This window comes from Eucalyptus grandis, chromosome 3 (genome assembly GCF_016545825.1).
Source record: "Eucalyptus grandis isolate ANBG69807.140 chromosome 3, ASM1654582v1, whole genome shotgun sequence".
Taxonomy (NCBI): domain Eukaryota; kingdom Viridiplantae; phylum Streptophyta; class Magnoliopsida; order Myrtales; family Myrtaceae; genus Eucalyptus; species Eucalyptus grandis.
Window position 1 is genome coordinate 25,082,287 of NC_052614.1, and position 71,529 is coordinate 25,153,815.

Consider the following 71,529-nt stretch of genomic DNA (forward strand, 5'->3'; position numbering starts at 1 on the left):
AACTATAAATGGGAGAGGCCAAACTTCTATATATGAGATCCTTTACTCAAGCTTGCCCATTTATTATTTGGGCCTAGCCATGCTGCTTGGGCCATGATCACCTTAGAGATGTAGAGATCTATTATGGGTGAGCATGTTTCAATCTTTTTTAGAACTTTTGATGTTTAGACATCCAAGCCACTCTAGAATCACTCAACGATCCTCCATTTCCCTCTCTAGCAATAATAAGGGTATGATTATATAGTAAGTCTATACTTATCATGCATTAAAATGAGCAAAATGCAATACGTGGATTTTTTATCGTGCAAACTTTCTTTTCGATATATTCATGATAGTGCCTTCCTTGATGAAGTTAAAATTACAGCTAGCGAATCCAAAACTTAAGTACTCACAGGAATAGCAATGATTGATTTTGATAATGGAGATTGGAAAAAGAGAAGTACAAAATGGATGATATATGTTGATGATTAGTATATTTGTCATGCTAGTAAACGACCTAATGCAATTCCATCTAAGAGATGAATAACCAAACTTTTGACAACATCACATCCTATATATGTTAAGCCAAAACACCCAATAGCCTCTTTTCTTGTTCCTTCCAAACCTACTCTTAATCACAATTAAACATTTCTATTTATAATTGACCTAATTATATAGTCTTGCGATAAAGGGGTTACTTATCTTTCGTGAGCAATGTTTAGCCTGCTCAAAGTTAGTGTTGGGTGGGAGTTACTTTGAGTTAAAATGACTTTCAAAATGCTTGGCTTTGACTCAAGAGCCCTAGACATGGCCTTTGGAATCCTTGAAGGCTTTGGAAATGCTCTCCTGAAAGTACCCTTTATGGCACACGCCCACATCACTTGCCACTTCATTTAGTTTACCCGAGTTTGTAAACCTTCATCAACAAATAATAAGTATAACTTTACTTTGCATCATTTTATTTAGGGAAAATGACATAAATGATCCTTAAATTTTGGTCTTATACCCGATGCCATCCAAAAACTTTTAATATGTTTGATATGATCCGCAAACTTTAGTCCAATTTCCAATGTCGTCTTGGAATTTTAATATGTTCAATGCCATCCCTAAACTTGTGTTTAATGTTTAATGTGGTCAACTAACTTTTAGACATTTTCATATAAGCTAAGACAACTTTGCACATTGAACTAGAGTTCGGGACAACTTGTGCTATTGTCCCTTTTATTTCTTCCTTAAAAACCGTTTTGCATTACATTTTCAACATTGAAACTTTCGCGTCAACCAAACAAAAAAACAAGAGAAGGTAGAAGCTTGACAACATCTCCAAATATCCAAATTCGACCCGCCTTCGACGTCGCTTCCCTCAGACACGCGCTGCTTACTTTTTCTCTGTGCGTTGACTGACTTCTCCAAGAACCTCTGCGCAACCTGGAGCGAGAGAGAGAGAGAGAGAGAGAGAGAGAGAGAGAGAGAGAGAGAGAGGAGGGTCAGCAATGGCGTCGAATTTATCGAAGAATCAAGTGCTGCCGGTTTCGGATCCTCCGCACAACGAGGAGAGGGAGAGGCTCCTCAAGCTCCACGACAAGCTGTTCGTGGGATCAGCCGTGATCAAGAGAGACGCTTACGCCGCTGTCTCCCACATGACCTGCGCAGGTTAGGCCTGCCGGACATTCTCGTGAAGATCTCGGCGCGGTGGACGCTGTCCATGCATGAACTTCTTCCTCCAGGACTTGATGGGTGGCCACCCCACGACCCGATCATTGTCATCAGCTCCTTCACTATACCTAAACCTGAAAAATTACGCATTCCACAGCGATTTTCACTTCCAACGAATATTGATATTGCAAGTGATAATTGTTTTGTCCGTCGACAATAATGAGAATTTAAAATCAGGATTGACTTGGGATGACATACTGGTTTATAGAACAAGAAAACTTGCCGCGCCTCGCATTCGGGTCATCTTCCTCATTCGGGCCACTGCTCCACGCCAACAACTGCGATTTCCCTGAGGAGTGTTCTCCAAATGCCTCTCCATGACACCTTTTCTTGTTGAACCACTTCTTGTACGAGCCTTCATGATCTTTTGGTTCGGACCCTTTGGCAGGGTGGTCATGAATTGGGAGAGCTAGACCTAGTTGAATATCCATATCTCAGAGATATCTGATGAACCCCCCAAACATGAAAAAGACGAAAGGAAAAACTGCGAGATTTATGAAATGGTGATAACGTGGGGGCTGAAAGGGGCACATATTCGGTGGCTCAAAGCGAAATGGAGAAGTATTTGTAAGGGGTAGAGCGAAAGGGTGACGGTGAAAGGGAAGTGTGTCTGGGAGGAAGAAGGGAAGTCCGGGACAACATTGAAGTTGGGTCGGCCAAAAGGCCAGCAGTGATGTGGACAGCTGAGGAAAAATCGAGAGGTTGCATCAGAATGGGAAGTCTTTGTGGAGTTGTCCTTGGGCCCCCGCAACACACTCTTTCTCTCCCTCCCTCCCCGTGCGGGAAAAAGAACTTATTGCCGTCGCTTTACCGTGAGGCGTTGGGAAGCGCAGAATGTTGGGCGCAATACCCGCTCCAAAGCAGAAGCACCTTGAAGACTGGCACGGCAGCTTCTTGGAATGATAAACGGTGTTATTCGTTGTACCAAGCAGTTTCTTTCTTTTTCTGTTGAAAAGAAGGCGTTCACTTGGGGACTAATCCACGGCACAAAGTCTAGAAGACATCATGGCCTCTATCTTTATCAGCTAATAACATAGTTTCAACATCATCAGGAACATGATAAACAATGACGATGTCACTAGATTTTTCAATCTCCATCTTTTCTGGTCCGCACTTTGATCGGCTTCCTTGTAGATATGATCGATCTTGTAATCTTCTTACCACCGCAGCAACTCCGTGTGATCAAACAATAGCGAGGAAATCAGCATCTTTGTTATGTTCGTGCTGTGGATTTATAGAATCCAATCACCCCGTGCCCCTTTCGTCTCAAAGAATTCCTCCTGCACCAGCTTCCGTCGATGTCTTCACAATCACCTTATCTACCATTTCTCCGATGATCATTTTCAAAAGTGATAATTTATGGGATTGCTACTAACTATTCTAAAAGTTTCAGCTAGTAGACAAAAATGAAGTTAAGTCATCAAACAGTCAAGGACTATCAACATTAGCAGCGTTGCATCTATACTGGCACCCAAAGGCCGATTGAAGATATATACTTCCAAGGAATGCTTGGATTGCCATACCAAACTTGTGTGGTGATATTTACGTGGAAATTAGAGTACCCATATGATGCACATTTTCAAAATCTATTGAGATTAGCTCCACTTCAAGGTTGAATCTACTGCTACTATGATGAGTAGGGCAAATGACAATATGATAGAAAAAGTATTGAGTAGGTCTGAATGATTTTTTATCTGGTAATTATTTTATCTTCCATTGGGGTAAATCTTATTATAAAACGCAGAACACATACTTCTTATCGTAAATACATTGATCTCTTTATTTTAATCTAATTCATCAAATTTTGGGTAAATCTTATTCGGTCAAATGATTACTTCGAGAAGGCATCATTTATTTTCTTCCGAGGAAATTATGAAGAGGGGGAGAAGGAAAAATCCGTGAATTATTGTACGATTTGATAAGACCCCCCTCAATATTTTTTCTTCATTAAACATGTTTTTTGCCCTATTTGTTGAGTTTTAAGGGCTCTTTAGTTCACATTAGACCCCCCTTAATTAGTAATTGCTGTAGATAATAATAATTAATAATAATTAAGTCAACAAATTTACCCTTTCAACTTTTCCCACCCGCCCCTTTTCTTTAACCGGCCTCACCAAGCCATCTTTTCTACAGTTGAATTCCCTCTAAAGTTCCTGCAGAAACACCCATCAAGATGAGCGTAATTAGCTTGAATTAGAGCACAAATCGATCTTTGTTCAGGGCTCTTGAGTTAGTCCTACGTGCAATCATAAGGGTGATGTCCGTACCATATGCCGGGCCAAACATTAATCTTGAATCTTTGTGATAATTCCATCTGACAAGAGAGCTGAACAGCTCGAGCTGTCTTGTGTTTTCATTGAAGGGTCCAACATGTCCGCACATACCCATCAAACGCATCATCACGCATATTTCAAGAACGGTTCAAGATCGCAATGATCGAGTTTGGTGCCGAGTCATTCCCGCTATCGTTCTTGATTACATAATGTGACTCATTAGACAGTAGCCCCAAAGGAATCTCTTCATCGTTCTCCTGGTTTGAATAGTGAAAGATTGTTCTTCTGTCTGACCTTAGTTCCGTGCTCTCTCGGCTCAGTAATTAAGACAAGATAAAGATGGAGAGCGTGTGCTTGGGAATCCATTTCGAGGGGAAGCTGGACCACCTGATCCAGATATCAATGAATGCAGCGGGTGGCCTGTCTGGACAATCAAACCCGTCGACACATGACGATGCACTTACTTATGAACCTCAAAGCGGGGCAGTGTTGTTGCTTTTGCTCATATTCAGCTAACAAAATTACCACGGTCGAGAACGTCGGATCCGATGGCCCCGACCATCCGATCCGTACTAAACTCGGGTTGTGCCGAAATGTCCCTTACGTAAACTCCAAAGGGTTTCATCGTTAGGTCCCTTCCGTGAACTCCAAAGGGGTTCATCGTTAAGGGGACTTTATTCTGCGGCAAGGCAAGAGGCCAGATGCGGTAATGTGTTCAGAGCTTGATCAGGATCGTTCGGTGGTTGTGGAGCTATGTGGGGCTTGTGACTGCAGGAAGCAGCGATTGAATTGGAATGGCTTGTGCAGTTCACGTGGAGGCAAGCGTCCTGGGTGTCATGAGACATTGGCCATAAGACACGCCCCCAGGCACCTGGCACGATCAGTCTCATCCATATCCACCCACTTATAATTCACTTGGAAAGGGTTTTTTTTTTTTTTTACCAAACATGTATATACATTCGTACTTTTACTGTAAATAATGCAACAAAGTGCTAAACACCGACGTTAATGTTCAATGTATTAAGTAACTCGACAAGTTATGAGTTGATGTTTAAGTAAGTAGACTATGATTGACATCTCATAAGAGCATGCCACGTTATGTAGCGGTGCATCAACTTTTTTATGGATTGTCTTCATTCTTTTTTTGGTTCAACATCACAAGTTTGAACTTCATTTTTACGACTTGCTTTAAACTATGATCCAAATTTCCAATTTGATCTTTTTCGTGAGCTTTTGAGTTAAAAGGGGGCACTTGGAAGAAATTCAACAATCTAATGCCCGTACATTAGAATTTAGAGAACGCTAAATTGATTCGAAAAAACTACTTTGTTTGACTGATCACTGCCATCAGATGAAACCGTACAAATTCGGGAGTTGGTCTTCCTCTCCTTCTCCTCCGTTAGACAGTAGTATATAAATTGAGGAGGGTAAGTGGGCCATAACCTATTTATTCCATTGGAGGTCACTGTTAAAAAACGGGCGTACGCTAGTATTGTTTCACTGCATTGATACCAAATCAAGATGTGCTAAAACCAATGTGATATGATCGCATGACTATATTCAAGCAATCTAACATTGTCCCATATATTTTATTTACTTTGTATAACAATTTACTTTTCACAAACCAAAATATTATCCCATCAATGTTGGCTCACCTTTTATAAGAATTTCCGACAATTTTTCCACGGGGTCGATTCGGAAAATGATTTCCTTTGAGTGGGTGCAAGGTTAGCTGTACGTGATAGTGAGTTTCAAGGGAGCCCGCACTCGTGGCTATGTGAATGACTTGTTATTGTCACGGCTAGGGGCATGCATCTACTTTTCAGAAGCCCTAGACTGATTGAAAGCGTGACTGTGTCTATCCTCGACCAGTCCATTTCATATAGCAATTGGCTCAACTTGAGAGGGGATTCCGTAAGAATTTGTTCCAGGACTTAAAGTTCCCACTCGAGCCCGTCGAGCTGGCTGCGATCTGTGGCTCCACCAGGAATCGACATCTGTAAAATCCCATCATTTTCACCGAGTTCTGATGATCGTGGTGGCAATGAAGGTGGAGGTAGTAAACAAGTAGTTGATCATTTTCAAAAAGAAGTGGGATCTCCTATTTACCTTTATTCTTGTTTTCATATAATGTCTTTCGATTATCTCAACTGTTGATCCATATGGCTATTAATCGTTCATTATAACAAAATATATAGGCAGTGGAGATTGCTAAGATACCCAGAAGACCCTCGTTCACATCATAAAAAGATAACGATGGAGCTCGTAATGAAGATAAAGATCTCATGAATATTTAAAATTGGTATTGGTCAACTACATGGGAATAGACAACTTAGGGTGGAATTCTCTAGAGACTTACGGTGTAGAGTTATGGTTGTTATGCATGTTAAGCTCCATCGATTCATAACATATCGGGAAAAACGGTCATACATTACGCTATCACAATGCTGGGATATAATTCTACTCTCATATTCTATTTATCGATATTGTACATCTTTGTTATTTTAATCCTACTTTGAATTATTTGTTTCATGGGGCTTTATTCACTTATGATTCTTCATATGAAAGACTCAATTTATGCACTTGAGGAGCATTGAGGGAAAACACAAAAATTAATCCCAAGTCTTCTCAAACCTTATAATTTTGCATCATGTACTTGCAGGAAAAAAAAAAAAAACTAATTTGCAACTTTGGACGAAAATCCAACATTGAAAGGACTTACACTTTCCGTGGAAAAATTCAAATTTCCCAAATCTCCCATAAGGCCTTTCCCCAATCCCATTCACATCCTAATCTCCCCACCAGCCACTACCCCGACTACCCCCACTCCCCATCTGCCACCCACCCCGCGTCTGAGCGTCTCCCTGCGGACAGCGCCGCCGCTGCCGCCGCCACCCTCCGATCTGGGTCAGCCTCATTCTTCTCTTGATTCAACTGCCATCGTGATTTCATATCAGAAAAGTGGAAGGGTTATATTCAAATGAAAGTGATGATTCGATGATCCTTATCTAATAAGAAGACATAATAATACGTGTCCGATGACTAACGTAGGATGCAAAGTCGTGATTTCAAAAAGTGGATAAGGCAAAATGGTGAAGGCCGCGTGTGATGCAAGGATTGTTTGTCAGTGCTTTTACTTAAAGAAAAGGGATTATGTCTTGCAATTTAAGTTTCAGTGAGCACGATTGACTAAAGGGAATCTAGATGGGGGCTTTGTCAGCTCCCTAATCGACCTCCGCTGGACTGGACTACGCGTCGGAAAGAGGTTGGCCACCTAAGTTTTTTTTTTGATAATCCGGGAACTCCCGTACAACCGACAGTCGGCGAGGTAAATTCAAAGCGGTGCTAGCGCATGACCCACCATCACGACACCGCACTTAAGACCACTAGTGACGACGCTGGGATTCGAACACCTTCCCTTGCGTTAGGGGAAGGAGCCCGAAGCCAACGCCGCCATCACATGGGGTGATCCTAAGTTTTGCTTTGCATTAACAACAAAAAACTTCGAATCGGTATATATATGATAATTTTATCTTTGACTAATTTGTTGACCACTAAAAATTTAAAGCTGATATATTTATGATAAATTTAATCAAAATTAAATTTTTTACTATAAAAGACCCAAAATAGGTATATTTATAATAAATTGACCTTTTGTTAGTTTATGTTAAATTAAACTAATACTACAAAAACTACAAATCGATACACATATGACAAACGATGGCTAAAACCTCAAATTGATATATTTGTCAACTGTCATATGTCATCCAACTTAGCAATTTGACGGCAAAATTTAACAGAAACTAACATAAGATAAATTTATCACAGGGGTAATAATTTGGAATTTTTAGTGGTCAAAACTTAAGTTGTGATAAATTTATCTTAGGTGTATTAGTTGGGGATTTCTCATGATTTAACGCTTTTGCTTTGATATTATCAAGTCCTTAATATTGAAACAATGTGTGAAACATAGGCAGTCAAAATTCTTTTTTGTTTTTTTTTTTGGATTAATTTTATAAGACGGGAAGAAAAAATATCGCCTTTTTTTTTGTGGATTAATCTTACAAGGGGGAAGAGAAAAGATCGCTAGCAATCCTTCGTGGCATTACAATAAGGGTTTCATGTCTGTCGCAAAATATCCGGTTTGAGTCATAATTATTTTGAACCACCCTACAATCGGCGAACCTATTGCTACAGCCCCACCAAGATGCTACAATCGGGAAATATCGTCACGCAAAACACACCATCAGACTATCGGCACTGACTAGTTAGGGGTTCTCTTGCAACGTGAACCAAGCGCGAGTCCTCATTGGAAAAAAGAAAAAGAAAAAAAGTAGGTGATCTCTCCGACGTTGGGCCAGCAATTATCAAATTGCATAAACGGTGTTTGACCTAAAAGAGAAAGCATAATGGGGTTACGAAAAAGAAAAAGGCAAACTGGTCTGGGACCCTCGACAATTGATGGCCTAAGGTTTTCTCAACCTTATCTAATAGCATGCTAACTCTTTACTTCAAGTGGAGATGGTGCAAATTAGTGTAAGATTTGATCATGTACTTAAGGTCTTTTCTAGGAGTCCAACATTACCATATGCTTTCATCTGCCATCAAGAGCAGTAATAATAGTGATTTTTCCCTTGTCATTTGTGACTATATTCAATGAAAATAAACCGGTCAAGAGTAAGAAAATCCATAAGAAATTACTTTTTCCTTTGAATTTAAGATCTCACGCTTCTTGAAATACAGAATTCGGGAAGGACGAAGAGGCATACCTCGATGTCGTTGAGCTTCCCCTCCCATTAGGCACGAGCACGTGCGAGCTACCCACGTGTGGGGGAGATTGCCCACCAGCTTTGAAGAAGTAGGGCCTGATGTGTTGTTGGCCATCTCTTTCGCGTCATGGAACAAAGCTGTCTCCACAACATGAAGTCACATTCAATGTTACTCCACGTTTCTTCCCTCATTATGCCTCCTCAACCACCTATGGAAGCAGAACTTGCCCTTCCCCTCCACAAATGTCTTGACCTACCACCTTTCCTAGGTTTAATGTCCCTGCCTTTTCTTACCCCCTTTTAACATCTAATAATATATCATATCAATTTTGGCAGAACAGTCGAAGTCGGACTCTTCTTTTCTTTTAGAGTGTTGGTTGCGAAACTAGATCATTCGACCGAACCAACTCGGCAATACATTAAGGGTATGCATTTGTTTTACTTAAAACTTCACGATAAAGGAATACATTTTTCAAGGAAATCATATTCAAGAAAAATGGTTAGTTTCCATTTATTTGGTGATTTAGAGAAAGTAATTTCATTTTTTCCATAAGGAGAAGACGTTTTCTCCTAATTTAAGTATATTGTTTTCAGTCTATGGAAAATATTTTCCGCAAATCGATTAGTTTTTTGCCATCAAAGTAACTGAAAGTCATAAAACAATTTTCTAAGAATGGTTTTCCTTCAAAACAAATAGACCCTAAGATACAATGAGATCCCTTCTTAGAAAAAGCATGATCTCATTAGGATAAAAAATTCGCAAGAAACTACTTGATGAAAGTTGTGGAATCTTTCAATATTACAACAATTGCAGATTTTGCTTTTGTGATCATCACTTGTGGGAAAAGATTGCTTCACAAGCAGTACATATAACCCCAATCCGACAACAAGCGGCCACAAAATGTCAAGTCACTGCGGGGTTACAAGGAAACCAAGCACCAACATGATCATCTTCGTTCTTCTTTGTTCTTTAGATCTACTAAATTTGAGTGAACTCCAGGATTCTTGAGCTTGAATTTGTATCAAGAGTCTCTTCTTTTAGGGTTTCCCGTCAACATCTGAGTTAAAGAAGCAAGCATGAATGGTTGAGCAAAGCGTGCTTCTTTGTGTCTCAATTGGATCAGGATCTTTAAATGGATTTATTAGTCCATTAGGGTTTCCCGTCGACTTCTGAATTAAAGAAGCAAGCATGAATGGTTGAGCAAAGCGTGCTTCTTTGTGTCTCAATTGGATCAGGATCTTTAAATGGATTTATTAGTCCATTGATTGACTCCTCTCTCTCTCTCTCTCTCTCTCTCTCTCTCTCTCTCTCTCTCTCTCTCTCTCATTTCAAACATTTTTTAATTATGATAAGTAAGTATTCAAGACACTCGTTAACAAGACTTTTCACATAATACGCGAGCCCCTACTATTTTCTCATTTCCCGAAATTACCAAAACCCATTAAATGCCCAAAAGTCACTTTTACATTATCTATTATGGGTACTGGATAGAATAAAAATCTTCTACAAGTGATTAGCCAAGGAATCCTTACACGTCTAATGCACTAGACTATCGGGCCTGACCGGCCCGACCGGCCCATCCACACGACAAGGGCCTGAATGCAATTTTAGAAAGGCCTGAGAAAGGACCTATAGGGATAAAGCCCGGCCCGCTCGCCCAACCTGCAGAATGTTACGTATATATGTTTCTTATGGGCAATCCTGGATAACAAGTTAAAGCCCAACTCGAGAGTCCGGTATCGTCCTTTGATTCCCTCTATCATCCCTTCGTCGAACTTGCAATAATATGTTGACTCGTTCCTATCTCAGAGCCGTCTCTTGTGGGGGCTAGGAGTTGGAAAATGGAAGCTTTGTTTTCTCCCTCAAATTTGACTTTTAGCATTGGACTCAACGTCACTGAAAACCTTCGAGAAACAAGGTTCCTTACCATTTGTCATATATGTGATGGCATCTAACTTGGTAACATGCACAATCTCCTCTCCCTCCAAAATTCCCTCCCTAATATAACTTGAGAGATTCTTGAATGATAGATTGAGAATTTCTGGTAGAGCATCAAACACGTCGTCGTAAAAGTGATGGGATCAACTTTGATTGGATCACTCTATACAAGATGGTTTTCTTCATGATGTTTTGCTAAAGATCACTAATCTTGAGCCTTCGTATTTATCTTTATGAAATTCTTAACAACCACAAATGGCAGAGGTGGAACTTTTCTACATGAGACCCTGACTCAAGCTCGCCCATTTTTGTGCTTTGAGCCTAGAATAGCTGCTCGGGTCATTATCACCTAGAGATGAAGAGATCCATTTTGAGTGAGCACGTTTCGATCCTTTCGAAAACTTTCGATGTTCAAGCATCCAAACCATCCTACAATCACTCCGTGATCCTCCATTTCCGTCTCTAGCAATTATAAGGGTGTGATCTAAGATTGCAAACTTACATAGCAAGTTTATGCCTATCACTATTTAAAATGAGTACAATGCAGTACTTGAACTTTAAGATGTGTGAATTTTCTTTTCGATATCTTCATGACAGCACCTTCATCGGCAAAGTTCAAATTATAGCTAGCAAATCCAAAACTTACATATTCAAAGGATTAGCAATGTCGATTTTGATAATGAGGATTGGAAAAAGAGAATTGCAAAATGATATACTTTGATGGTTAGTAGATGTGTTATACTAGCAATGACCTTATGTAGTTTCATCTAAGAGAACAACAACCAAACCCTTGACAATGTTACATCCTCTATATGTTGAAGCAAAAACCTCGATTGCCTCTTTCTTTTTCCTTCCAAACTTACTCTTCAAACTTAATCATTTATTTCTATTTATAATTGAACCACCAAGATATTTAGTCTAGTAATAAAGGGTTTACTTGTTTTTCTTGAGTGACGATTACCCTACCCATAGCCGGTATTGGGTGGGAGTTGCATTGAGTTAAAATGACTTTCAAAATGCTCAAGTTCGACTCAAGAGCCCCTTGATGGCCTTTAGAGCCCTCAGAGACTTTGGAAATGCTCTCCTATACATACTCAAGACGGTATATGCCCCATCACTCAGCCGTCTTATTTAGCATACCCAAGTAAGCAACCCTTCACCAATAAGTAATTAGAATAGCTCTACTCCGCATTATTTTATTTGGAAAAAATGGCACAAATGGTTCTTGAATTTTGGTCTAACGCACAATGCCGTCCCCTAATTTTTTATTAGATCACCAATATTATTCCGAAATTTTATATTGTTCAATGCAATTCTTGAACTCTAGATCAATGCTAAATGTGGTCGACAAATTTTTCAAATATCTTCTATAATCTAAGATAAATTATATATTGGGTTAGAGTTCGAAGATAAACTTGCCCTATTGTCCCTTCTATTCTCTTCCTTAAAGCCAATTTGGCATTACATCTTCAACATTGAAACATTCTCGTCAATCGAAAATCCGACCCGCCTTCGATGTCGCTTCCCCCAGACAACACGCACGCTCTGTTCTACTCTCTCTCTCTCTCTAACTCGTGCGTTGACTGACGACTTCTCCAAGAACCTCTGCGCGAGCGCTGCAGAGAGAGAGAGAGAGAGAGAGAGAGAGAGGGGTGTCAGCAATGGCGTCGAGTTCGTCGAAGAACCACGTGCTGCCGGTGTCGGATCCCCCGCCGGCGCGCGACGAGGAGAGGGAGCGGCTCCTCAAGCTCGACGACAAGCTCTTCGTGGGATCGACCATGACCAGGCGGGGCGCCTACGCCGCCGTCTCCTACATGACCTGCGCAGGTCAGGCCTCTTCCTCGTTCGTGGGTGCTTGCGCTCTCTGAAGGGTTGTGCTTGATTTTTCCGTCTGAGAATGATTTAGCATCGTCTGGGGATAGCTGGGTGGGCTCTTGTCGTTTGAAATTCGCAATCTTGTCGAGGACTGTGTAGGTAGAGATTGTGATTTTCGTCGGGAGGTCGCGGGTTTCGATCGTGTGCGCGAATGGTCCTCGCAGTTACGTGCCGTGGGGAAAATTGGATGGTTCAAATTGGGTTGAGATGGTTGGTACTCGGTGCCCCATTTTTGCTTGGTGGTTGGTGCCCCATTGCTTGTTGGTGTATCTGGCGTGTTAACTTTTGTCAGTTGTGATCTGTGGCTTGTCCGCCGGATGAACTTATTTAGCTCACTTTTGTCCCTTTGACGTTTGGCGTATGAATGTGATGGTTTAATTAGTGTATTCAGCCCATGCCTTATACGTTTATGCAATCGGTGTAATTATGTATCTGGAACTGATTTTATCTTTAACCGGGTTACTGTTTCGTGAGTTTGCTAGTTTAGTGACGTAGAATTTGATTCATATATGGTCAAGAAAGAATGCCCGTTTGATTCGATTCGGATGCTTTGATTCGATGAAAATAAATAGGAAGTCTATGATTCCTTGGGTATATTTTGGCTGAAAGCCTTAATTATCCCTTTTGGTCAATTTATTGGATATGTATGCACACCAGAGCGTGATTCATTAGATATATAAAATTGAACGTGCATATGAAATGCATGGAAGTATAAGTGGAATCATTAACAAAGAGTCCGTGACATTATGAGGCACAAAGTGGGAATTTGAAACAAAGGGGAATCCATAGCCTTAACTGAAACTAGTGGGTGGTGAATACTTTTAAGAGGTGATATGGATACATGGCAGCTTAAAATACTTTTATTATCTTTCCATCATGTTGACTACGGCCGCATATGTTTCAGCTATTGATTCTTTCCCATATGTTTGCAGTGCTCTTGGTGATGTTTAACAAAGCAGCTCTTTCTTCCTATAAATTCCCATCTGCAAATGTCATTACTCTGTTACAGGTATGTACTTTGCAAGTTTAGCTTTTTGCATTGGTGATTCAGAGACAATAAACTACCATGGAGTATTTTTCAAAAGTCTCATTGTCATTTGAGTGATGAGTCCACAATGCTGCCCTAGATTTGTGGATTGTTTGGTGGTAGTCATCACTTGAAGCTTGCTTTTCACTCTGGAACATCATTAGTGAAGCAGTAACTGGCCAGAGGGTGAGGGACTTCAGAGTGCAGACTAAAGTTATGAGGCCTAGAATTCAGCTGCAAAAGAAGATTGTGTGAAATATGTTTCCCCCCCTCAATACTTTCAAAAATTAGGACAACCAAAGTCAGCTTTTTAATATGATATTTAGGAACTCAAAATTGACTTTATGGTTGAGTCAGTCAAAACTGAAATGCAATTTTCTTTTTATGCTTGTGCTTTAACAACCATATTCCTCAATTATGTAGTGCTTTGCTTCTCTAAAATTCAATTGTGCTTGAAACTGCAGTTGAGATCATTCTCCTCCTGTCCTATCATCTCTCCCTGTCTGGATTCTTATCTTGACCAGATTGTAAAGATGTGGATATGATCATCTATTGGAACCTTATGGTTGTTACTACTGAGATTTGAATAGTATTGAAATAGTAATCTTTTTGACTTGATTAGAACTGCTATGTTATTCAAGTAGGGGAAAACTATCTAGTTGGTTTGTGTAAAACAAATGCAACTAATGTAAAATGAGCAAATATTACCTGGTATTAGGAAAGTGAAATGCCTTGAAAGTGAATGATGCGTGTTTTTAACTACTTATTAGATCTGTTTGTGTTGGTATTGATCTGTTTAAATTCTATAATTGGGCCAGTCTTTGGTCTATTGGTTGTTATGCCAATAGCAGTGCTGGACATCTAAGTTGATGTGGAAAATTGCCGTTCTGTGGGAAATCCTTCTTTGACCTTAAAAGGTTTTCCGTGACATATGTCTAGAGCAACACTTCTCTTGCCATGGCTTAAAGTGATGCAGATATGCTTGCGAACAGGACCTCGTTTTGTGTCTTAGTCAGTTCAAACAAAATAGTTGGCTTGTGCACATTTATTCAATTTTTTTTTTTTTTTTTTGTTGGAACAACTGATCTAACTCTGCATTGAGTCTTACAGAAATCATTAAAGTGAATGTTCAGGGTGCTAGCAAATGTGCTGTACGATTAAATTTCAAGTCTTTCTGAAGCTGAAAACTAATTCTTATGGAATGATATGTTCCTGTAGTCTTTCCTCCATGGATGTTAGTTAGTTTTATGAGGTTTTGAATGTTTTGTATAATTGCCTGATATCGTTTGTACGAAGTTAACATGAGTTCATCATGATGTGCTCACAGATGATATGTTCCTGTTCTTTTCTCTATGCAATGAGAAAGAGGAAGATAATCAACTTTACAGTAGGTGAATCTTCGTTTGGTTCAGATAATACCAAATTGCTTGTGCCATTGAGGACATTGGTTCATACTCTTCCTCTTTCACTTGCCTATTTGTTGTACATGGTAGGCCTTTCATTGTGTTTTGCTGCAAGTTTTGTGTTGATTACTCAAGAAGTTTTATGTGCTAATTTTTATAATGGAAAATATTTTTCCATGCTTTTATTTCTACTTGAAAGCTAGCCACTATGGAGTCTGTTCGTGGAGTAAATGTCCCAATGTACACCACCCTTAGGCGGACGACGATAGTATTTACAATGGTAGCAGAGTGGATTCTGGCAGGTCAGAAGTATTCATCTTCTATCATTGGAAGGTACGTCTCCCTTCTTTGGAGCACTTTGTCCTGTCCTACATGCTTTGCCTTGTGGCCGGAACATGATGTAGTGTGTATGTTTGTACAAATGTTTAATCTAGCAATCCCAAGGGCTTAGCCAAGTTGGTTAAAACTCAATACCAAACTTGCCTGGAAGCATGGTGGTGGGTTAAATAATTTCAACAAGCCAACTTTATTGGGGCCACACCAGGGCCTCTTGGCCCAAGAATCACTCAGTTGCAGTGGAGTGCAGTACTGCCACCATTGGAATTCATAGGGTGTTCTAGGGGTGCTGGGCATCAGTTTCATTCAGACTCTTAGTGTACTTTGCATAGACTTGGTTAATCAAATGTATATATGCATCAGAATATTCATCCTAAGGCTTTTAGTATGGACTAGGTTGCATAATGCATTGTTGAATATTCAGACCTGATTGTGCGATCTTCCTTTTCTTAGGTAAGGAAATGATCATTTTGAACTTTTTTAAGATTATATTACATTAGACTATGATTTGCCTTCGTAAGCTCTCCTTTTGTTAGGATTTTAAGTAGTTAATATAATTCATGTTGCATTTTTCCCTGCCATTCATCTAACACATAATTTAAGGTTATTGTCAGTGTTGGATTGATTATTCTTGGTGCATTTGTCGCTGGAGCAAGGGACTTGTCATTTGACTTTCATGGCTACTTTGTTGTCTTCTTGTCCAACATTACCACAGCAATATATCTTGCAACAATAGCTCGTATCGGTATTATTTTCTTTTCTTCTCTGGAATTGCAACAGTCCATGCGCTTTTCACTAGTTTAATTTATTCCTTCTTTGTTTATATTCATCTTAGGGAAATCAAGTGGGCTGAATAGCTTTGGCTTAATGTGGTGCAATGGTAAGATAACTGACCCTCATTAATAGCACTTTCTCCAAGCTTCACATCATTTTTTGTCTCTGTTTCCTATCTCATGGCCGGTTTCCAAAAGGTTCGATCTATTTATAATCTATTTAGAATAGATCTTTGTGGGAGGATTATGATCAGTCGTGTAAATTGCACCTAGTTAATTGGAAAGTTGTCAAGCAACCTTTTCGTAATGGCGTCTTGGCATCAAGTCTCTCTTTTGCTCAACAAGGCTTTTCCAGGCAGATGGTTATAGCGGTTCAAAGTCGAAAATGATCATCTATGGGAAAAAGTGGTTATAGGAGGATTGAACAAGAATTATGGGCTTGGCAAGGTCTTCTTTTGCCTCGTGCTAAGAAAAGGAGGATTCTTCAACCCCCCTTGCTATATTTTGGTTGGTCTGGAAAGAGTAGAATAAGAAGGCTTTCATGGAGAGGAGACGGCCGTTTTCATTCTGTTGAAAGTCTTACACGTTTGAAATAATGGGAAATTGTGTCTGGATGGAAATTCTTTGCTCGAAATTATAGATGATTTGTCTTGTTTCTGAGCTCTTTGGGTTTTGAGCTCTTTTTGTATTGCACTCCTCGGTGCCCTATGGCGATCTTTTCTTTTAACTATCTAAAGAAAAAAATAGAGAACTGATTAGACCATTGAACAAATACTTCCTTTGGATTGATCTAGTCGATGTTATCCTCTGTTGATCATCTCGGGTGCAAATGATGTTCCTTTCTCCATGATAGGGATTATATGTGGACCAATTCTACTGTTCTGGACATATGTCACGGGGGACATAGCAACGGCATTGGATTTTCAGTATCTTTTCTCACCTGGTTTCATGGTATGTTTGCCCTACCAATTTCACATGCATCTCTGATCGTGTTTAGGTATTTCAGTACACACTGGACATCAGACTGACAATCAGGCAGAGTCATAATGGAAAAGTTTTCACCTGAATATTGGTTATTTATGGAAATCCTATTGTAACCGTGGTTGTGTAAAATTATAAGGACAAATGTTCAGAAAAGAGCGTCCAGCTTGTGATGCATGTACATACATTGTTCATCAGTGGATCAAAGAAGAACTCACTTTGGAAATTTATATCTAATTAATTTAAGTATCTGATGAATCCATCAGTGAATCAAAGGATGCACTTTGGAAAATCTATATCTAGTTAATTCAAGTATCTCCTCAAAGTTTTTCATAGATGTGTGCATGTAATAAAGGTTGCATTTAGGACCTGCTGGATATGGTGCGTGCAAATTGATTTTTTTATTAGCTATCGATGGCTTTATTAGTCAATCATCCACTGGGTCTCACATTCTTGCGGTTGCATGTCAAACAGTTGAAATGTTCTGTCTTGAACTTTTACTCTTCCTAATTTTTACACTTCCCTTTAGCTAATAAGTTTTGCTGCTTGGATAATCAGAATTCTATAGTAGAGAACGTTCAACTTGAGATATTGCTCCTTTCTTGATTTGGCAGGTTATCTTGCTTTTCTCCTGCATATTGGCTTTCTTTCTGAATTACTGTATATTCCTAAACACAACCCTCAATTCAGCAGTAACGCAGACCATCTGTGGAAATCTAAAGGTATGTACACCAGCTAATGCAGTAACATTTACAGACACTGGAGAGTTCTGCATAATATATTAATATGCTTTGAGACTATCTGCATTATACACAATATATCGGTGCTTTCAACTTTGAGTGGTCAGAAGGCTTTTAACTGTGGAATACATTTTGCTCTATTGCTGTCTATTGAGAAACAATGGAGTTGAAAAACTCTAAACTAGTGAAATTGTAAAGTACTGATAAGTTTCCATACACCAATGCTTTAACTGAAAAGACCATGATGATTGAGATCCCTGATGTTGCGTATCTCAGTGATTTGTAAAGGCATAGCAGCCTTATCATAGATTTGTGACTTTTTCTAGAATAGGACATGATAGGAGACTGAAAGGCAGAAACTTGAATTAGATTGAAATTCGTTTTGATGAACCAGATAATTTGATGATTTTTTCCTCTTTTAGTAACTATAAGGAACTTGGAATTGCTAAGTACACTCTAGAAGTCCTAAACTTGCATCAATTAATGAAGTCCTAAAACTTTTTAAAATAGCACAAGAAAGTATATGCAATGACTTACCTCGCTGGAATATTGCACGTCGCTAAAGTTAATTCTAAGCTTGCCCTGCAGCTGAAGACTTTCAGACTTGATATGCAATGTCAAATGACGTTGCTTCCCAAATTTTTTTTATCAATGCTTAAGTCCTAAAACTTTTTGTAGTGGCTCAATGAAGTATCTACATGACTCATCGTGCTGGAAAAAATCACACATGGTAGAAATTGATCTTAAACTTGTTCTAAGTGCGGCTGGAGATTCTGTCACCTCATGCACTATGTCCAATGACGTTCTTTCACATCTTCAACTTAAATTGATGTGGCTGAGTCTCGACTATCTCCATCTCCTGCATTGCCGAGTCAATCAAGTTCAGAATCCACATGTCAATCGAAAGAGAGACTGTCACAACTTTGTCAAATTACTAGATGATAAATTCTCCAGCATGGGACGCTGGTGGAGTTATCGATTCAATTCGAGGCCTGATTATTAGCGTTCAAAGGGACTTCCAGGATTTGCATTTGGTGCTGAAAGCTCTCCATATTGCTGGAGACAAATCCGTGTAACCTGAGTCATTTTGAAGAGGATCAGAGAGTATGTGGGAATTTGAATCTGTACGACAGAGATGTCTTGTGGGTTAGTGCTAATGTGTTAGATGCTATATGCGCATTCCATAAAACTGCTTATCTTCCCTCATCAAATCATGAAAGTTCCCTCTTGTTGATGAGATTTAGTCCAATGGTGAAATACCCAAAATCATGAATTTCAGCATTTTTGAAATGGCAAGTGAGGTTGGTGGCCCTGGATTTTGGTACTTTGGGAGGAAGGAAGCAATTGAGAGGCCATGATAAAGGAGGGATGGGAAGAAGCTCCTTAAATCACGCATTTAAGAATTGGGTGGCGATTGATTGATTTGGGGAGGTTTGAGAAGAGTAAAGCTGAAAATTGTGGTTCAGAAGGATAGCAAAAGTAGAGAGAGAAGGTTTCTAGAGAATCATGTGCAAACAATGTTGTCTGGTGTGTCGTCGAAGTCATGTCGCCATGTTGGAGGTTTCAAACCTTGAAAATGCCAATAAAGAAAATCTTAGATTGGAAATATGCCTCATGTGATTTTCTGATGAGAAGGAAATTTTATTGGGTCATTTTAAAAAAGTTTTAGGACTTAAATCATAGATTCATTATTTATGGAATTGAGCTGTACTCTATGAAGACTTCCACTGTACTTATTTTGTTTCTATGGCATGGTCATACATTGGAATGACCCATAAAGATTAACTGCGAATGAATAGCAAGTATTCAGTGAGACCACGCTGCTTTAAATGGTCCGTTTCTGCATACTAGACTTCTCCCTCTAATAATATAGGAAATTGTAATCTGTCACTTCTCTATGTATTCACATTCTCTGTTTCTTATATTGTTTTAGGATTTTTTCACCATTGGACTTGGCTGGATTATTTTTGGTGGGCTTCCATTTGATATTGTGAGTAGTGCTCTTTTTCTCATGATCTAAGTTTGATCTCTTTGCAAACTTCAACTCACAACTAATTGTTATTATGGCACTATTATCAGTTTTAACTTGTCCTGAACCCGTGTTTCCTGTGTTTAGTTGAATGTTGTTGGGCAATTTCTTGGTTTTCTCGGCTCTGGCTTGTATGCATACTACAAGCTCATGGGGAAGTGACAGCTTCAAGCTTTTCAGCCTCCTTGTTCTGGGATAATGAGCGCTAGTATCATTCCAAGGAATCAATTGAAGATGGTTTAAAGCAAACTCCAACCAAAGGAATTTTCTAACTACAGAGAAGCTGCTACTCCGACTTTTCAATAATATTCAAGATAGAAAAGCTTTCTGAGGAGCTTGACAGCCATTTAACGGCCTTGGAACTCTGCTATATCATCCTGCTTTCCTACCCAATCAAGACGAGCGTTTAGCAAGCCTTTAGAAGGAGAGAAGCAACTTGTCTGAGCTGCTGAACTTATAACTCGTTGGTTCTTTGGAAGTTTTTATCGATACGCAGTTTCCAAGTTTGCCGATTTTATAATAGTAGAGGAAACGGCAGCAATTTTCATGCTCTTTTTGGTAGCGACAGCATTATTTGTTGATATGTTATCTGAGTCCTCTATATTTGCTTTTACAAGTGAAAATTGATATAGCTACGGCAAGTAATTGGTCATTTACCTACTAACTCTCATCATGTCACGTTGAAGTGATATCCGTTCTCAGTGAGATGTTCGCCAATGTTTTAAACTCCTCGATCCTACTTAACATTTGCAGCAGACTTTATGAACACTTTTTTGAACTGGCCAACATAAAAATAGATTTTAAAAAATAATTGAATTTGAATTTTTTATTTTTTAAAAATTAAAATTTGTAAAACATTTAAAAATAAAAATAAAAATTAGAATTTGTACTAACGCCAGATGAGAAATCGAGCAATCTCATGGTCTTTGATAACAAGGTTCTGCTGTCTGACTTGGCAGCTCCAGGCTAGTGACAGGAGCTCAGAAGCCAGCTAAAAACTGGCGAGGCGTTCGTGAAGGACAAAAAGAAGGAAAAAGAAAATAAGAAAATAAAGAAAGAAAAAATAGAAAAAAAGTAAATAAAAAACAACAATATTAAAAATTCAATTAAAAATTCTTTTTTTTCTTGGATAAATTATTTTTTATATCAACCGAAAAATTTTCAATTATATATTACCAAACAAAGCCTTTCGTTTTTCCTTTCAAACAAACGCACCCTAAGTGCCCAATAGAATAGAAAAGTTACATGAGTACTAACGCCAGATGAGACAATTAGCAGATTCTGCTGTCTGACTTGGCAGCTCCAGGCTACAGGAGAGAAAAACTGGCAAGGCGTTCATTCCAATGATCTGGATAAATTCAATATCAACCGAAAAATGGCCTCAGATTTAATAGTTCATCACAATGAATGGTCAGATTTAAGGAGTGCCCACAACAAATATCGCTAACAGTACCATGAATTAAAACAAATACTCAACACAAATTTGTGGCTGTCGTAACAAGAGAGAAAATGAAACATTCCTCGATTTATATGGTCAGTTCGAAGCTTTCAACACATTAGGCCACAATTACACAAAACAGATTGATTCCTCAACTCACCTAGTAACTATCCAACAAACAAGCCTCACACATTATACAAGTAGTTTTTGGCATCCTAATCTAATGACTGTTACTACAAAATACAAGCAGAATATCCTCACTCTCCACTATGATGAAAAAGCTGTCAGATAACTATGTACACAGCTCAACGACCTAAATTACTCAGCAGCGATAGTAATGCCAGCCTCCCTTACAAGCTGTTCACTCAAAGCTGCAAGTTTTGTGACCTGCATTTTTACCTCGGTAAAACATTCACTGTTCTCATCTGAACTTGTCATATCAGACAGTTCTTCATGGAGGCCACTGGCATTAGTGTCCACCTCGATGCTTAAACTAGCTTTACCTAAAAATTCTTGAGTCATTTCCACAAGCTTTTCAAGAGCACTAGTTGCAGCTTCAACTTCCAGCTGGGCGGCCTCAATTTGAAGTTTCTCAATAGCTAAGTCTCCCATACTCTTCTCACCAACTCTCTGTTGTGCCAACTCATGCAATTTCCGGAGATCACTAGCATCATTAATCATTTCTTCTTTCAACCTTTGAAGGTCCTTCTCCCTTTCACCTAGTCTAATCAGGGCACTTTTGAGTTCCTCGTCCTTGAGTGTTAGAGCCCTTTGTGCATCCAAAACTTCCATTTCTTTATTTCGCAAGTTTTCTCTTGTTAAATCAATCTCAGTTTCAAGCTGTTTGTTTTTCCACCTAAAATCATCGGTTGGTAACGTGATGAGCTGCTGTGACCCTAGACCACCCACACCCACCACGTCATATTCTTTATCCTCTAAGGGGATAACTAGTCTGTTCGTGAGTTCCACAATCCGCTCTACAACAGATTCGGCTTCAGTGCATCTCCATTTTGTATCACTAAGCTCGCTTTGCATGTTCTGGACATGCTCCTCCTTGTCCTTTAGCAAATTCGTTGCCTGGATAAGCTGGTCCTCTCTCCCATTCATGAGTCTCTTGAGCTCTTCAGTTTCCCAGTTTAATTCTTCCAACTTCTTCTTTGTATTTAACAGTTCGACATCTTTCTCCTCCAGCATGAGCTGAAGAGCAGTCTGTTGGGAATGCAAATGCTGAATTTCCAGTTTGGCTTCCACCAGTTCTCCTTCTTTCAACCGCAGAAGATCTTGGGTTTCTTGAAATTCAGAGTTTCTCCTGTTAAGCTCAGTCTGCAGCAAGGACTTATCCTGAATTGCCTGCTGGAGAGAAGCTTTCTCTTTTGTCAGCTGATCCTGCAACTCTTCCACCAATTCTTTCTCCAATGATAAATCTCGCTCAAGCTCTTTGTTTCGGGCTTCAGCAACCCTAAGTTTCACTCTCTCACTCTCTACTTCTATTTGGACATCCTTCAAACTTGCCATGTGTGCAGCAATACTTTCCTTCTGCTCTACAAGTTCTGTTATTTGCTTTTCCAAAAGCTTCTCCTTCTCCTCCATTCTCTGCCTCGAGGAAACCAAAGATTGCTGAGATGATATCAATTCGGCCCGCACATCTCCAAGAAGTCTCTTCACCCTTCTGAAATCCTCTAATGTCTCATTAGATTCTGCGGCATGTTTAGAGGCTTCATCCGACAATTTCTTTAAATCCTCCTGCGCTAGCAACCATTCCCTTGTCCGTTCCTCCAAAGTAGCCTCCATACTTTTTACCTTGTCTTCTTCTGCCTTCTTCAATGTCATAGAAAACTCTAATTCTTCTTCTTTCTCCTCGACTGCTCTTCGAAGTTCTTGAAGCTCAAGTTCCTGCTTCTTGATAACTTCATTGGCTTCCGTCAAGAGCTGGGATTTCCGTTCAAGTTCCGATTCGATCACCAAAGCATCTTCACTTCTTTTCATCAGTTCACTGTTCATTTTTTGTATCTCATCTTCTTTCAGGGATAATGCAGATTGAGAGGCTGCAATCTCCTGCTCCCTATCTCTTAGTCGAAGCTTTAAATCTTCTATCTCTCTAGCTTGAGAAGCGAACTTCAAATTTGCCTGCTTCAAATCCCATTCCAACTTCTCCTGCCTAGATAAAGCAGCAGCAATCACTTCCTCCCGACACTTTAACTCCTCTGTCGCACGATTCAACTCGCTCTCATCCAACAGTAGCTTTCTCTCAGCCTCCTCTAAATCTTCTTCCCTCTTCTTCAAAGAAGCCAGAGCAGCATGGAGGTCTGATTCCAACACTTCAAAATTCAAATCCAGCTGGACATCCTGAGGCACGCTAGAAGCTTTGTTCATTTCTTCCAGCTTATGAGTTCGCGCAAATAATCTCTCGAGGAGAACTCTAGCAGGTTCAGCTGCGCCATTATCACTGATCCTCGAGTTCCTGTTATTCAAAACTGACTTCACACAATATAGAGAGTGGTTCTTCCAAGTCGGCGTGGTACTCAGAAAAGGTAGTTTCTGCTGCTTCCTCCTCAGCCTTGCATAGCACTGGAACACAGCAAAGCAGACAATCAGAAAATAGATCTAGAAGTTCAATCCTCCAACATAGTCATTACAGCAGGGACCGGAACAACCGAATATGTCCATTACCATAGTTTAAACGGTCATTTACTCCCGTGTAAGGGGCAAAGCGCCGTCTCATACAGAAATTTCAAAACTTTCCTAACCTAACACATCAAATGAAGTTTCCCTCGTCATTTCTCGCGCAATAGGTCTCCTCAACAACCGACATGAATAAGATAACTTTCGCCTTCGACAAGCCCGTCACCTACGACTATACTATCGACCGAAAACCAACTTGCCCAGAACCTCAATCTCTCTCCGGGTATTAAATGTAAAGAGACGAGCCCACAAACAGACCACAATCCTATAACACGAAAGCTTTCTCTTTCCTCTATTAGCTCCGAGAAGAACACCAACCCATGTCGGAATCACACGAATAGAGACGCTACCTAAGCATCAAAACACGCAAAGAGGAATCCATCGCGCATAACATCCAAAGCCCACCAAAATGCACGCCGTTTCCTCCCACGTAGACCCGCATGCACGCGTGACCAAGCCACGCCCGCAGAGATTCACACAAACCGCCCAAGCATCCTAGAGAGAGAGAGAGAGATAGAGAGAGAGAGACCTGGCAGTCGCAGTGGAGAGGGGATGAGGTGGAGGGGAGACTGAAGCGGATGGCGGCGGCGGCGAACTCCATGCCTCGCCCCGCGTGCGCATTCGTGCTGGCAATGGGGACGCACGAAAATCGGCCTCGCCTGCGACTCGCACGCCTAGAGAGAGAGAGAGAGAGAGAGAGAGAAAGCTTGCGTGTGCCGACAAAGTATCTGTGGCGCGCGGAGGAAGGAGGAAGGAAAGAGGAAAGGGAGGGGAGGGGCGCACGTTAGCAGGATGCCTTTCGCTTTCCCGGGAAAATGCTAAGATGCGCCGCGACGTCTCCAATTTATCCAAAACGGGAATACGAATCCGACGTGTGAGCGCGAGAGATGGTTTCGGATCTTCAGTTTGGCATTTTGCTGACTCGAGTTTTACCATTCCTTTTTTTTTTTTTAATTATTCTATTTAAGCTCTGTTAGTTTAAGAAAAAATAAATAATTCAAAAGTTTTTTTTTTTTTTTTGAAAAAATGATCATTTGAAATAATAAGTTAATAGAGATTGTTTTCATCACTAACAAAAATTCATATCTAAAACTTTTCGTGAACGATGAAAATATATTTTAATTATTCATTTTTTAGGGAATACAAACAATCGGTTTTTGGAATATGTTTTTTTTAAATTATTTATTTTTCGCGAAACAAATGAACCCTTAATTGGATTAACTTTTTTTTTTTTTTTTGAAATTGTCAATTAGTAAAAAAATGCACTTTGTAGTTTTATTTTTGAAATGAGAGACTACTATTGATCAATCAGCCGGACCTCTTCAATGCATGAAATGAAAATAGAAATATGAGACCTCTTTCTTTTCTTTTGAAGGGATGTCTCTTACTTTTTCTTTTTTTTTTGTTGGTCCTACTTTATTTTTATTATAACTCTCACTCTGAGATTTTGACTTTACTTCCTTCCAAAATATGAGAGTCAAAACTCATATTTGAAATTATATCATCTTTATTGCAACCTCCTTGAAAAGGTGAGGTTCAAACCACCCCCCACCTCCCCCTTTTCATATGGGGTGGAGATAGACTTCCTCCCAAATATTGGAAACAATCTATAATTGTTTATATTTGTTTTTGAGAAAGTAGCCAAAATTTCGTCTTGTTTCTTCCTGTGTAGTCCTACATCAAGATGTGACATCAAGGAGCGAGTGATATCCCGATTCATTTTTCCTTCTTTTCCAAATATTGGAAACAATTTATAATTGTTGATATTTGTTTTTGAGAAAGTAGCCAAATTTCATCTTGTTTCTTCCTGCATAGTCCGACATCAAGGAGCAAGTGATATCCCAATATAGAGTGTGAATCTTCCAAAATCTCGAAAACACAAGTATACATTTCTGTGATGGAGCAGTACAAGGCATCAAAAAGATATGTTTAGGGTATTGCATAAAAGCGCTTTTAAGTCCTAAAACAGTGCTCTTCCAATTCAATTGTAGATCCAGTGTACTATCTCAGATCCATTCTTTAGATAGGTAATATACGATCCTATTGCAATTCTCGTGATGTTTTACACCGCTCGTGTCAATCGATGATATTTGTGGAAAGCACGGTAATGAAGGAGAGCGCACCACGGGGCGCAACCCTCCGCCACCAAAGGAGGGGAAAAGACGGAAGTAAAGTCTGTGAATGGGGACGTTGGATGGTGACCTTTCATGGCCAACTTTGCGTGGTCCTTTGCCGACTTCTTTCAATGCATGTGTCGTTGTCTTTGCAATCCCATCAGCTTCCAGCTGAATCCTACAGTTATCCCCAAAAGGAAAACAGCTAATTACACTGAATACCCCCTTCACGATACAATCTATCTACCCGCCGAACTCTTTTACCAAGAGTTTGGGTTTGATGCCTCTGTCCCGTGCGTCGTCGACTATATATCTCATCTTAAAATCAAGTGAATTGATTTGAGGATTATGAATTGCTACCTGCAGCATGTTAGTAACAACAGTAATGAAGGAATGTCCGTATGCATCATTTTCTACTGGCCATTCTGCATGGACCACTACTGGCCATTCTTCGATGTCCTCATGATTCATGCTGTGTCCGTAACATAACTTATTAGGTTTCAAGAAAGTAATTACTGCCACCAAAAAGTCCAACCCATCCTCTGCACCCAGAATGATGTAATCCAACGTGACAGCTCCAAGCAAATAAGCTTTGATTTCGAATGTACTTATTACATCATAAAAAGATCTGGCCTTTTCAGCAATTGCCTTAAATTAACACATTTGAACATTACATCTAATTATCGACCAAAAAAAGAACATTGCATCTAAATAATAAGCTCGAAGATTTCCAAAATTCATCTATAGCTTTTCGGGTAATATCTGTACTCATTCATGTACATTAACAAGGAAAAATCGTTTCGTATAGACTGCCATCTTGTGAAAAGCATTTATGTGGGATTACAAAATGTCACCACAGACTGCCATCTCCGCAGGTATCGTCAACTAACTAAAATGCGGAGAAGACACTGTGGAGATGTGGCATTATGACTATACCAAAGAGATAGGATTTACTCTCACAAATATAAACCCTATTCCCCTTTCAAAAGACTCAATCAATCTGCTAAGATTTTCCCGTAGTAGCCTCTGCTGTCTCAGTTTTGGAAACATCATTAGTGGAACATTGCAAGAAAGAGTTCACCTGTTTTCTAAACAAAGTGCCACTATCGATGATGATGTTTGCTATAGTAGTCTTCAATTCATCCTCTACCATTCTTGTGTTGTCATTTACTCCATTATCTCCATATATGTCAGAAGCAGCGGCATGGCCTTCTTGGGCTAACATATGTGCCTGATGAACATGTGACAAGTACATGGCTAACGGAAGAAGAATGACTTCTAAATATTTAAGACAGAGCCATATATAGACCACATAGGATGCAGTTCCAAACAAGGATGAAACATAACAAGGTCATGGTGAAGAGACATCAAATGCCAAGTATTAGGAAATCAAAAATTTCAATCGAGGCCCACATAAAAGTCAGGAGGTAACTTCCAAGTAGGACAAACCCGGGCAGCCATATTCACTCCCATGTGATTTTTTCACTTTCGGAATTGAGTTTGAATAATATAACCAAGAATATAGACAATCTTGATCAGTTGCAGTTACCAAGCATAGAACTACATTTGGGATAGTCAAACTTTCTGAAAGTTCATTGAAAGAGATAACAAAAGACAACTCACTAGAAGTTTAGGAAGAGTATCAGTGTCTATAGCGTGTCATTTTACCTACTTAACTATGCATGTGGAAGAAATTATAAGACGTTATAAACAGATTCCTGATTTCCAAAACAGTTAGTTAAGAAAATCAACAAACCCCAAATAAGATTATTTCAGATTGAAGACCATGTGAAATGGAACAGAAATTAGCTTTGCATAAATTGTGTGACTGGAGAATCTTCTAGCTTGTCCAAAAAGAAACAAAACAATTATGAATTTTCTTGAAAAATACAAGAACAGTATTGACAAAGTGAGTGTGTGGTATGCATGGCCGATAAAGTAAGTTCTTTTAATTTTTCTGATAACAATATGAGAGTGGTCATCATCCAGCTCAATTATCACAAAACAAAATAAAACGGAACATCAAAACCAGCCAAAAACAAAATTTCCAAATCAATTGTCAAATATAAAGAAGAGTCACAGACTTCTTAACAGAACAGCACTAATGAGAGATGGTGGAATTACTAAGATGAGTTAAAAAGGCAACAAAGTTTACATGCACAAGATTTGGAGGATGAAAAAGATATTCTAGTAGATCTGCAAAAATTTGCTGCTCTATGGTTAAGTTTTCATGCATGTAGCCTAAGTCTATAAGATCTAGTCATGCAATTGCAAACATTTCACGCCTCAATGCACCTTCTCTTTCTTTCTTTCCTTCAGTTTCTTTCTTTTGTCCTTCAGTGGTGGTAATCAGGTTTAATTTGCACAGGGGGAACTAATCATATATACAGGAGATGCTAAACCAGTTCCAATTGCCTAAAGTTGAAGGATTGCTCTTAGGTCATAAAACCAGATGCTCAAGGCCCCAAAAAACCATTTTCCTCGAGTATAAAATCTCACGTTGACCCACAGAGCATTCAATCATTAAAAGCAACTGCATAAAGCATAGTTAGAAAATATATATATCTCCTCTTATCACAAGGATAGAACCAGTGTCTATGCAAAGGGGCTACAAATTTCATGTCACAACTGACTCTAAAAGGTTTTCATTGTTGACTAGAGGCTACTAAAGGCCATATAACATTTGCAACAAAAATCACTAGAACGAGAAAAGTACCAGCACAAAACCTGAAAAAACTAATTAGTTTAAAAAGAAAAAAAAAATCCAACAAAGCAGGAAGAGTTTCCAAATTGCAACTCAAGGGGGGTGCAGTGCAATTTCAGACAGTCAAGGGACTCTTGCAATTAACCCTAGAGATTTTAATTTATATATGCAGTCAATTGCCTTTTATCCTGACTTACAGAGGTCAGGAGTATCTCACAAGAGAGCTGATAACCTAAATTTGATCACAACCATTGAGATTATATTTAAATGACATCCTCTTTTATGGAATGCATATGAAAACCCCAGTTCCGAATGAAATTGGATATAACTTATTGTAATGCACTAAAGTCAGGCAAAATTAATGATGCCAAACATTTAAGTCTACATCCCCTAATGTGCAACAAAATCAAAATCTGACAATTATTGCACTAGACCTTACCCAAAATTAAGCACATCAAATCAGGAGACGAAGGGATTATTCGATAATTATAGTATGAATTTATGGCTGAACTACTTCAATGAGCATGTGGTCAGAAATGATGTCATTTTTTAAGAAATTGTAGAATATATCAATAATCAAAAAGTTTGTGACCTGAACAACTATCAGTTGGGCTATTATGGATCAGAATTCCAAGGTAAAACTAACCAATCTGTATCATGAATTCCTACAACCTCTATATCCAGATTTGAGATGTGCCTTTAACATAGACCTGACAAAATAAGAACTTCATATTCTCAAGTAAGAAGTGTACAATTATCAAATTTCAGTGGCAATGTCATGAACACAAGGACAGAGAACGTCATTCATTTGCAAAATTGTAACATAAAGAATATACAAAATAACATGGAAGCTTTAACTTACTGCCCGGCAACTGTTTTAATGGACTCTTTAAACATTGAAAGGTTAACTGCACATGCCATCATCAAACAACCTAAAGTTTCAAGGGTGATTCTAATCATGAAAAGCAGATAGTATACCTGTGCAGTTATACGGCCGATTAGGTCATTCAACATAGATGAGAATCGTATGCCTTCAACAGAGGAAGAATCAAGGTCTTTTGCATCATCTGCAGTGATATTGACAACACAGTCTTGCAGTGCATTGTGGATGGTTTTGCACTCTTGCAATAGCTTGGTCAAGGCAGTTTCACATTGTTGATTCATTTGTTTTTCCTCTTCAAGAAGTTTCTGACAAGACACCATAAGAATCGGCATCAAGAAAGCTTTGCCATAAAGAAACTCAAAATAACCTGCGTCTATCCACTCGTATGTTCATCTGGGCCATATCTTGTGTAGTTGTATTGTTTAAAACCGCCACAAGCATTGCATTATTGTCTCATCTAATCAGTTTAAATCAAGCTCCATGTATACAGACTAGTACTAACTAAAGAAAGACAAAAGCTTCATATATAACACAAAAAAATGCATTAAAAGAAATGTTACCTCAACTTTTCTCTTTTCCTCCAGAGATTGACTAAGCTCTTGCTTCAAATGATTCTGGGTGTTTCTGAGAGATTTAACCTCTTTAACCAGGACTTTAAGATCTGCCTTTGACCTTAGTTCTAGCTCTTCATATCTTTTCTGCAAATTGCCAACCTGCTGTTTGCTTTCATCCAACTCCTGAAGCAGCTGTCCCTCCCTGGGCTAAAAGATGCTCCTGTTGATTCAGAACTTGACTCACCACCCTACAAAATTTCACACTTAATTATTTAAAATCTAAAATATTTGGGCACAAGAAAAGAGAGAATAACAGAAGATCGTATACCTGTTTAGACTTTAACTTCAACTCCATCTCATAAGATCTTTGTCGTAATTCCTCCATATCCCACTGCATTTGAGTAAATCTCTCTCTCTCTGCTAATATTGCTTGTTCAAGGTTTTCTTTACTCTTTTGTTTTGTAGTTTCAAGTTCCCCCTCCAAATCCTTAACCTGTTCAGATGCGGTTGATTACAACCACTTAATGAGTAATCATGCTGGTGCTTCTCGCACTAAGAAGCCAGTATGCATAAGAGTCTATGAAGTTGCTCAACGCTTTTGCCAGGGGAAAAACAACAATGGCAGTAAGATCTGGTCAAAGTAGAAATACATAGTGTTTGATGCATATTATTGCGTAGAAACACATCCCTATGATTTCTGGCCAAATAACTGGTCAAACAAGACAGCTATTTCCATTTTTGCCCTCACCACACAATCTTTATCAAGCCCCTATACTGCATGGGTGGCAAATATCCCACCTGCTTTTCGATGGAAAGTTCACTCATTTATCGCTCTAATCTAAATTAAGGACATTTTCCCACGTAATCTGCACAAGCAGTAAAAGCTCAAGTGTGATCAACATGCCTCCAGCTCAACAGCGCAATTAAGTTCTCATATAGCAAATTGATCTTTCCCCAGGAGCTCTTTGCTTTGACCCAAGGATCTCAATGAAAAAAGAGAGGCCATGGCTGTCTTAGAAAGTGAATGAACTACATGAGCACACATACATGACTTTTTTCGACCGTACAGCTGCCTTCTATGAACCAAACAAAAACAGGAACCATAATTGTATCTTATAGTCCACATCTTTTTTTCATTCTTTCTTTTATTTTAGTTATTAAATCCAGTTCAGACTCACAGAACTTCCCAAATCTACTTGATTATTTAGAGGTGTACATTAATGTATTGTATCTGAAGCTGATGCCAGCGACACATGTCCAGCTGGAAAGTGTTAGAGATCTTTCCCAGACACCAGTCAATTTCACCCTCCTTCCATTACCGTAGAGGCGCAAAAGGGAAACTAGGGCCACATTCACCCAGTCGTCACCCCCTCCCATCAACATAAAAGATGCCCTAAAAAAGGGGCTTCTGGGTAAGAAAAAGTCCCGCATTGCCCAGATGTGCACAAGTCGAACAACATATAATCCTAATTCCGCATAAGTGAAAGCCGCCTAGACTTCCCTTTTTGGCGTGCTAGGATCTATATGATCTCAACATCTGTCCCACATGTCTTAAGCTTTAGTCTCATTGGTTCTCTTGGCTTTATATCTCACTTGAACTTGTGCATTTAAAAACATATGCCCTAAGTTGATCACTTGAAGTCCATTATACTTTAATGAAAATACAACAACAAATTTGTCATTCCATTAATACTTACCCATACTCTCAAATGAAACTTTTCATTCTATTTGGTAACGCTCCAGGTAACTCATTTCTTTGTTCTTTTGTTCTCCGGATCAAAAATAAAACGGAAACACATTTGGTAATTTTTTTATTCTCAGGAATAGATTTGGAGTAGAAAAAGAAATTTATTTTTGTATTCTTGGGAACAATTCAAGAAACAAGTCTTCTCTTTCTTTTTTCTTCTTTTCCCCTTAGTCAATCGCCGGCCTTGCTGATGGCCGGTGACCAGCCAAACGAGGCCTGGCAAACTTGCCAAACCCTCGCCAACCCCGGTGAGGTCACCCCGAGTTCGCCAGCCACCAATGAGCCCCCCCCCCAAGCCTCGCTGTGGCTGGGTGAGGTCAAGGGCAAGGTCGACCTCGCGGTAGCTGAGAGAGGCCGAGCCTTGCCGATGGCCAAGCGAGGCTTCGCCTCACTAGATTTGGGCAAGGTGGAGCCTTGCCTAGCCAAGGCGAGGCTGAGGCTCAACCTTGCCCCGCCACAACAAGGCTCAACCTTGCCCGACCACCGTGAGATCGGCGTCGCCTGGGTGGGCGAGGCTGACCTTGCAGTGGCCGGCCTGGCCGAGGCTGACCTTGCAGTGGCCGGCCTGGCCAAGGCTCTTGGGTGACACCAACCTCGTGGCCGAGCAAGGCTTGAGGGGACCTTGCCGACTAGAGGAAGGAGAAAAAAAGGCAAAAAGAAAAGAAAAAATGTAATAAAATAACTAATAAATTAAAAGAAATTCTAAGTCACAAAAATATCTGGATTGTACCAAACGCATTTTTGTTCCGGAAATAGAAATTTTATGCAATTACCAAACGTTTTCAAATGCTTAGAAACATATCAAAGGAACAGAAATAGAAAAAATTATTTCTGAATAGAAATTGTACTTGGGAACAAAACATTACCATATGACCCTTAAAGTCCATTATACTTTAATGAAAATGCAACAACTTGTCATTCCATCAATACTTACCCACGCTCTTAGATGAAATTTAACATTATTACATGTCGCCTTAGCAGGTAGTCCATAGTTTGCAGTCGCACCTTCTTTTGAAAAAAGCAAGCGTGCATCTTGAAATTATAGGAGCTTCCTCTATCTCTAATAAAAAAATTTTAAGGAATACAATCTGCCCAAAAGTAGACTGCTATAAAACAGATAAGGTCTGGTCCAGCTAAGCTAGCATCAGACAGATCAGCATGTACCCAAGGTGCATTAAACGCCATATAAAAATAGATCGAAAGTCACATGCAGGCAATGGTGGTGTTCCCCTATAGCTGCAAAGGTGAACCGAGCATTTGCTTCATATCTGCTCTATCAGTGAGCATCTCCTAAGGGAAGGTTCAAGTGTTCCATAATAAACAATCTAATTAGGAGAAACTCAAACATGATTTCAGAGATGCATCTAACAATGACAGATGTAACATTTACTCCATGAATTGATATTTTTCTTCCATCTTCTGACGTTTTGTCAACCAATAAAGCATCTTCCAGCCCTACTCCTTGGACATCCATATAAATCCGCGCATGGTCTGTGCAAGACTCAGCGCATGTGTGTTTGAGCATGTTAGAGAGAGAGAGAGAGAGAGAGAGACGCATGTTTGTTTTCCTATGTGCATATGAGTCACATGCACTTCCTGTCTATGCAGGTATTGTGTGTTCGAAAGAGAGTTATGGCAAAATATTGTCCCAAACATTTCCATACATGTTAAGTTTTTCCTGTAGATTTGTCTATGGCATTGGTTGCCCTTACCCTTATATGACAATATTCATTTGATGTTTGCATTTTATGATTAGTTCAAATGACTTGTTCACTTATTTAGACTTACCTTTGTCATAAGGTAATCTTTCACGGCAGTTTCCTGGTTTAGTCTCGATATAAGATCCTCCATGTCTGTTTTTGCTGTTACTAGTCTTCGTTGAAAGGAGAACATGACCCTGTTCAATTTACTGCGCTGATCCATCGGAAGGATGACTTGCCCATCTCCTAAAGCATGCAGCTCCGTGTTCCCAAGAATTTCTGGAGCACTTGAAGTTTCAACAGCTCCAGAAAGGTAAGCAGAGCCATTACCAGATGAATTAGGCATTCCAGAGTTTGATGACTCACTTTCTCTGAGAGAGCTCACATCACTGGATATGCTATCAGAAGAGAGTTTCCGTGTGTGGCCAGTAACCTTGAAATGATCTGGCTCTGTGAAGAGTTCTAAGTCATTTCCCATAAGGTATGGAACTTTGGAAACATTTCCATTTTCCAAGTGTTTTCCACTGATATTTACATGGTTGCCATGGATTTTACGCCTATCAAAACCTTCCAGCTGCTCTAAAATTGCTTCACCCATGAACAGACCCTCATCAATATTAGCCACACCATATTTGACAAGTCTATCAATGGGATTAGGCAAGTCTTCATCCAAGGAAAATTCCTCCACACCCACATCAGAACTTTCATGTCTTCCTAACGTTGGTGTTCCAAGTTCGGAGTTCTCATAGGCAGTATCACTGCCATAATCTGATGTGAGAGATGAACCACCAGCAACAGCAGATAATGCTGAATCATTTTGTGGCTGATGTGATGATATTGAACTATTTCCAGAACCCAATGCCTCTGGCACATTTTGATTTGTGTCTTGAAAAGCTGAACAATAAAAACAAAAGATACACCTAAAATGAGTTGTCAAAATCAAATCCAACGTCCCAGCAATTCCAAAGATTACCAAGAAAATTCTATATGACTAGTTCTAGCTCTCACTGAACTCAATTCTTCATAATTAAATATCACAATGTGACCCAACAGAAATCCTGCGGAGTAGTTGGTTTGAAGACATACAAGATCTAGCAGCAGCTTCTAGTTCAAGAAATGACGCCACTGCAAAACTTCTCGACAAGTCAAGGTCAGACAGGAGCTTTGTCATCCACTCCTCCAATGAGCATCTTCTCTGCAAAAGATGCCTTATGAAATATGAGTGGGTCATACTAAATTGTTGCCATTAACGAACTTTCGGGACAGCATTGCTATGCCAGAAAAACTTCAAATGCTAAAAATTAACATTAATTGATGTTCAATTGCAGTTGTCTGACAAAAAAAAGAAAAAAAGTTGAAAGCTCTTGTGAAAACTCCTGAAAGCTGATAAAGTGAGGGCCATTGCACCATATGCACAGACAGTATTCCCAGAAAGGAGTGCCTAAAGGCCTAGCTGATTAGACTACCTACACTTTTGACGCAAAAACAAAGAGGCCATCGCTCATAAGCATCTACAAATATTGTGATGGATTATGTATTTCCAGGAAAAAGAAGGCATCATTGTTCACAATTAAGGACAACTGTGGTGAATGTGCTCTCTGTAGTAGAGCTTCATACAATAGACTTTTGCTCTGTAATCCTTTCCCCTATAAAGAAAAGAGAAAACTTTGCCACTGAAAGCTTACTTCTCAAACCTGAAAAATGCTTTACTCAGCAGCTTGAAGACTTTAGCTGACAATGACTGCATGATGCATTACATATTTTAGCTTCCAAATCTTCAAAGAGATTAAAGCTTCAACAGATCAACCAATTTATATGGAAAAAGCAAAAGGTAAACAAAAATGAAAACACATATCGGACATATGTTCCAACTATCATGTAGTAATAAAAAATTTGTATTGCTTGTGAAAAAAGCCATGTCAGACAACATCTTTGTTTAGTTCCTATCAATCCATTTGAAAAGTTAACTGGTCTTGGAAGCTTGAAGAAAGGGTTCGTAAAATTCACACTCATGATCTTTTTTAGACAGCACTTATTCAAGCACTCAACTTATCATTGCGAGATAATCTATGAATGACAAGCAATCAGACAGTTAAGAGACAAATGAAGTTATAACAACTGAGGACACTCTGCCCCCACTCATATACAATCTAAAAATCACTATAGAAAATGAGAAACTGTTGCTACCTCATCCAACAATGCCCTGCTCTTTATCCGCAAAAGTCCCTTCGGAGGAGCTGGTGGAAGATTCTTCTTAGGAAATGCTTTTTTAAGCTGCAAAATGTGCTGATAATTAAAAAAGAATCTAAACATGTATGCTTGAGAATCATGATTCTTTTGCTAGTTTTCTAAAAGGACAGGTTGCATGATTTAAATATACAAATTGTGACCATGAACCACAGAGTTAAGGTGCCCAATCTAAAGAAAAAATGCACAAGCTATGTAGACTCACATCAGAAAATAACCTCAAAAAGTCATTGAATCTTCTTAACACTCCACGAACAGTGGTAAACCTTCGGGAGATTGTAAACCAATCTGAACCCTGTAAAACTGCCCATTAAGAATGTTAAAGGAGAGTAAGCCAGAAGCTACAATATGCATGTGAACAAAAAAGATCTGATGTAGGAAAAGAAAAGGAAAAGGGCAAAAGCGCAAACTAGAAAGCTGTGGAAAGAGGGGAAGTTCCTATTTCTCAAACCAAAGCAAACTGAATCAAAATAGTTGTTGCAGTTCAATTCAAGTTTTAAAGAACATCTGGTTGTATTTGACATTGGCCCATTTGACATGCTAATCTCTGAAATTAACTAGTAAAACAAAGACAAAGGTATGAACAAACAAAGATTAGAAAAATAACACCAAAAAACTGCACAATGCAAAGCATTGTAAGCACCAAAAATTAACATTTCAGCTTGGCCCAATGTAAAACTGAACCAAGGCATACCAACTCATTTCAGGACCCCTAGACATTTCAAATTGATTCAGTCAATCGAAAAAAAAAAGGGGCCTATTGTAGTAGTTCATTTTTATTAAGACCAGCCTAATTGCATATTGACATAATCACAAATCTTTTGACATATCTGTTCTTCCTTTTTTCTTCCTGTAAATCTAATCCAAGGCTATATTTCTCATCCTCAAAAGGTGAAGAAACTCAGCACTTTGAATATACAACCCTGCCAACCAAACAAGTAACAGTGAAAAATAAGGAACCTCCAGAGCGTTCTTGGTCTATTGAGCACTGAACAAGCTTGTCATTCACCAAAGAGAAGCAAAAGACTAGTCTTCCTGGCATTTCGGTTCAAATAAATACAATTAAAATGAAAAGTCATGACATTCTTGCAAGATATTCTTAATTTTCGCCTATGAGATTATAAAAACAAAATTTCCAGCTGATAGGGATCAGATATAGGATAGAGTATAACAAATGAAACATTGGCAAAGCAATAGGCAAGTCCTGCCTCATGAAAACTTAGTGTCGTCCTCAACCAAGTGGTTTGACCTTTGTTTTTTTTTTTTTTTTTTTTTTTTTGGTTGGTAAGCGGTTTGATGTTATACATTAAACTTCTGCAACACAATTCACGAGGGACTAGAATGTTGATCAAGACAACATCCAGGACCACAAACAAAATGGGAAGCAGGAAAAAGGAAAGAAAGATGACAAGAAGAAGTAAGCCTGAGGGGGAACTAACTAAACAGCTATTTGGGCACCTTCCGACAGGCTTCCATCAAGTGGACTGATATCCTACTCCAGTGCCAATAGTTTAGACACCATCGACAACAAAGATACTTGAGATACTAGGGAATAAATCTTGCTAGCAAAAACCATATTTGAAAACAAAAGAATTGCTCTATAGATATAGTTATCAGAGGGTTTGAGCAAAAGAGAGCCTAAAGTCACCTATTGCAGCAGACTCAGGTAGCTAAAAAGCATAACAAATTGCGCTGGACAATTTAACTAATATTTTCCTAGGTGAATGAAACACCAAAGACCCGTACATTTAATGCACTGTTTCAAGTAAGAAGACTACATTGGCAACTTTCTGTTTCTAATACAACAAACGGCCATTTGACAATATATGCTTACCACAACAGGATCCGAGTCTCTTGATTTCGGCAACAGGACCCATGAAGGTATTGTAACACAGTAACTCCATCCTGTCCGATGATCGTGCGGCCACACAGTGTCCCGCCCATTCTGTATCTCGAAAAGGATAAATAGCAACAGAAAATCATTTCTTTAACTAGAAAGGCAGAAAACGAACTCCATAACCTCAAGTCAATAATTTCTTTCATCTCGGTCAACGAGTCTACAAACAATAATTCAGGCCGTGCGTGATCCCCCGATACCGATTCAAAACAGAACTGCACACCGGCACGACTTCAATTGCGCAAAATGAGCTAAAATCACTCCAATCCGAGAACGCGCGAAATCGAACATATCCGATCAGTGTATACTCACCCATTTCCGTGGCGGAGGGCTCCAATCCATTCCCAGCGGCAGCGGCGAAGTCCCGTCGTGCCGGTGCTTAGGCGGACTTCGTCTCTGCATCCTCGCACTCCCCGGCTCTACCCGCGATCGTACCTTACCAATCAATCACCGAAAATGCGCACATGCGCGCGCGGGAGCGAGCTCTCCGACCGGCGAATTCCGCGGCGATCGCTCGCGAGGGTCCGCGGACCGGAAGCGGCGGCGATCCGATCGTCCCGATCGGCGGCGGAATCGGGGGCTGGGCTAGGGTTTTGGAGACGATCGGATCTCGGAGGGGAGGGAATGACTTCCCGACGGGTGGCGAGGCCGACGCCCTCACGACGACGCGTCCGCACCGTCGCGACGCGCCGCGGCGGATTTCGCCGCCGTGCTCGGGGAGGCGCACGTTAGCGTGGGGGGAAGGGGCCGGCCGGATATGCTGAGCGCCGGCGTCGCCTGCTGCTGCTTTCTTGTACGGCGAGTCGAGCGATGATGGTTCGCAGTTCTGGAGAGAGAAAGAGAGGAGGAGGAGGTCGCTTAGCTTTGTTCTATGCGTATTTAATTAATTATTTTATTTATTTTTTGCAATTTTATCTTTTTTTTAGAAAAATGTCGATTTAGCTTCGTTCGTTAAAACGAAAACGATCTGCACTTTCCCAACCAAAAAAAAAAAAAAAGAGGAATTACTAAAGTAATTTTTTGTCTTTTTAATAATGATTTTACTGCAAATTTTTTTTTTTTTGGGGTTATCGTCCGGCGTTCAGACGTGCGCTTTTGGTGTGAAAGTTTCCGTCCCACCTAACTGTCGTCTTCTGCGGTTGCATCGAGCGTCACGGAAGGGGGGATGCGTCGTCGTCACTTGGGTCGGGGTGGCTTGGAAGCCAAAAAAAAGTTCCCTCGGATTTCTTGAAGAATTCGATTTTTTCCATTTCCGGAAATTGAGTGCCTGTTCACTATTGGGCTTGAGTCACATAATCAATGTTTTGATCGGAAGATTACCAAAGGGATCCGGGATTGGCTTGCCGGCTCGACCAAACAAGACAATGTGGGCTCAAATGTCGATGACTGATTGGATTGTGCCCACAGCAATGAGAAAGTTCGACCCGAATTGTTGGAAACCTCGAGACGAGTTGATGGGCTTGACGAGCCTGGTTGTTTGCCAGATAGATGGGGCTAGCATGTGTTTTCTTGGCACGAGTTAGGGCTTAGCCAAATTCCAAAGGATGTACCATATATCGAGAGGAAGGTTTGTGAGGCCTACTAAGGAGTATACTTATTTACAAGAAAACCCCTTATTTGAGAAATGGTTCTCCACTAGACAAAATCGCATCCAACCACATACCTAACTAGACGAATCGAGACACCACAGAAGGCAACCCTTTGCAAGTATGTCGGGCATCCTTAGCTTTGATCGAGTTATTTATTAGTTATGAATCTCATTTTCATTATTGATTTAAGCATTGGAAATCCAATTCGAGTCTCTACCATCGCCATGTCCAATTCATGTATCCGTGACTATAGATGGAATTGTTGTTTCAAGTTTGACTCGACCTTAGGACTAATGTGTGCATTAGCAAGGTCAGACTAAGGGCCTATTAGTAACTAATCAAATAGTGCATGATTCTATTATTTTATTTTTGAAACAAAAAATATAATAGAAATTTATTTGGTAACTTTTTTGTTCTTGATAATAATTTTAGAAGTAGAAGCAATTCGAAATTGACGATTACACGAAACCTTGCTCCTCCCTGCGATGGAGAATCCTCTCTACCCAGCTGGGTAGTACTCTTCCACTTTCATCACAGAAGGTAAACGATAATCCCTAACCCTTCCTCTCCGATTTCACCTTTCGAAATGGGGAAAACCCTAGATTACAGCAATGTATATTCTCCTGCGATGGTCTGGAATCTTCTCAACCGTCTGCAGGTAAAACCCTAATCCCCCACCATCCTCAAATCAACCATGGTCTTCTTCAACCAAACGAAACCTCTTAATCCATCACCAAACCACCAACTCGGAGACCATCCCACCACATACAATACACAGCTCCCTTCAACCTAATCGAACAGAGACCACTGTCACCAAATCCCAAACTAGCAAGTCAGGCTGCTATTCCATATCTATCTTGCCCCTGGAGAAAGGATGAACGATCAGTATGAGGAAGAAAGACGGGTTAATGCTCTCTGCAAAAGCCTAGGCAAGCTTTGGTCGGAAGACGATGTGGTTGATGTAACAGGTGAGATTTCATAAGAAAATTTGATAGCATGTCGCAAAACCCTGTTTGGGAAACTCTTCTCAAAGCCGAATGTCAACTATAGAGCATTTATCGGTGTTATGAAAAAAGCTTGGAAGGTGGATAATGTTACCCGCACAACGATAGCACCTGGGTATTTCTCTTTTTCCTTTCCATCGGAGGCGGACAAACAGCGAGTACTCGACTCTGGACCTTGGTCCTTCTCAAGCAATTTACTAGTTCTGCAGGAATGTGAACCGGATATCCCTGAAATCTGCTATGACTTTACTCACTATGCATTCTGGGTGAATCTTTCGGGCCTTCCCCTGGGGCGAACGTCAGCTGCAGTGGTCCGAAACATTGCATCAAAAATAGGTGAAGTGATAGATGTTAAACTAGAAGCAAAGGGAGACAGTAGTTACAAAACAGGGAAGGCAAGAGTCAAGCTTAATTTGGAAGAACCCCTTAAGACAAGAGTGTTAGTAAATCTGGATACAAAAAAAGCTATGGGTGGAATTTAAATATAAAAGACTTCCGCATTATTGCTATTCCTGCGGGAAAATAGGTCACTATGTAACGGTGCACGAAATACCCTATGAGAACTCGGGGTTGGTCAAAACTTACCGGCGGTCGAGCACCGGGTTGAGAGCTGAAGCGAAGGCACTAAGTCCGTATGGAAAGATCTTTACGGCATGCAAGAACTCCCACTAGAAGATGATGAGCAAGTACGAGACTCCTTTAGGAGAACAGCAGAATGCCACAAACCCAACAGAGGAGAACTATTAACCCCCTTCCTCTAGCAATTGTCCCTATGGAGAGAAAAGAAACCCAGAAAAGAGGGAACAGTTGCCTGGATGAAGAATCAGAAATGGTGATATATGAGGAACAACAGAAGGCAGCAGAGGAGGAAATGCAAGAAAATCCAATAAGTGAGAAAGGGGCTAAACAGAAAGAAATCGAAAAGTGCAAAGGCCTCATCATCAAAAAAAGGGAAAATGTTTTGTCCCTATGGAGCTAACACATCAACTACATCAGTACTAGAACATACACAGTGGTGGAAACTCCTATAACAATGGTTGCAAAATCAGACCAATGAGCTTTGGTGGCTAGCCCTAATAAGCCACCAATTCGGCCATGAAAATCTGAGCTGAACTGTCAGGTTGGGCACACCCTTGACAGTTCAAGCCTTGCGAGTCCTAGTGACTCAAGAAAGGCCTAGCGTTATGTTCATTATGGAAACAAAAAATCAAGCGCAAAAAGTGCTTAGAATAAGGAGAAAACTGAGATTTCAACGGCTTTTATAGTTGATCCCAGGAGGGGCAACAGGGGGTCGACTATCTTCTGGGATGATCAGGTTAGTATAACTATTGACTCTTCCTCGGCAAATGCTATAAATGCCCAATGTCAAATAAAAGCTACACAACAGAGAATGTAGCTGACGTTCATTCATGCTCCAAATGAATTTAAAGAGAGAGTCTTGTTATGGGAAGCTATATACAGAGAAAGTCTCCACTATCAACAGCCTTGGCTCTGTCTAGGGGATTTTAATGAGATCCTATACAACTGGGAAAAGGTGGGTAAACACCGAGCTGAAACTTACCGACTCACAGCCTTCAGAGATTTCATTCAAAGCTGTTCTTTAATGGATTTGGAGAGCAAATGTTGTGCTTTCACCTGGACAAACAATAGAGAAGGGGATCAGTTAGTAAAGAAGCGTCTGGACAGAGCTCTTTGCACTGCTACTTGGAGAACAATGTATCCTATAGCAGAGAGTACATCATTACCACCTATAGGGTCTGATCACAGCCTTATCCTAGTCTCACTTAACCCGCAACGAAAGAAACGGGCACAGAGATTCAAATATGAAGCATTCTAGGCCGAGGAAGAAGAATGTACACAAGTCGTTAAGGAAATTTGGGCTGATCCCGGTATCCAACAACTAACAATAGTGGAAAAATTACAAATTATAGCAAACAAGCTGATGAAGTGGAGCAAAAATCGCTTCTCAAATGCTAAAATGAGACTTGCATGGCTAACTAATGAACTTCAAATTTTGATGAATAGAACGGCATAACTTTAAGAAAGTGCAGCAGCGAAGAAAATCACACAAGAAATAGAATAGTTGTGGAGACAAGAGGAGATGTATTGGGGCATGTGATCCAGAATTAGATGGCTTAAATGGGGTGATCGAAATTCCAAATTCTTTCATGCTACAGTAATACAGAGAAGGATCAGAAATAGAATATCCATGCTGAAGAATGAATAAGAAGTATGGGTAAGAGAGGAGCAACATCTACAAGAAATGACCGGGAAATACTTCCAAAACTTATATCAATCAAGAGGCTACGGAGATTTTCAGCCTATACTACGAGAATATTCCCGCCTTGGTGAACGAGAATATGAATCATGGGTTAGTGGTAGAGGTTAGTATGAAGGAAATAACTACCGCTATGCAACAATTGGGGGCAACTAAAGCTCCTGAACCAGATGGGCTTCATGGACTATTCTTTCGAAGACACTAGGCAGATTTATGTCAGGATATCCTCAAAGAAATATAGAACTTTTTCAACACAGGATACTTAAACCCTGGAATGAACAAAACCCATATAACCCTCATCCCAAAAATCCCAAACCCTGAAAAACTTGAGCAGTACAGACCAATTCAGCCTATGCAACTTCATTTATAAAATTATTTCCAAAGTGATGACAAACAGGCTTAAACCACTGCTACCTAGCTTAATTGCTGAAGAACAAAGCGCTTTGGTGGGGGGTAGGCAAATCCAAGATAATATATTGATTGTGCAGGAAGTTCTACACAGGTTGAGAACAAGGGAGAATAAACGAAAGTTTCAAGCTGTGCTAAAGCTAGACATGCAGAAGGCTTATGACAGGATTGAATGGGATTTCCTCAGGGCGAGCTTAATCAAAATGGGTTTCTGTGAGCAGTGGGTCCAGTGGGTTATGCAGTGTGTTTCAATAGTCACGTTCAGCATCAATTTCAATGGGGAATCTCTGCCCTACTTCAAGCCTACACGCGGAATTAGACAATGTGATCCACTTTCGCCCTATTTATTCATTTTAGTGGCAAATGTGCTCTCACACATGATGAAACAAGCAATAGCTAATGGCACATTAAGAGGAATCAAGTTAAGTCGCAGCTGCCCTACTTTATCACATCTATTATTCGCAGATGATTCTATTTTTTTTTCCTAAATGGAACAATATTGGAGTGTCAAAACCTAGCCACTATTATACATCAATCTTTGTTTGCATCCGGTCGCCGTAAACCGCAACAAATCAAGCATATATTTCAAGTAAAACCTGCCCAAGCAACTTGAGGAGAAATATGGCTTCGAACTACGTGTGACAAAAATTGAAAAACCGGAAGTATTTAGGAATGCAATCGGATTGGGGGCTTCAAAGAAGGATATGTTTGGTTGGATTCTTGCAAAGGTTCACATGAAATTGCAAAGCCGGAAGGAGAATTTATTAACGAAAGCGGGAAAGGAAATCTTAATTAAATCAGTTATACAAGCCATTCCTCAGTATGCCATGTCTATTTTCAAAATCCCTATTTCGATTTGCAAAGCTATAGAGATGAAAGTGGCAAATTTCTGGTGGAGAAACAGCAACAGGAGTGCTGGGATACATTGGAAAAAATGGGAAAATCTGAAACTTCGAAAGAACAAAAGGGGGTCTTGGCTTCAAGGATCTAATAGCTTTTAACAAGGCTATGTTGGGAAAGCAAGCATGGAGAATTTCTCAGCATCCTCAGTCCCTACTAAGCAGAGTAATGAAAGGGTTGTACTATCCACAGAGTGAATTTTGGAAGGCTGGCAAAGGATCTAGATCCTCATGGGGATGGCAGAGTGTAGTGATGGGAAGAGACTCTATTTCTCCGAACATAATGTTCTCTGTTGGGAATGGTAATGCAATATCGATTAGAGAGGACAAATGGCTCAAAAGCGGAAAGATTGGCGGCTCGGCTATGGATGGGGAACCAAGGCGGTGGGCTGGTCTCATAGATCTAGAGACTGGAAATTGGAATGAACATTTGATAAAAGCAGTGTTTGATGACCAAAAAGTCCAAGACATATTAGCAACACCAATCGAAATGCCTAATGAAGAGGATAGACTGGTATGGGAGAAGACCAAAACAGGGATATACACAGTTCAAAGTGTATACTATGCCAACAGAGATAATCCACCAAACAAAAAAGCACAAGCAGGCACTTCATCATATCAAGCAGCCATTGCAACTTCTTCGCATCAGCCAAAACCAAAATTATGGAAGTCTATATGGCAATCAAATAGCCTACCCAAGGTTAAACATTTTCTATGGAATGCATGCCACAACGCAATACCCACAATGGAAAATTTATACAAGGGAAAATAGTACGATCCATTTGTGCCCTATTTGCAAAAAGGAAGCGACACAAATCGAACACACCTGTTGCTATGCTCCGGACGACAAGGATTTGGAAAGCCGCCCCCTGCACATCAAAGTGTCCAGAATAGGGTTAACCAGATTCGACGACTGGCTGTACATGGTTAAAAAAAACCCAACCAGTGCAAAAAGGTTCGACCTCATCACGTTTACCCTCTGGAGTATTTGGAAAGATCGCAATCAGTTCATATATGACCAACGCCCTCTGCACCCACAGCAAACGATTTTCAAAGCCGAGGCTTTACACGAGAGCTACTCCACTTGGAACAACACAAAGAAAGGAGAGCAACACAGCGAAACCATACCTCAACGATGGAAGCCCCCATCCCCTGATTCGCTGAAAATCAACATCGACGCCTCTTTTCTCCCAAGTAGCGACGCCGAAACAGAAACAAGAAGATGCAGGGGAGGACGCGAGAACATAGGAGCCATAGCCTGCTTGTGCCGCAACTCCAGGGGACGGGTTGTTGATGGATTCGCGAAACTGGTGGCTGCGTCCATGGCAGAACAGGCGGAGGCCATCGCCCTCCTCGAAACCCTAATTTTCCTCTCTAACCGAACTCACCTTTCACTGGAAGTGGTATCCGACTGTCTCCCCCTCGTGCACAATTGCAACACTTTGGAAGACTTCAGTTGGGAAGCGAAGTCTGCTGTGGGTCGGGCCAGAACAAAACTGAAGCTGTTTCGGGCTATTTCCTTGGCCCATTGCAACAGAGAATCCAACTGGCCTACGGATTGGCTGGCGAAAGCGTGCAGGAACAATACTCTTCCACATAATTGGCTTCAGAATCCCCCACCTGCCCTGTTTGATTTACTATGCGCTGATGTTTTTAATGTACTTTCTCCACATATGACTTAGTTATTTCAATGAAATCGTTACTTATGACCCAAAAAAAAAAAGAATAATTTTAGAAGTAAAAAAAAAAAAAAAAAGTTGCTTGAGGATAACTTAAAATCAAGTCCATTTTGTTCTCCTTTTTTTTTTTTTTCTTTTCTTTATTCCTCCTCTTCTTCTCTTTTATCCTTTGGTCGACGACCTCATTGAAGCATCATCAACCCCTACTAAGGCCAAGCCTGGCTAGGTGAGACTCAACTTTACTAGGCCACTGCAAGGGCAACAGGTTGCTTGAGGGCTAGGCAAGCCAACCTCGTTAGATCTAGGTGAAGCTAAGCTTCGCTAGCCCAACCAAGGTTCGGCCTTGCTAGGAACTAGTGATGCTTCTACGAGGTTGTTGATCCTTGTTTGGTCGGTCGCTTGCCTAGTTGAGGCCCGCAACTAGCCAAAGGATGAAGGAGAAGAAGAAAAGGAAAAGAGAAAAGAAAAATGTAAATATGTTATAAAATTATTTAAAAAATTAAAAGAAATTCTAAAGTACAAAAAAATTTGAGATTCTACCAAACACATTTCTACTCCAAGAGTAGACATTTTGGATAGTTGTCAAAATGCATTTAAATGCTCAAAAACTCATTTAGAGAAAAATATAAAAAAATCATTTCTAAGCATAAATTATGTCTGATAATACAATGATTACCAAGTAAGTCTTAATATTTTATTTTGGTTTCGGTCCATAACATATAAAGGTAAAAAAAAAAATCTATAAAAATATTTTCAAATGGAAAATATATTTCTTGAGACATGTTAAATCAATCATTATAAATGTGACTTTTGCAGGTCTTAAAAAAGGTAAGAAAATGACATGATAATAATAATTTGCAACGTAACATGGCAATCAAATTCCAAAACAATATTAAAACATAAAAATGAGATGACATAATATGGCAATATTCATATGCAACATGATATGACATATCAAATTTAAAACACGATAACAAGATAATATGACAGGGAAAAATTGTGACGTGACAAATTATATTCAAAATCTAATAACGAGATGATATGATATGGAAAATTAGATTTGAAACATAATTACGAGATAACATGATATGATAATACCTACATGCAACACAACATGGCAAAGGAGATTAAAAATATGATGTGGATATGATGCATGCAATGTACGCTACTTTTAATCTATAGCTTTACACGAATACGAGAAAAACACATTTCCATTCCAACCTAGTAAAAATAGAATCAAAATTCAACTTGAAAATTGTAATTTAATTCAAAACTGTGAAATGAGTGATCACAAGCAAGCGCCCCAATTCATGGGTTCAAATCGCGATGTATATTAACTTGGGACCCCTGGTTGCACTGCCATAGCATATCCTACGAATGAATTGAATATCTTCGATATGTGACCATAGGCTCACTTATAGATAAAAGGGGTTTATTCTAATGCATAAGTTCAATCTAATCACCACCTTACATCCTTCCCAAGCTACTCTGTTTACATCAACAACGACAACAGCATGTGATCTAGCGCAACTGCAGGATAGCCAGCATCGTAATGACCTATCCAGATCTAAGATTCCAAATACTAATTAAGATGGTCTAATAACATGCATGGTATCGTGCAAAATTCCGGCAGCATCAAACATATTCTGTGACTTGACATTTCATTTCCACTTTATGCTGTCTAAAATTCATGGCATTTTTCAACTGTTAAAACGAGCAGTATAACGACATATTCTAAACTTTGAAAATTAATACTTCCATTACAAAAGTCTAGCGACGTGTATTTTCGACTATTCAAAGGGGCAATATAATCGTGTATTTTCAAATCTAAATGTCCAAACATGGAGTATAACATTTTAACATGTTTTTCTATGTAAAGTTTTAAGCAAGGGCATTGGGGATCTACCTCCATAACAAGAGAAACTCAGTACATGTGAAGATCGAGGAGAACACGTGAGGACAAAAATTGGGGGAATTTTGAGAAAATGGGGGTATATAAAGTAGGGGTGAGCATGGTCCGGTTTGGGCCACTCCACTCCCTAATTCTAGGACCAACTTGCACAATATTAGTTCTTAATTTTTAGGACTGAGTGCCGACCCTATTAAGCCTAGGATTGAGGATTGGACCGACCCAATATGTTTGATCCGATTCCGGGGTCAACTCAGGACCAATCAATAATTATTTTGTTTCATTTTGTGTCTCCCTGAAAAGGCGATCGAGGACTGGACCGATCGATGAGTTCAATGATGAGCAAGGTTAGCAAAGAGAGGTGAGCGATGCAAGTGGTGATTGTCAAGTGAGGTGAGCATCGAGTGCCGAGTGAGGTGAGCAGCAAGCAAATAAGCAAGGCAAGTGTCGACTAGTGAGTGGAACAAGTGACTAGAAGTGAGTGAGGCAAGTGTCGAGCGGCGAATGGGAAAGTTTTTTTTTTTTTTTTTTTTCGATTTTGGCAAATTGAAGACTAAGAAGACAAAGAATACAAAAGAGAATGAGTACTGGAGAAAGATATCATGAGGAGCTGTTTACGCTATGAGGACTCCTCACAGAGACATTTTCCTCTTTTGTAAATTATGATTATTAATGTCGTAAAATACATTAAAAGTTTAAATTATTAAAGAACAATGTAAAATTACTTGGACTCCTTACTAAGGAGCCGTTTAATATAGGGGTGAGCGGTTTCTGATTCCTTATAGGTTCCGCTTGGAACCTGGAACCTATCCTCGCTATGAGCCTCATAGAGACATTTTCCTCTTTTGTAAATTATGGTTATTAATGTCGTAAAATACATTAAAAGTTTAAATTATTAAAGAACAATATAAAATTACTTGGACTCCTTACTAAGGAGCCGTTTAATATAAGGGTGAGCGGTTCTTGGTTCCTTACAGGTTCCGCTTGGAACCCGGAACCTATCCTCGAGTACAGGTTTCTTATTTTTTGGAACCCGGAACTTATCCATCATAATCAAGAACCTAGAACCTACCTTGTCACAAGTTCCGAGTCGGTTCTAGATTCCAACAGGCTCCTTTTTTTTTTTTTCATAATTCAGAAATTGCAATAAGAGAGGAAAATTTAGTCTTACCTATATAATGGCTTTGGCCAGTTTTGATGCAAACATATGTCATTCAGTGTTTGCCTCGTAAATGTTTGGTTACCATTTTTCTTCTTTCCATCATTGTTCACCTTAGCATAAGATGTATCCCTTTCTTTCAGAATAGCAAAAGCATTTCGTGCAGTAGGTTTCTGCGCCATCTTTTTTTGTGGATTCTGAGCAACCCCAACCTGTACTCCATCAACAAAAACTTCAATTGTGGCTAGATGTGTCAAAATGGGTCATTGACCCATTTATGGACCCGTTTATGTTTAAACGGGTCGTTAATGGATCAAGCTTTATTTCCTAAAGCATCCATAATGGGTTTTAATGAATCAAGACTGAGATATATGCGTTTTAAATGGGTTAGAGAATTGACCCATTTAAGACCCATTTATTAACCCATTAAAAATGAACCTATTTATTTTCACTCGAACCTCACCATCTCTCTCTTCTCTTTTAACTTTACAATTTTTTTATTATTATAAAAACCAAAATTATAATTATTTTTTATTTGAATTTTCTTTTCTTTTTCCTTTTTACTTTTTTCTTTCTCTTTTTTTTTCTTTCTTCTTCCTCCGATCGCCGGCATAGCGATAGCTAGCGATCAGCCAAGTGAGCCTCGAGCTCACCGGATTTGGCAAGGCGGAGTCCTCGCCAACGCTCGGCGAGGCTCGAGCCTTGCTGATCTAGCGAGACTCGAACCCGCCGATGTCGGAGGGGTGAGCTTCGATCCGCGAGGGGTGAGCTCGACCTTGCTCAACACCGCCGAGCCTCAAGCTCTCCGAATGGGCGAGGTGGAGGCATCACCAACGTCCGGCGGGGGTGAGCTCGTCGGATCCGGCAAGGCAAGGCCTTGCCAACATCCAACGAGGCTTGAGCCGGCGATCGGTGAGCCGTGAGCTCGCCGGCATCGGCAAGTCGGGCGAGCTCAATGGCCGGCGGCCGGCCAAAGAAGAAGAAGAACAAAAAAAAAAAAGAAAATTAAAATTAAAAATTATTTTAAAAACTAAAAAATTAAAAAAAAAATTTTAAAAAATAAAAATAAAAATTCAATTTTTAAAATAATTATTTTAAAAATTATAAAAATTGTCCATTAAATTTGTGTTGTATAAAACTATTTTAACAATATATATATATATATATATATATATATAATATATATTAAGAAATATTTTTTTGAAAAATTATTGATTGGATTTGTATTGCTTGGAAGTTTTTTGGTAATATAATCTTTAAAAAAAAACATAAAAATAAGTTTTCCTAAATTTGGTTAAATATGAAAATATTTTATTAATATGGGTTGGGTCGGATATGGGTTAAATATGGGTCGGATCGGGTATGGGTCAAAATATTTACATTAAACATAAATGGGTCATAAATGGGTTAATGGGTCAATTTGGGTTGACCCATTAATAACCCGACCCAAACCCGACTTGACCCACCCATCCGTTTGACACCTCTAATTGTGGCCAAGTTGCCATTTCGGGAGGTTTTATACTCCAAGCCTTCAGCCTGCTGCTGGCAGCGCTCTTGCAGCTCCCTGACAGGATGCATTGGGAGTCTATCTGGAGTGACCATGGGATGCAACAAGGGCTAAAAAACATGTAAAAGGGCATATTGAAAAAAGAATGCCCATAGGTCAACCAAATCGAACTAACCTTCCACACAACAACAATATCATGTCCACTATCAAGGAATATAGCACCGGCAATGGATTCAACAATATCGCCAAGTACTTTTGGTGCTTTACAATCCCCTAAACCAAAAGAGTTGAAACCTGGCTTCGACAATTCATCCTGAACTTCCTTTACGAAATCCCTCATTTGGAAAAAAAAAAAAAGCCAAAAGACCTAATAGTCATTACCCTCACAGACAAGTCAAACAATATTGTTTACGGGTCATATTATGTATCAAACAACCATAAAAGAAATTTAATGATGATACAATGTCACGAGCAAGAAAGAAAGAAAGAAATGAAAAACCCGCTTCTTCAAGGCACAGGACCCATGCCGAAGGTGTAAATGGAGCTTGTGTTTAACCGCGACATGTGCAAAGTTCTCATTGTTTACAGCAGCAGCTCGTAAATCAGTCAAGCGGCCAGGTGGAAGATCAATATAAGTGAAGAACAAATGTCTTGTAATAAGATGATCCAGAACTGCATCACCAACAAGGTTGACCCTAGATCGATGCTTACCCCTAATATAAAGGACAAGGCGGTTGCCTTAAGCTATTGTATCTCATTGGCTAAACCTTTTGCTCAACCCCATACGTCAAACATAACGCTTCCTTGAAAACTGGGCAAATTTTGAGGTGTCAATAATATGATGGCACGGAGTGTCATATGATGACATGGATGCATGAATAATCCTAATGTGGTGTGCATGTATATGCACTTGGTTTGCTTGATTGTTATTTAGGAAAATTCCAAATAAAGATTTGCATTACCTTTATGTTCTCAAATAAAGGCTTGAAATAATTATGTTAGTTTTAAACAAAGGCCCAACCTCATCGGCTAGTCAATGGCATTTTGTCCTTTGCATTTTTTTAGTTTATATTATTTTTATGTTTTTTTTTCTTTCCATAATAAAGACAAACTAAAAAAAAGACTAAAACCTTTTTTTTTTTAAAAGAGAGAGAAAAGAAAAGGAAAAAGAAAAACTTGGGTGGAAGGGCTCTTGCTTATCGCCACAACCCCTTAGTTGGTGGGGCATCAGCCGACCCTTGCCTCGACTATGGGGCGATGGTTACAGGTGAGAGACGGTTGCCACCTTATATACATGTAATATTTTAAGTTTTAGCTTCATCTTTTTTTTTTCTTTTTTGAGTTTATTTTTTTGGAAAAATAGAAAAAGGAAAAAAGAAAGAAAAATGAAAGAAAATAAATAAATAAATAAATTGTAAAGGATGAAAATGCCCTTGATAAGCCAATGAGGTCAAACCCATATTTAAGAAAATGAGAGTACTTTAGGCTATTATTTGGAATTTCCTCTTGTTATTTGATGATGCATGAATGCAACTTTGAAAATGGCAGAGACATTTGTATTATTCCGTTCATACCAGGCAAGTAACATCTGAAAGACATACGTGATCCCTTTTGGCCGTTTTTTCTTTAAGCGTAAAAGCCATCATAAATATCAAACTTTGCACACTTGACATATTTACTCTAAACTTTTTTTTGTAACACCAAAAACCTCAAAGTACCTAGTGTAACATTTTTATCTCAATTTTGTTGTGACACAAAAAACTCAAGACTTGTATACATGCGATATATTTACCTCAAACAATTTTTATGGCACCAAAAACCCTTAATTTAAACACGCCCTATACATTTACCCTCTATCAACATTATTTTTTCCTCTTTTTTTTTTCTTTTCCTTCCTCATTCATTTACCCTTGTTGTTGTTGCCACCCTCATTGTTACCATTGCCACCATCCTTGTCATCACCAAACTAAAGAAGAAAACAAACAGGGAAGTTAAAAGAAAACAAAGAAAGAACATATAGTGAATTGTCATATTTTTGCCAACATCGTTTGCTTTCCATCACTATATAGGTAGCCACATAAGATTTTAAGTGGTTATCGTTTACAGAATTTTAACGGAGGGTAAATATATCGCATGGGTATAAATCTGGGGTGAATGTGTCACATAAGTTTTGGGGTTTTTGGTGTTATTGAAATTTTTTTGAAATAAATGTGTCACAAAGATATACATTTTTGGGTTCATGATGTCACAAAAAAGTTAAAAGAGTAATTGTCCACCATGAGCATAGTTGTATTTGGAGAGTTTAAAATATTTTGGGATAAGTGCATCCTAAAACTTATCATGAAAATGCAATTAAGTTCTAAAATTTTTAAAAAGTGCAATTAAATCCTGAAACTTATCACGAAAGTGCAACCAAGTCCTAAAAATTTTAAAAAAATGCAATCAATGGAAGGATTAAATTGAACCACTTTGACAAGTTTTAAAATTGATTGCACTTTTTGAAAGTTTTAAAATTTAATTGCACTTTGTGACAAGTTTTATGACTTAATTGTATTTTTGAAAGTTTTTAGGACTAAATTGCATTTTCATAACAAATTTTAGGACTTCCAATGCACTTATCACAAAAATTTTTTAGTGAAGATAATTATGACTCTTGTGTAAAACATTTTATTCGAAATGTGAGCATGCTTGGAGTCCTATGTTTTGTATTAGATAGAATGGAGTTTTAAATAGATCCAATCCAAATTAGAGTTCAATTTAGACTATGCCAAAATCCATTGACTAATATCCTAGGGTTTAGCTATTTTAAATAGGGGGTTCTCAAATGCACGAATTTATTGTAGTAAAATAACGACTATCTATTTAAGATTTTATATTTGCTTATGGGGATAATAGCCCAAATGATCCATAAATAATGATATATTTATGATAGAGTAAGTACCTCTTCATGCCTGCCAATTGCCAAACAAATATTAAAGTACGCTTTGAGTAGTGTAAGAAGTTTCTAGCAACAGGAATCAAATTAAGGTTTAGGTGGGAATGAGGATAGAGTAAGTACCCATTGGCGACTTTGTTTGATACCCATCCTTCAAGAATCTCCTGGAGAGCTCGCTTCCACCGATAATAAGTATTTCTGTCAACCAGCTCCTTATGTGGAAGGATGCTCTCTTCAAAACAATGCAATAGGTCTCGCACATGCAAATGATCCACTTCATAGAATATGGGCAATATCATTTGTCCCTTTGTTCTCTTGCACTCAACCATTCGAGCGAGCTCTTCCAGGCACCAAGTGATAGAGTAAGTACCTCTTCATGCTTGCCAATTGCCAAACAAACATTAAAGTACGCTTTGAGTAGTGTAAGAAGTTTCCAACAACAGGAATCAAATTAAGGTTTAGGTGGGAATGAGGATAGAGTAAGTACCCATTGGGGACTTTGTCTGATACCCATCCTTCAAGAATCTCCTGGAGAGCTCGCTTCCACCGATCATAAGTATTTCTGTCAACCAGCTCCTTATGTGGAAGGATGCTCTCTTCAAAACAATGCAATAGGTCTCGCACATGCGAAGGATCCACTTTATATAATATGGGCAATATCATTTGTCCCTTTGTTCTCTTGCACTCAACCATTCGAGCGAGCTCTTCCAGGCACTAAGTGATAGAGTAAGTACCTCTTCATGTCTACCAATTGCCAAACAAACATTAAAGTACGCTTTGAGTAGTGTAAGAAGTTTCCAGCAACATGAATCAAATTAAGGTTTAGGTGGGAATGAGGATAGAGTAAGTACCCATTGGCGACTTTGTCTGATACCCATCCTTCAAGAATCTCTTGGAGAGCTCGCTTCCACCGATCATAAGTATTTCAGTCAACCAGCTCCTTATGTGGAAGGATGCTCTCTTCAAAACAATGCAATAGGTCTTGCACATGCGAAGGATCCACTTTATAGAATATGGGCAATATCATTTGTCCCTTTGTTCTCTTGCACTCAACCATTCGAGCGAGCTCTTCCAGGCACCAAGGCGAGGAGGAATAATTCGAAGAGAGAATCTGAATGGATATCTCACAGCGGTTGATGGCATTGCTAATCTCATTACTAAAATCTTTACCTATGAGCGTGGGATCATCATGATTAAACACTCTGATTCCTGATGCCATGAGGCTGACGTAGAGGTAGTCAGCAAGGTTGTATCGAGTATCGGGGCCACGAAAGGCCAAGAACACTTGGCATTTAGTTTCCCTTCTTTTCTTCTCCGAAAAGAAAAGATAAGCTGCGATTCAGCGAGACAAACCAAAGCGATACAATAAGATGATAAGTTGTAGCCACTACGAAAATGCCGAAGATTGGCTGAAATGGAACCGGTAAATACCTAATCCTATGGATAGGGGGAGCCGTTGAATCCACATCCTTTTCAATTCACTCAAAACCTTGACAACCACCATTGGCACCAGCTCTCCTTCATGCCTTCCCCACACATACGTGTAAAAACAAAGTTAGGCTTACAGTTTGATGCCCACCTTTCCCCAAATTCTGCAATTCCGGATCAGTCATTCGCATCCAAACGAACAGAGGTTCAGATCCGGAATTGGGACAGATATAGATTCTTAGATTGGTAAATAAATCAATACATACATACAAAACAAAACATACATACCCATCAGCAGTGCTCTGTGATATCCACCCTCTAATCCTCGCTACAGAAGTCAGCGCTTCCTGCCATTTCAGCACTTCTTCCGAACTGCACTTCATCTCATCATCAAAGTCACCGCGTCGGCGACCCAAATCAACAACATCCACATTATAGAATACAGGGAAGACCAATTTGTCATCCCTTCTGCGGCAATCCATGATCGCGGCGAGCTCCTCGAGGCACCATGTACTACTCGCATACCCTCGGGAGATGATGGGTATCGCGATTTTACATCTACTGATGGCCCAGACAAGCTGCTCCGTGCCTTTCTCCTTGCGGACCGGGAGCGCGCAATCGTTGCGTGACACGCGGACCCCAGAATCCAGCAGCCTCTTGTAGAGGTGATAGACGAAGCCAGTGCGATCGTATGCACCTCTGAAACTCAAGAACACATCATAGCAGGTTGGTAGGGCTTCCATCTTCTTCTTCCTTCTCTTCTTTCTTCTCCTAATTTTCTCTTTCTCCGTCTCGATACGAGGGGTTCTCAAATGCACGAATTGATCAAGTTATTTATTAGTTGTGAATCTCATTTTCATTATTGATTTAAGCATTGGAAGTCCAATTCGAGTCTCTACAATCGCAATGTCCAATTCATGTATCCACGAGTGTAGATGGAATCATTGTTTCAAGTTCAACTCAACCTTAGGACTAATGTGGGCATTCGCAAGGTCAAACTAAGGGCTTATTCAATAACTGATCAAACAGTGCCCGATTCTATTATTTTGTTTTTTGAAACAAAAAAAGAATAGGAATTTGTTTGGTAACTTTTTTTGTTTTTGGAACAAATTTGTTCCTAAGAATAAATTTGGAACAAAATCTAGAAAGTAAAAAAAAAAAAAAAAGAAGGTTGATTCTTTGTTCTTGAGGACAACTCAAAAATCAAGTTCATTTTATGTTTTTTTTTTTTTTTCTTTTTCATTTATTATTTTCTTTTTCCTTTTCTTCTTCTCCCTCGTCATTTGGCCGACAAACTCATCGAAGTGTCATCAGCCCTTAGTGAGGTCAAGCCTCCTCGGCGGCTAGGTGAGACTTGACCTCACCGGGCCACCGCAAGGGCAGCGTAGCATTACCCGGGGGCTAGGCAAGCTCGACCTCATCAGATCTGGGCGAAGTCGAGCTTTGTCGACCCAACCAAGTTTCGGCCTTGCCGAGGACCAACGACACTTCAACGAGGTCGCTAGTCCTTGTCTAGCCGGTTGCTTGCCTAGTTGAGGCCGATGACTAGCCAAAGGACGAAGGAGAAGAAGAAAAGGAAAAAAAAAAAAAAAGGAAAAATGTGAAGATGTAATAAAATTATTTAAAAAATTACAAGAAATTTCAAATTGCAAAAAAAAATTGAGGTCCTACCAAACACATTTCTACTCCAAGAGTAGAAATTTTGGACAGTTGTCAAATGCCTTTAAATGCTCAAAAACTCATCTAGGGAACGAAAAAAAAAAAATAATTTATGAGCAGCAATTATTTTCGATAATACAATGATTACCGAACAAGCCTTAATATTCTATTTTACTTTGCTTTCAGTCCATAACATATAAAGGTAAAAAAATTAAAATCTATAAAATATTTTCAAATGGAAAATATATTTCTTGAAACATGTTAAATCAATCATTATAGATGTGAGTTTTGCAATCCTAAAAAAAGGTAAGAAAATGACATGGTAATAATAATTTGCAACGTAACATGGCAATAAAATTCCAAAACAATATTAAAACATAAAAACGAGATGACATAATTTGGCAATATTCATATGCAACATGATATGACATATCAAATTTAAAACACAATAACAAGATAATATGACAGGGCAAAATTGTGATGTGACAAATTACTACTTTGGTTGATCACAAAAAATAGACTACCAACTCAAGTTCTACTACTCACATACGGTCGTATCCGGGCCGTGAATTGCGGTTTTCGGTCTTCTCGACCTGATTTGGTCAACCACTTATTTTTTGGTTGCCCTATTCCTGCTACCTTAATCATTTTTTGGGCTGCTAGATTTAATTTCGCTTGGCGGAATAAATCTTGGGAGGATAATTTGCTCTGGGCGATAAAGTACTTATCCGGTGCTTCTTTTCACTCCTCTCTTGCTCGGTTCGGGTTTGCAGCTACTTGCAATATCATATGGATGGAGCGGAACAACATACTTTTCCTAGGTAGAACTCCTTCCCTCTCGGCCATGAAAGGATGTCTTGAAAGAGTTTGAAAGGACAAAGCCTTATCCTTCCATCATGTTCCTCCCACTGCTACAAATAGAAGACTACTACAAAGTCGGGTGCTCAATCCTTCCATTTTAGCGAACTAATCTTCTACTTTGGACATCCGGCTTTTGAGTAAGGGGTTTCTCCTCCAACCTTTATTGTTTGGAGATTCTTTCGAATTCCTAGATGTTGCTTTGGAAGCTTGGAATGGAGGTCTTCGCTCCTCACTATGGCAACCATTGCTTTCTTACCTTCTTGTCCTAGAGCGGGCTTTTGGGTTTCTCTTTTGTTTTGCTGTTCCCTCTCTAGGTTTCGGGGAAGGCTAGCTGGTTCTCTTTGGCTGTTGTTTGGCCCTCTCATTTCACCTCTTGGCTTGTTTCGTTTTACCTTGGCCCCCTTCCACTCGCTTTGACTTCTATCTTTGTGAGTGCAAGTTTTTGGGCCACTGCAAGGAAATGCTTAAAACTCAAAATATTAGACCTGCTTTGGCCGAGGAAATGTAATTGTATTTCCTCAAAATTCTTCAAAAAAAAAAATTACCAAACAAGACCCTTGGACATATAAAGCTCAAGGACTTTGGAAAAAGTAGTTTTTGAATCCACCATTGTTGTTGTCAAATGACAGGTGGCAAAATGGTTGTCAAATGACACGTGGAACCTAAGTGCCCATGTTTTAAATTTGACTATATGAGTCGCAATCAATCAAATGGCTAAAGGGAATTCACAATCCAACTCTTGTCGATTCGGTGAAAGTTCGATTTTGCCAATTCGTCTTGCCTTAGTTGTTTTGACCCATTCATCCATTTAATTTGACTATATGAGTCAATCAGTCGAATGGCTATTGAACTTTCGCAGAATCGGCAAGAGAGCCATTCGATTGAATTCCGCCCTATGAATGCCAGTGAATCACAACCCTCCGTTAGTCAATATTGTCTGTCCTTTTTGGTCTACACACGAATAAAAAAGACCAGAGAGAGACGTTAGATTTCGGGAGGCTTTGCGCAAACGAGGACGCGCGCTCGTGTTGCTTTTACCCTCGTCCGTCCTCATTGACGTCGCAGCTCCAGCCCGTGAGCGGCGAAGACGGCACTGCCCCCACTCCCGACGCCTGCTCCTCACCACCACCGCCTTCCTTCTTCCGATGAGCTGCTTTGCTGTCCAAGCCGCGACCCACGACCTCCGACGAGCGACAGCGACCCACTCCCGACATCTGCTGCTCACTGCCGCCACCTCCTCTCTTCCGACGAGCTGCATTGCTGTCCAAGCCACGACGACCACCTCCGACGGCACTGCCTTCTCCTCCGCCGAACCTCTCCGTCGTCATTCCTCTCCAAAAAAAAAAAAAAAATCCTCCCTCAAATTTGGGATTCCGAAGCTAAGAGCCTGTTTCGTGCTGCATTTCTTCTCTAGGCCTTGATTTTTTTTGTTCTCTTTTTTTGCTGGGCCCGGCCCGGCGGGAGGCCGTCGTGTCTATCGCCGAACGTAACGGGCTGCCGCTCCTTCCCACACCTCCAACTACCGGAGACGACGCGGGTGCTCTCTGTCCCAAGCCGCTGCTGTTGCATCATGATGTCGAGCCTGTTTTCCTTCGGTCGGCGTTCCTCGTGGCTTTGTCTTGCATTGCTACCCGCGGCGGAAAGTCACTACCGAGACGAGAGGGGACGAGCCGCGCCACAAATCGTCGGCTGAATCACCGCCGCGTACACCTTGCCGAACCACCACCGTGGCCATCCTTTGCCAGGGAGCACCGCACCGGTCATCCGTCGAGTCGATTCTGATGAAGTCCATCCTGTGAATTTAGGTAAAATCTCGTCCGAATTTGTTTGTGTTTTTGCATGTGATTGTGCACTCTAAGCAGAAATTCCCTTCGCTAAATCTATTTGCACACACCTTCAGCCGCTGGATGATCTTTTCTTCTTCTTCTTTTTTCGTGTCTGTGTACTGACCGCTTACCATTAACATACAGTATATTCACGAGGATCTCCGTCTTCATTGGAATATCGGTCATCTCTGTGTGCTATGCCGTGGAAGCATTCCAAAAACCTCAGCTCACTTCTTAGCCAGGCCACGCCACACCAAGTTACCAACCCTTTTTTCTCTTTTTTGGGGGAGAGAGAGAGGTCTGGAAGTCCCAGATAAGGCACACTCAAGGGCCAGAACATCAGAAGTTCAGTACGATGTGTTCTTGAGTTTTAGTGGGGCGGATACTCGTTTTGACTTCACGGGCTTCCTCAATAAAGCCTTAAATAATGCCGGAATCCACGTATTCATGGACGAAGATGCAATCAAGGTGGGTGATAAGATTGGTGAGACAATTCTACAAGCTATTGACAACTCCAAAATCTACATACCCATCATCTCTCAAACTTATCTTGATCGCAAATGGTGTCTCATTGAGCTTGAACACATGATGAACAATGTGTCTCGGTCAGAAGGTAGAAAAAAGATTTATCCCATCTTTTATAAAGTGAAACTTGGGGATGTTAAACATCGGACTCCACGCCCAAAGAATCTTTCCTCCAAGGTCGAACTCGAGGTGTTCAAAGAGGCTCTTGCAAAGGTTGGTAAAATTAAGGGATAGAAGGTCGAGGAGCGACAAAGGTAAAACTACCTTTAAGATGCTTGCCTAATTCTTTTTCTTCTTTTTTTATTTTTGTTTTTTTAGGGGATAATACATCGCCCTATCAAATCATTTATTTTCTCCTTCTTTTTTTAAATGCAAAATTTTGAAAACTACCTCCAACTACAAGTGTTGCTCCTATTGAACTTTACATCCTCTACTCGAGACATCTTCCCCAATATTTCAGTCGCTGGGGAATTTGTCATGGGTTTTGGGGTTATTCAATTTGTCATCACCAAATTGCAGTGTTCAATGGATAACCTTGAATTTGTCTACATTTTCTCAGTTCCCGATTCTCCCTATTATGAGTGCTGAAAATCTTTTCTAGGCTTAGCTATAGATGCCGAAATTGCTTGGGCATTATGTGGTAGCCACTTGGTAATTTCAGTGGTTGTGTAAACCACCACCTATAGAAAAATGCATCCGATGAACTGAATTCTACTAAATTAGCCTATACTTGTTACTCAGTATATTTAGATATCCTATGTAATCACGTGTGATGCATGGGTATGAATTAAATCTACTAAACTAATGAAAGTGCTTTTGTGTATGGTAGCCAAGTAGAAATTGTCGATTTGGTTGTTCAAAAGGTTTTGGAGGAGCTGAGTAGAAAAGATGAGTCACTAACCGAGTATCTAATTGAGTTTGATGACTTGACACAATCACTTAAGACTCTTTGAATTGTGCATAGAGGGTACGATATCTTCTCCTTCGTCAATATACAATAGAAGCGTGTGATGCTATAATTTGGTAAAACTACATAAATTGCAAGAAGTTAAATACTATTTTGAAATTTATGTGGACAAAAATAGATTTTTTAATCAATTAGTGTTCCTTCAACATGTTCTTTTTAATTTGATATGTTGTTTTCAATATATTAAATAAGCACAAAAATGTAAGTATCATGAATTGTAAGTTTGAAATTTATTTCTTGCTGTATAATTCATTGTTGGACATTATGTGATGTGATAAGTGTTTATATATAGCAATAATAGCCCTCTTGAACATTCACATTATTGCGTTACAGCCCACAGATTTCGTAGATGGTATAGCTTACCCCCTACCTTCACTAGCTTTTCAGCTCCCAGCTTCTCCGGCGTACTCTAGTTCCATTTTAGAAATTTTTCCCACCAAAAAATGTGATTTATACGCCCAATTGCCCTGCAAATAGAGACTAAAGTTTTAAATATTGACATGGCTTAAGTTGACGGTTTCTCGGATAGTGTATGAAATTTTACTTATTATACCACCTTGACTATAGTTTTTCGTTGTTAGATACAAAACAATCTTAGAAGCGACATTTGTCTAGATGTGGATAAAGCCTTATATAAAGTATGTAGATGTGGTAGTTAATGTGTGCGAATAGGAATTAGTCAAGCTAAATGTTATCACTATACTATTTAAAAGAGGAATTTTTCCTTTTTCTAAACTTTAGTGACCCCATTTATCGAGTATCTGCAGCAGTATAAAGAAAATGTTTCACAAGCGACCTAATCTATACTTGATTAGATGATTATAAGATTAGCATTATTTTAATTGCGTAGTGCTTAAAACTAAGTTAGTCGGTGGTTGGGAACCGTACCACTGTTGCTTTTGTGGGAGGACGTGTCGCCGCCCGTCCTAGAGGAGTACTAGTCGAAGCGTGTGGACAAAATGCTCGACATGGGCGCGTTCGTTGAGCTCGCCAGATACTACGACCTGCACCGAACCAACCTGGGGGGTTGGACTGGCCTGAGGAAGGCCATAGGCATACCCGAGTTCGACCGTTATTTTATGACCTACCCGTTGCCGAGGGGGGTTGGCCCGGCAAACGCGTGGCGGCGGGAGGATGCAAGGATGCGGGAAGATGATCCAAGGCGGGAGGGTGCATACAAGGATGTGGTCAAATATCAAAATAGAATTCAAACCAATGTAGAATAGACTGTTCTATGTTCAAATCTAAGCGATTTTGACTTAGTTGAACATGTCTAAAAATTTTGAAAAAAAATATAGGACATGCATAACACTAATACGAGCAATTTTTATTAAGGAAATTTATTCCAAAACTCAACAAAAAAATCAGTACAAAAATGGAAAATCCAGAGGTCAACACAGAACAAACTGACCTAGGCTTAGATATGAGTAGATCTGACCTAGTTAAGCACATCCAAAAATCATGAAAAAATTACCGGATGTTCTAAAAATGATTTTGAATAAAAATCATAGGGCAAGATTGTCCAAAAATAATCGCAGAAGGCTACACAAAAATAGTAAAGTCTCATTTTGAAGCAAACACAAAACCGAAAATTCAACTGAACTACAGCAGAATTGCTCATTTTCAGAGATATTTTTCGAGAGTCAACGACACTCAATTGGGGTGGGCAACCTACCATTTCGAAGCTTGGGATGTCTATTATCTAATCCTAAGAGGACTTGAATTGAAACAAGGTCATTACAGACCTCGTTTTGGTCAAAGTAGTAAATCAGTCCTATAACTACAAAAATGCATATTTAAGCAAAATCAAGTACAATCATTCAAGTTCAAACTTTAGCAACTCATCAAAGATCACATGAGCATAGCATATATCCCTAATATTGAACCTTAGCCTCGGCTGGCTAATTCGACCTCGCTTCATGGGGTTCGAGACTATGAAATGGATGCCAATGAGAGTATAGGGTCTGATGCGGAAGTAGGAGATGATGATTTTACTAGGAGAATGAGTAGGTTTCCAAGATATGATCCTAATTGTGTTGTGTCTGGATTTACTGTGACATTGGTATTTGATAGTAGTCGGCAATTTAAAAATGCTTTGATAAAGTACTCAATGACTGAGTGTAGAGAGATCAAGTTTACAAAGAATGAAAAGAAGGTTGTTAGAGTATAAAATGTGCTAACGAAAGTTGTTTTTGGAAGATTTCTAGATCTATTGATGCTCGTAGTGGATTTCACGTGAAGACCTACCATTCAAAGCTTACATGTAGTATTAGTTTAAAAAATATGAGAGTAACAAGTTCTTGGTTGGCAAATTACTATATTCCTACAATAAGAACAATGCTAACTATTAAAATTATTGCTTTCAATGAGCTAATCAAGGAACAATTGGGCTTAAATGTTAGTATAGTTTAATGTACAAAGGCTAAATTGCATGCTTATAAAGTGTCGATGGAGAAGAAGCATGAGGGCCCTCAGGTGCCGACCATGACCATTGACCTCGAGGAGAAGGAGAAGATTGGAAGGTGGGCTCGAGTTGGGATTACTTTTTAAAGAGGCATGTTGACAAAATACTATTTGACAGGTATAGTCATAATCTCCATTACATCGAGGAAATTCTTACCAATCTCGTTGAGAACCTAAATAACATCAATCGTATAACGTAAATCCATTGTTTGATTTGTAATCCCACGATCATTTGTCCTTCTGTTCACAAGAATAGATGTCAGGCAGACGAAACATGTTACTTTTTCGGCAAAGGAAAATAATTGGATGAAAAGTAAAATCAGACGAAAGGTAGAATCACGAATTATCACAACAAGACCGGATGTGCAAATTAATTCAAAAAGACAAGGAAGACCGTCTGCTTCTGATGAGCAGACATTTCCGGCCCTTGCTTCGCCATCCTTGTGTCGCCATCCTCGTCCTGCTCCCTTGCTTCTGTGGCAGGCACCGAACGCAGCTGCTTCCTCAGGGGGACGGCGAAATGGAAAGACTAGACTCACCACGGCCTTCGCTTCTAGCTTTCCTCATGCCGCATCTCTTGGGAATCGAGATAGCCGCGGCAGGGATGATCCGGACCTCCTTCGCCGCAGGAGAGAGAAGCACAGCGCACGGGCAGCGAGGAGGACTCAGCCTCGTGAAGGCCGACCTTGCATTCTCCCACAGCGCTCGCTTCTGGAAAGAAGCCGGTCGCCAATGCCATCATGATTAACAGAAGCTTAAAGATAGAAACTCGAGATAAACTGGCCATTTTCCCTTTGGAGAGAATCTTATTTGATGAAAAGCCATATTAATTCTCCTCATATATTCCTCGAATCAATTTCTCGATAAATAATTTAGGACAAACATTCATTAATTATTATGATATGTGAATTACAATTATGTGTGATGAGAAGGGATTAATTGAATTTTTGCGTCGCTCTTTCAAAGCCATGCACGGATGATAACCGATGCCGGAGCATGTAAACCATTGAAGAGAGGTGGAACTATAAAAGGTTTGCCTCAAATTAGTGTCGAATGGGAAAAATAGTTCAGTTATTCAAGAGGCAAAAGGCGGTAAGCAAGCGCCGCCCAAAAAAATCTACATGCAGTTTCAAGGCTACGAGCATCAATAGATCTAGAATTATGATTGATGTTATTGTAGTAATATATTAATGATTGAGTAAACAAATTCGATTTCCTACTAGATCGTTTCCATTTTATTATCTACCAACTATTTTACATCATTTACTTGCAAAGTTTTGAATAATAGATCAGATATGCATTTTATGATAAAGGTTAGTGCAATAATATATATATATATATATATATATATATATATATATATGATTAAGTAAACAAATTATATTCCCTATTTGGTCATTTCCCTTTTATTATCCAACAACCACTTTATAACATTTACTTGCAAAATTTTGAAAAACAGGTCAGATATGCATGAAAATTCTATTTCCTATAACATCATTTCCATTGTTTATCCAACAACCACTTTACATTATTTACTTGCAAAGTTTTGAAAAACAAATCAGATACGCATGTCAAATATGTAGTTATATATTAATGATTAAGCAAACAAATTCTATTTCCTATTGGGGCATTTATCCAACAACTATTTTCCATCATTTACTTGCACAATTTTGAACAACAAATCGAATATACATGTCAAATATGGCATTCTATGGTAAATGTTATTGCAGTAATATTTTAATGATTGAACCGACTAAAAAAAACAATCGATTTCCTATTAGATCATTTCTGTTTTATTATCCACCAACCATATTACATCATTTACTTGCAAAATTTTGAAAAACAAATTAGATACGCATGTCAAATATGTAGTAATATATTAATGATTGAGCAAAAAAATTATGTTTCCTATTAAGGCATTTTTATTTTATTATCCAGCAACTATTATTGCAATAACATCTACCATAAAATGCATATTTGACATGTATATCCGACTTTTTTTTCAAAATTGTGGAAGTAAATTTTGGGAAATAGTTGTTGGATAATAAAATGGAAATGCCTTAATATGAAATAGAATTATTATTGATGTTATTGTAGTAATATATTAATGATTGAGTAAACAAATTCGATTTCCTACTAGATGGTTTCCATTTTATTATCTACCAACTATTTTACATCATTTACTTGCAAAGTTTTGAGAAACAAATCAGATATGCATGTGAAATATGTAGTTATATATTAATGATTAAGCAAACAAATTCTATTTCCTATTAGGGCATTTATCCAACAACTATTTTCCATCATTTACTTGCACAATTTTGAACAACAAATCGAATATACATGTCAAATATGGCATTCTATGGTAAATCTTATTGTAGTAATATTTTAATGATTGAACCAACAAAAAAAAATTCTATTTCCTATTAGATCATTTCCGTTTTATTATCCACCAACCATATTACATCATTTACTTGCAAAATTTTGAAAAACAAATTAGATACGCATGTCAAATATGCAGTAATATATTAATGATTGAGCAAAAAAATTATATTTCCTATTAAGGAAATTTTATTTTATTATCCAGCAACTATTATTGCAATAACATCTACCATAAAATGCATATTTGACATGTATATCCGACTTTTTTTTCAAAATTGTGGAAGTAAATTTTGGGAAATAGTTGTTGGATAATAAAATGGAAATGCCTTAATATGAAATAGAATTATTATTGATGTTATTGTAGTAATATATTAATGATTGAGTAAACAAATTCAATTTCCTACTAGATCGTTTCCATTTTATTATCTACCAACTATTTTACATCATTTACTTGCAAAGTTTTGAGAAACAAATCAGATATGCATGTGAAATATGTAGTTATATATTAATGATTAAGCAAACAAATTCTATTTCCTATTAGGGCATTTATCCAACAACTATTTCCCATCATTTACTTGCACAATTTTGAACAACAAATCGAATATACATGTCAAATATGGCATCATATGGTAAATGTTATTGTAGTAATATTATAATGATTGAACCGACAAAAAAAATTCTATTTCCTATTAGATCATTTCCGTTTTATTATCCACCAACTATATTACATCATTTACTTGCAAAATTTTGAAAAACAAATTAGATACGCATGTCAAATATGCAGTAATATATTAATGATTGAGCAAACAAATTATATTTCCTATGAAGGCATTTTTATTTTATTTTCTAGCAACAATTACTGCAATAAGATCTACCATAAAATGCATATTTGACATGCATATCCAAATTATTTTTCAAAATCATGCAAGTAAGTTAAGGGAAATAGTTTTTGGATAATAAAATTGAATTGCCTAAATAGGAAAGAGAACCTGTTTCTTAATCATTAATATATTTTTGCAATAACATCTACCATAAAATGTCATATTTGACATGTATATCCGATTTATTTTTCAATATTGTGCAAGTAAATAATGGGAAATAGTTGTTGGATAATAAAATAGAAATGCCCTAATAGGAAACAGAATTTGTTTACTTAGTCATTAATATATTACTACATATTTGATATGCGTATCTGATTTGTCTTTCAAAATTTTGGAAGTAAATAATGTAAAGTGGTCGTTGGATTAAAAAATGGAAATGGTGTAATAGGAAACAAGATTTTCATCCATATCCAAGTTGTTTTTCAAAAATTCACAAGTAAATGTTATGAAGCAGATGTTGGATATTAAAGGAAAATGACTTAATAGGAAATACAATCTGATTTGTTTTTAAAAACTTTTCAAGTAAATGTTATAAAGTGGCTGTTGGATATTAAATGAAAATGACTTAATAGGAAATACAATCCGATTTGTTTTTCAAAACTTTGCAAGTAAACGATGTATCTTGGTTGTTAGGTACAAAAATGGAAATGACTAGTTAGGAAATAGGAATTTCTCTTATTCAGCAATATACTCATGTCCAAGGAAAATAGATGCCAAATAATGTCCATAGGAGAAATATTTTGATCATGTATGATAAGCACACTTTTTTTTTTTTTTTTGTCGTCCTTCATTTAGAAGGAAATTTAAATTTGCTTATGAAAAAATCTTGATAATAATAGACAATTTTCCGATAAATATATGACCGCAATCCTCAACTCAAAATAATCCTCGGCATTGGCGGACCCGGGGTGGTGGGCGACTGCCGCCCCCGGCCGCACAATGCTCAACAAATTATGCAATCTTTCCAGATAGTATGGTCGCCATTGAAATGTCAAACCAACGTTCCTAATTTTGCCTCCCCATTATACTATTAAGTTCTACATCCATCGCCGAAGTTCAATTAAGAATGCCAGCCGGACATCTTCCGGTCGGCATTGTTATTCATCTCCTCACCTCCGATCGACCCCCCGTCCCCACTAAAAAAAAAAAAAAGAACCCTGCACCAAAAGTTCCCTCCGCCGTCCCTTCGCCGTACTGGTACATTTTATTCCCTCTCGCCGCCGTGCACCGCTAAAACTTTTTATAATTCCTCGCCGCCGAAGTCAGATTAAAGGGTCATCGGGCATTCACAGACGGGCCACGAGACAGCTTCCCAGGCATTAAACAAACACTCAGTCAGATCTCAGGGCCCGTCGGGCCGGAGACAGCCTAGTCATCGCTGATTGGGACAAAACTCTATCCAGCCTAATCGAGCAAGGTAGAGAGAGCCATGGAAAATCATGGTTGGTAGAATTGGGGTTACCCGTTAAGGAGAGAGGAGAAGGCCTATAAATTGAAGCCATTGCCATGGACAAATCTCACCAAATTCATTCAAGCAAAATCATCAAGCATACAAGAGCAAGAGAAGTCCCAAGAGCAAGAGAAAAAAACATAGGATATAGTGAGAAAGGTTCCGGTGTTCTCCTTACCGCTCACCTTAGCTCACTCCCTACTCTCTCTCTCTCTCTCTCTCTCTCCCTCCCCATAACAAATCACTCTCTCTCCCTCAGTCTCCCCTCTTTCTCTCTCTTCCCCCTTGCCTGGCTAGCCCTCTGTCCCTCCTCCCCGTCTCTCTCTCTCTCTCTAGAAAAAAATAAAATCGATCGGACGCCAATACAATCGATTATCTTCTAGGGAGAAAGAGACGCGCCGGAGCAGAGCGGACCATTGCAATCGGCGGCAATGAAGGTCGCTAAGCCAACGAAGGCAATGAAGGCTTTAAAGGCAATGAAGCACCAGCAGCCGCACCACCCCAACGGTGTCTCCTCCTCCTCCGAGGCCGTCTCCTCGTCGTCCTCCTCCATGCCGCCGCCGCCGCCCCCAGCCGCCGCCGCCGGGGCCGACCTGCCGTCGACCTCCTCCTCCTCCCCGGCGGGCAAGCCCCCGTCCATCGCCGCCGCCGAGGACCTCCTGGCCATCGTCGCCCGGGAGGGCAGCGGCGGCGCTCAGGAGGCCGTCTCCATCGATCGCCGCGGGAGTTCGCCGCCACCTGCCGGTGGACGGTGCGGAACTTCTCGAAGATCAAGGCGAGGGCGCTCTGGAGCAAGTACTTCGAGGTCGGCGGGTACGATTGCCGCCTCCTGATATACCCTAAGGGCGACTCCCAAGCGTTGCCCGGGTATATCTCAATCTACCTGCAAATCATGGACCCTCGGGGGACATCGTCGTCCAAATGGGATTGCTTCGCCAGCTACGGGCTGTCGATCGCTAATGGTCTGGATGATTCCAAGACCATTCACCGGGACTCGTGGCACCGGTTCTCAACCAAGAAGAAATCGCACGGTTGGTGCGACTTCACTCCCTCCTCGACGATTTTGGATTCGAGGTTAGGGTACTTGCTGAGCAACGACTCAATCGTTATCACCGCGGATATTTTGATTTTGAATGAATCCGTGACATTCCATCGGGATAACAATGAGAGTCAGTCTACATCGGCTGCCTCATCTTCTGGAGTGGTCGGGCAGGCGCCCGACGTGTTGAGCGGAAAGTTTAGCTGGAAGGTGCACAATTTCAGCTTGTTTAGGAGATGATTAAAACTCAGAAGATAATGAGCCCGGTCTTTCCTGCTGGCGAGTGCAATCTCAGAATCAGTGTCTACCAAAGCTCGGTGAATGGCACTGATTATCTATCCATGTGTCTGGAGAGCAAAGACACAGAAAAGGCGATGCAGGCCGATAGAAGTTGCTGGTGCTTATTCCGGATGTCGGTGCTGAATCAGAAGCCTGGATTCAATCACATGCACCGGGACTCGTATGGACGTTTTGCTGCAGACAACAAGAGTGGAGATAATACGAGTCTCGGCTGGAATGACTACATGAAGATGGCGGACTTTGTTGGTCCTGAGTCAGGGTTTTTAGTGGACGACACCGCCATCTTCAGCACATCATTTCATGTGATAAAGGAATCCAGTAGCTTTTCAAAAATGCGACAAATATGCTGGGGTTGAGGGTCCAAAACAACTCCAGAAAATCAGATGTGCATATGGGGAAGTTCCTATGGAGGATAGATAACTTCACCAGGCTGAAGGATATACTGAAGAAGAGGAAGATCACCGGTCTCTGTATCAAGAGCAAGAGATTTCAGATCGGAAACCGGGATTGTCGCCTGATCGTTTATCCTCGAGGTGCGTAGTATTGTTGCTCTTATATACTCGTGCGACCGGCTGCACCTATCCTTGATTGTTATCCTCTGTGAGTTCATGATAAGGTCAATTACGTGATATTTCCTTCAGTTTTGGTATGATAGCATTTGTGGACCTGACATATTAGGATAATAGGCCCTCTTGTTGTCATTTTGTATGAAATTTTCCTAAAATGCGCACGAATTAGAAATATTTAGAATATGGATTTTACCTTCCAAATATCAGTGTCTGTCTATGTATATCCGAGGTGGTTTCTCTATTCCTATGTAAGGTTGCAAATTTTGCTGCAAGGATATCGAGGCAAGGAAATAAATGAGAGTAATTTAGGTTCTTTCTGAAAAATCAGCATAATCTGTATTCTAGCGTCATCATTTGGTCATTTTGTGGCCCAATATTTTAAGACAGTTACTGTGTCTTTTAGTGTTTTTCTTTTTAAGTCCAAATTGCTGAAAGCCTAGATTTCTCTTTGTGGTTGATGGTACCAGGTCAGTCACAGCCACCATGCCACCTGTCAGTGTTTCTTGAAGTTACGGATTCAAGAAATACTTCCAATGATTGGAGTTGTTTTGTGAGTCATCGATTGTCAGTTGTGAACACGAAGATGGAGGAGAAATCTGTGACTAAGGAATCTCAAAATCGCTATTCTAAAGCTGCAAAGGACTGGGGATGGCGTGAATTTGTTACCCTAACGAGTCTCTTTGATCAGGATTCGGGATTCATTGTTAATGACGCTGTTGTATTCTCAGCAGAGGTTCTTATTTTGAAGGAGACATCAATAATGCAGGACTTTGCTGCTCTGGAGAATGATTTGACAGGTAATGGGTCTTCGGCAGAGAATGCTGGAAAAAGAAGTTCATTCACTTGGAAGGTGGAGAACTTCATGTACTTTAAAGACATAATGGAGACTCGGAAAATCTTCAGCAAGTTCTTCCAGGCTGGGGGATGCGAGCTTCGGATAGGTCGGTGGAAAATTGCTTCCGTTTTCTCATCTATAATGTTTTGAAAGCACAATATTTCCCCCACCTTTTCTTGACGTTGGTTTTGATGCAATGCAGGGGTTTATGAGTCCTTTGACACCATATGCATATATTTGGAGAGTGATCAGTCGGTGGGTTGTGATCCGGATAAAAATTTCTGGGTCAAGTACCGGATGGCCATTGTTAACCAAAAAAATCCAGCCAAGACAGTATGGAAGGAATCCTCAATATGTACGAAGACGTGGAACAACTCAGTCTTGCAATTTATGAAGGTACAAGATATGTTGGAGGCAGATGCGGGATTTCTTGTGCGAGACACGGTTGTTTTCGTCTGTGAGATTCTGGACTGCTGTCCCTGGTTTGAGTTTTCAGATCTAGAGGTAAGTTCCTGTGAACCCTGCTTCTCGTTTGTTGTTTTTGGCTTTTCTTCAAGTTGATTTCTATCCTTATAAATCTGCCGAGCAGAACCAAGTCTAGCTATATTGAAGAAGATACACTCTTAATTCTTGTTTTGTTGTACAATAGAATAGAATATAGTCATTCTGTTTGACTTTCATTCGAGGTTGTGTCTAACGGTGCCCTATTTCTTGTCCGGTCCCTTAATTCAGGTTTTGGCTTATGAGGATGATCAGGATGCTCTGACAACTGATCCTGATGAACTTATTGATTCTGAAGATAGCGAAGGACTCAGTGGAGATGAGGAAGATATCTTTAGGAACCTTCTTTCAAGAGCAGGGTTTCATCTCACATATGGAGACAATTCCTCTTACCCAGAAGTCACTCTAAGAGAGAAACTTTTGATGGATGCTGGCGCAATAGCAGGTTTTCTGACTGGACTTCGCGTTTACCTAGATGACCCAGCTAAAGTAAAGCGCTTGCTTCTTCCAGCTAAGTTTTCGGGTTGCTGTGATGGAAAGAAGATAGGGAAGACAGATGGATCTTCTCCTAGTTTGATGAATTTGTTGATGAGTGTTAAAGTTTTGCAGCAGGCAATTATAGATTTGTTATTAGATATCATGGTAGAATGCTGCCAGCCCTCTGAGGGAAGTT

At 39.5% G+C, this 71,529-nt stretch overlaps 6 protein-coding genes across 6 annotated transcripts in view; 2 read left to right on the forward strand and 4 right to left on the reverse strand.

The window, feature by feature from the left end:
* Window positions 1–1,153: 1,153 nt before the first annotated feature.
* On the reverse strand, window positions 1,154–2,958 carry LOC104437023. The gene is made up of 2 exons (XM_010049881.3): window positions 1,894–2,958; window positions 1,154–1,769 (listed from the first exon to the last, which is right to left on the reverse strand). The coding sequence occupies exons 1-2, from the start codon at window positions 2,124–2,126 to the stop codon at window positions 1,634–1,636; spliced, it is 369 nt and encodes a 122-aa protein (XP_010048183.1). The 5' UTR covers window positions 2,127–2,958; the 3' UTR covers window positions 1,154–1,633.
* Window positions 2,959–12,150: 9,192 nt separating this feature from the next.
* On the forward strand, window positions 12,151–20,504 carry LOC104437024 (UDP-N-acetylglucosamine transporter UGNT1). The gene is made up of 10 exons (XM_018870745.2): window positions 12,151–12,503; window positions 13,484–13,560; window positions 14,906–15,067; window positions 15,181–15,314; window positions 15,932–16,062; window positions 16,153–16,197; window positions 16,944–17,041; window positions 17,686–17,793; window positions 19,745–19,801; window positions 19,928–20,504. The coding sequence occupies exons 1-10, from the start codon at window positions 12,338–12,340 to the stop codon at window positions 20,000–20,002; spliced, it is 1,053 nt and encodes a 350-aa protein (XP_018726290.1). The 5' UTR covers window positions 12,151–12,337; the 3' UTR covers window positions 20,003–20,504.
* Window positions 20,505–21,341: 837 nt separating this feature from the next.
* Window positions 21,342–24,789, reverse strand: LOC104437021 (myosin-11). The gene is made up of 2 exons (XM_010049880.3): window positions 24,490–24,789; window positions 21,342–23,846 (listed from the first exon to the last, which is right to left on the reverse strand). Exons 1-2 carry the CDS (start codon window positions 24,559–24,561, stop codon window positions 21,597–21,599), a joined length of 2,322 nt encoding a protein of 773 aa, XP_010048182.2. The 5' UTR covers window positions 24,562–24,789; the 3' UTR covers window positions 21,342–21,596.
* A 2,000-nt stretch (window positions 24,790–26,789) lies between these two features.
* On the reverse strand, window positions 26,790–38,657 carry LOC104437020 (PX domain-containing protein EREL1). Its single transcript, XM_010049878.3, is given in 12 exon segments — window positions 26,790–27,305; window positions 29,757–29,966; window positions 30,222–30,409; window positions 30,412–30,463; window positions 30,544–30,708; window positions 33,751–34,556; window positions 34,749–34,857; window positions 35,850–35,936; window positions 36,115–36,173; window positions 36,176–36,212; window positions 37,744–37,854; window positions 38,119–38,657. Coding segments are annotated over 12 exon segments (2,142 nt in total). The 5' UTR covers window positions 38,209–38,657; the 3' UTR covers window positions 26,790–27,077.
* A 16,046-nt stretch (window positions 38,658–54,703) lies between these two features.
* LOC104430536 (toll/interleukin-1 receptor-like protein) lies at window positions 54,704–55,344 on the reverse strand. Its single transcript, XM_039309485.1, has 2 exons — window positions 54,890–55,344; window positions 54,704–54,765 (listed from the first exon to the last, which is right to left on the reverse strand). The coding sequence occupies exons 1-2, from the start codon at window positions 55,342–55,344 to the stop codon at window positions 54,735–54,737; spliced, it is 486 nt and encodes a 161-aa protein (XP_039165419.1). The 3' UTR covers window positions 54,704–54,734.
* A 12,519-nt stretch (window positions 55,345–67,863) lies between these two features.
* The window catches only part of LOC104437017, a 7,368-nt gene continuing 3,702 nt past the window's right edge, over window positions 67,864–71,529 (forward strand). The window contains 7 exon segments of the mRNA XM_039310552.1: window positions 67,864–68,326; window positions 68,329–68,880; window positions 68,883–69,283; window positions 69,286–69,484; window positions 69,988–70,461; window positions 70,558–70,859; window positions 71,088–71,529. The exon segment at window positions 71,088–71,529 is cut by the window's right edge and continues 281 nt beyond it. Of these exon segments, the coding sequence (XP_039166486.1) occupies window positions 68,044–68,326; window positions 68,329–68,880; window positions 68,883–69,283; window positions 69,286–69,484; window positions 69,988–70,461; window positions 70,558–70,859; window positions 71,088–71,529 (2,653 nt within the window). The 5' untranslated portion in view covers window positions 67,864–68,043.

Bases quoted from the DNA above. Each gene is read 5' to 3' on its own strand.
- LOC104437023 (XM_010049881.3), bottom strand. From the start codon at position 2,126: ATGGATATTCAACTAGGTCTAGCTCTCCCAATTCATGACCACCCTGCC. The intron at 1,770-1,893 runs GTATGTCATCCC...GTAATTTTTCAG, and splicing joins TTTTCTTGTTCTATAAACCA to GTTTAGGTATAGTGAAGGAG.
- LOC104437024 (XM_018870745.2), top strand. From the start codon at position 12,338: ATGGCGTCGAGTTCGTCGAAGAACCACGTGCTGCCGGTGTCGGATCCC. The intron at 12,504-13,483 runs GTCAGGCCTCTT...ATATGTTTGCAG, and splicing joins CTCCTACATGACCTGCGCAG to TGCTCTTGGTGATGTTTAAC. The intron at 13,561-14,905 runs GTATGTACTTTG...ATGTGCTCACAG, and splicing joins ATGTCATTACTCTGTTACAG to ATGATATGTTCCTGTTCTTT.
- LOC104437021 (XM_010049880.3), bottom strand. From the start codon at position 24,561: ATGGAGTTCGCCGCCGCCGCCATCCGCTTCAGTCTCCCCTCCACCTCA. The intron at 23,847-24,489 runs GTCTCTCTCTCT...GCTGTGTTCCAG, and splicing joins CTCTCCACTGCGACTGCCAG to TGCTATGCAAGGCTGAGGAG.
- LOC104430536 (XM_039309485.1), bottom strand. From the start codon at position 55,344: ATGGAAGCCCTACCAACCTGCTATGATGTGTTCTTGAGTTTCAGAGGT. The intron at 54,766-54,889 runs GTATGTATGTTT...CCGGAATTGCAG, and splicing joins TCACAGAGCACTGCTGATGG to AATTTGGGGAAAGGTGGGCA.